The sequence below is a fragment of the Oncorhynchus gorbuscha genome, linkage group LG16 (assembly GCF_021184085.1).
Source record: "Oncorhynchus gorbuscha isolate QuinsamMale2020 ecotype Even-year linkage group LG16, OgorEven_v1.0, whole genome shotgun sequence".
NCBI classification, from domain to species: domain Eukaryota; kingdom Metazoa; phylum Chordata; class Actinopteri; order Salmoniformes; family Salmonidae; genus Oncorhynchus; species Oncorhynchus gorbuscha.
Window position 1 is genome coordinate 31,555,840 of NC_060188.1, and position 62,514 is coordinate 31,618,353.

Sequence of the window (62,514 nt, forward strand, 5' to 3'; positions counted from 1 at the left end):
GTGCAAGCCCCCGCTAAACACCCGACACCGGCAAGGTTCAGCCTTCACAGTCCCTACACATGCACACATAAATTCACTTTTTACAACCCCCAAAATCACACATGCATGCAGTTCATTGAATTCAACAAGCTCTTAGCATTTACTGGGATTTTTAGGAAATGTAAATAGTGCTGGGACAGTATCTGCTGGGACAGTATCTCTGAACCAATTTATACAAACATTCAACTATGTAAGAACAAGCTTAACTTTAATATAGCTGGGTGGCCACCCATTTGTAATTTTGTCCAAAGACACTGTCACAGCCTGGAACGCCCCCAGGCCCCTTTGGACTCCTGGCAAGCTCGCCAAATCTGTCGTAGATAATTGTTACAGAAATATAACACTGTCTATAGAACTATAATACTCTCAGAACTTTTTGAATTCAATGTAGACTTTAATTAATACAAGTTATTAAAAGCCGTGCTGATCCGCGGAATAGACGCCGCTTAACACTGCCTCTGCTTTTATACATACATAGTATTGGGGTACATCACATATGTAAATAAAGTTACTCCCCCTTAGTATCTGCTTTTGGTTACAACGATGGCAGAACTCTTTCCCTGTTCTAAAAATAATGTATGTACTGCATGCCTATGTTTTACGTGTTAGTCATCAGTTATCTTGCCTACATCTTTCTTCCTGTACCCTGCTGACCACAGCACGTTCAGCTGTCATGAATGCACGTATGGTCTGGGTTAATGTATTCCTACAAAAATAGAGTATGGTCTGGGTGTCATATGGCCTGGACATCATCTTCTCTTAATGTTCATGTCCTTGCTACTTCAGCCTAGCAGCCAAACCTATCTACATGCAATGCTGAGCTTTCTTCAATGGTTTGCTCAAACACCTCTCTGGCTGATGTTTAGAGAACATAGGGTACTCTGACTAAAGGTCCTGTGACGCATGTTAGACATTTTCTATGTCTCTGTTTTGGAGGAGTCTCCTTCAATACAGTTTAATACAAGAATTCATCTTTGATTCATATGATCAACGACTGCTCTCCTTTTGTTCTGCTGGAAATTCCTGTTAGACTAACATGGTTATCACTTTATTTTTTAAATACTGTATCACATCTCCTTACAAGAACAAGGAGCAGTCACTGGAGGTCGATAGTAATGCACTGTCTTTTGTGCATATTTTCTGAAGGGCTAATTGTTTTAATTATAATTGCCCTGGGAAGTGGTGACACATGCCATGAGTGCTTGTGCTCTGAAGAGAATATCTACATTTTGGCAATTGTTACTTATCAATGAAGTCACTCAAGTAACTCAGCAGTGTCAAGCATGGGTATCAAACATACATTTCTCTCCCATTGTTAAATAATTGGTTTATAATGTAGTAGTAATACACTAGTATTACAGGCTTTATTGTTGGTGTTTTTCATAGGATTATCAAATAATTAAAACACTTGGGATATATTCTTTAATCCAGATTTTGGCTTGATGCATGTTCATCAGTGGAGGCTGGTGGGTGGAGCTATAGGAGGATGGGCTCATTGTAATGGCTGGAATGGAATAAAAGGAGATTGAGTCAAACATATGTGGTTTCCATATGATGTATGTGTTTGACACCGTTCCATGAATTCCTTTTCAACCATTCCAATGAGCCCGTCCTCCCATAGCTCCTCCCACCAGCTTCCACTGATGTCCATGCGTGTTACATGTGGAGGTACAAAATGTGTGCTTTCATATCCATCTGTGTTCCCGTCCGCTTTCTCTACCACAGTTAGAATACTGCAGAGCACAAGGTAGGCTGCATGAGGGAGAAGTTGAGCTTGTGTGTGTACGTGCGTGTTTGTGTGGAAGCTTGTGTGTCTGTGCTTGCATGCATCTGTGTGTGTGTGTGCATCTGTGTGTGTGTGTGTGTGTGTGTGTGGGGAGGTTCCAACCTAGTTCATTCCCAATAAATCCCAGCTAACATATTTGCTCAGTGGGCATTGAGGAGATTACAGATGCCCCTTCAGTCCGATTGGCCTATGCTTACATGGTCCTCTGGTTCTAGTAGACGGTAAGAGGAGAGGAAGTGTAGAGTAGGTTATGAATAAGTTAATTGTTCCTTATTTAGTGTTGCACAACATTACCACATGCATGTATGGTGGAATGAAGCCTGGTTACTTTGTCAGCCCATTGCTTTCTTGTCATATTTCCCCATTCTCACAAATCTTATGCAGCACAGTGAACAGACAGTCTTCATGCATTGTGCTGCAGATTGGAAAGAGTGAATGTGGAGTGATATGTAAAGCTGTTCCTTATTTGTTTTGGAATGGCCACCTGTGTGTGTGCGCGTGTGTGCATGTGTGTTTTTTTTGTGTGCATGCTTGTGTTTCTATGCTTGCGTGCCTGCATCTGTGTGTGTGTGCACGTACCTGTGTGTTTTTGTGTGTGGGTGGGTGTCGGTGTTTGTGTGTACTGTGCATGTGCGTGCACTTACTTGTGACGGACATGAAGACCCCAGAGGCAGAGTACAGGAAAGATGTGTAACTGTTCCACCAAGGGCTCCACCCTGCTTTTCTATTTCACACATTCTTTCTTTATCTCTCTGCGTTGTTGTAAATCCAGTTTGATGGCCTGAATGAATGATGCCACCTACCACATGTTGCTGCATGGAAGCTCTACCGACTAGTTCAAATAGAGTAACTAAGGAAGTTTGAGACCTACCGTACAATGTAAAAGAAATCTGAAATAACAGTTGGGCTCCACTTGCCAACAAACCAGCATGGCTAGACTTTTCCTGCATGGGAGGTATGTTTAATCACCTTTACAGTATTTGGGAACGTTTCAATGGATTTTGTTCTGTTTGGAGTTAATTATTAATAAGATACCTCTCTAGATTTGTTGCAATTAATTTTCACTTTCATGTACTTACAGTTGAAGTCGGACGTTTGCATACACCTTTGCCAAATACATTTAAACTTAGTTTTTCACATTTCCTGACATTTAATTCAAGTAAAAATTTCCTGTCTTAGGTCAGTTAAGATCACCACTTTATTTTAAGAATGTGAAATGTCACAATAATAGACAGAATGATTTATTTCAGCTTTTATTTCTTTCATCACATTCCCAATGGGTCAGAAGTTTACATACACTCAATTAGTATTTGGTAGCATTGCCTTTAAATTGTTTAACTTGGATCAAACGTTTCGGATAGCCTTCCGCAAACTACATAGTTCACTTACTTACACATTTGTCATGACAATGTGTGACAATGAGTTGGCATGGTGGCACAAACAGACTGGCACTCATTCTATAGAGTCAATGATGACAGCTATTACAGTATCATGGGGAAGTGTTGTGGGGAAGTTGATATTGGGACGTAGTATACTTAAGGTATAAGTTTTCAGTCAATTCCTCTGTTATAATATCTATTTCATGTTCATAGGCAGGGATAGAAATGCACTTGTCAATCAGGAAAGTCAGGAGTATTTTATGGTTGCTGAAATATTAAAATCACTTTCCTCAATTATAAATAATCTATTTACACGCAAAAATACTATTTTCTCTTTTTCAGTTTTAGGCCTCTGTTATTTTCTGCAGTTGTTTTCAGACAAAAATGTCACCCGTAGAGAACTCAACTTGCCTGACTGCTGAGTTCAACTTCCGTTCCCTTGCTCTGGGTATTAGGGCAACCCTTAATGTCAACCCCTGATAGGCATTGTCACATTTCCACATTTCATCTGTCGCAATTACTCAAAGGCTGTGTGCAATAGGACATTATTTGATTTGTATTTTTCCTGTATTTTATTTACTGTTTATGAATTGATATGTTTTTAAAAAAACATGATTGTATGTGCGGGAAGACACAGACAGATACATATTCCCTTGGGGGAGGGGAAACGGGGGTTAACCATATCTGCTTAAGTACCATATTTAATTCAGTAGTTGTCACTTGTTAGTTTATGATTATCTGTTGTAACTGAGTACTGGTTTTCTTACCTGTTTAACTGTCAGTATCAAAGTGTGACAGTGATGAATGTTATGGTTAAGGCTTGACGCCAGACTGGATTCGAGGACACACTGATAGTTTATCTATGACACTGTGTGATTATGTAGCAGCTGATGTTGTGACTTCCTACAAGCCTCTCGGGTTGATGTTTACAGAACATTGAATATGCTGTGTGATTAATGTACAAGGGCGGCCTCGTTACAAATGTTCTTTGCTTCTGCTCTGGAGGTGTTCTTGCTGAATTCTTGTAATATACTTGGATATAATCAACAACTGCTCTCCTTTTGGTTCACATGAAAATTCCCATTATACTGTGAGACCATGATTTCTGATTTGGATTTGTCATGGGGATATTTAGGATCATGTTGCTTACGGCAGGTGTATTGACGAGAGCAAAGAGCCATTGGTCAGGAAATGAATATGGTCCGTGAACTGATACTGCGGGTCATTCAGTCTCACAGTATATTGTGGACCAGGAGGTGGGGTTCATGAGCTGTTTTTATGTGAACTATGTAGCTGTGACCTTTAAGGTTGCATCCCAAATGGCACCTTATTCCCTTTATAGTGCTCTACTTTTGACCAGGGCCCATATGAAGTCTGTTCCCTTTGGTAACGTTCCACCATAATTGGCATGGTTGCATTTCTGATTTCCACCGAACCTTGTGTTCCTAAAAACCTAAGAACGTGTCAGAGCAAACTGACTTATTTCCATTGCTCAACACACTGCAGCCTCTGTGTGGTTGTGGATGTCTTCAATGATAGTTTTTCTCAGACACAATATGAGCACTGTGAGACTGCAGAAGTAGCCTGTTCCCACCCGTTTTAACAAAGCAGCTCACCGGAGGATCAATTGTGTGTACGCAGTTCTGCCTGCCCTTCTCTAGTAAGGGCTACCATGCAGCAGGGCTAAAGGTTTCTTCAGGTCAACTTATCATCAAATCAAATCACATTTATTTATATAGCCCTTCGTACATCAGCTGATATCTCAAAGTGCTGTACAGAAACCCAGCCTAAAACCCCAAACAGCAAGCAATGCAGGTGTAGAAGCACGGTGGCTAGGAAAAACTCCCTAGAAAGGCCAAAACCTAGGAAGAAACCTAGAGAGGAACCAGGCTATGTGGGGTGGCAGTCGTCTTCTGGCTGTGCCGGGTGGAGATTATAACAGAACATGGCCAAGATGTTCAAATGATCATAAATGACCAGCATGGTCATATAATAATAATCACAGGCAGAACAGTTGAAACTGGAGCAGCAGCACGGCCAGGTGGACTGGGGACAGCAAGGAGTCATCATGTCAGGTAGTCCTGAGGCATGGTCTTTGGGCTCAGGTCCTCCGAGAGAGAATTAGAGAGCATACTTAAATTCACACAGGACACCGGACAGGAGAAGTACTCCAGATATAACAAACTGACCCTAGCCCCCCCGACACAAACTACTGCAGCATAAATACTGGAGGCTGAGACAGGAGGGGTCAGGAGACACTGTGGCCCCATCCGATGACATCCCCCGGACAGGGCCAAACAGGAAGGATATAACCCCACCCACTTTGCCAAAGCACAGCCCCCACACCACTAGAGTCATATCTTCAACCACCAACTTACCATCCTGAGAAAAGGCAGAGTATAGCCCACAAAGATTTCCGCCAAGACACAACCCAAGGGGGGGGCGCCAACCCAACTAATCACGCTGTTCTTCCATTCTGTAATCGCATGGACCAGTTTTGCCTACATGTTTTCTCCATTTGTTTACAAAACATTCCGTTGCAATTGAGTTGAACTTGCAATAACTTGCAATAGTTATTTTTCTCTTTATATGGTCAAATAAAATTCCAGAATGGTTATAGGTACTGTTAAACCTAACACTACTACAATGTAAACTGTCAGATCATGCTTTCAGGTTTTAGATAAGACGTGTGTTCGCAGGTAGTAAATCAAATTGTATTAGTCACTTGCGCCAAATATAACAGACCTTACAGTGAAATGCATACTTACGAGCCCCTAACCGACAATGTAGTTAATAAAATATGGATACGAATAAGAGATAAAAGTAACAAGTAATTAAAGAGCAGAGGTTAAAAAAATATATCTACAAAGGGGTGCCAGTACAGAGTAAATGTGTGAGGGCACTGGTTAGTTTAGGTAGTATGTACATGTAGGTAGAGTTAATTCAAGTGACTATGCATAGAAAAAACAGAGCGGTGGTAAGGAGGGGAGAGGGCGGGGATGCAATGCGAATAGTCTGGGTAGCCATTTGACCAGATGTTCAGGGGTCTTAATGGCTTGAGGGTAGAAGCTGTTTAGAAGCCTCTTGGACCTAAACTTGGTGCTCCGGTACCGCTTACCCTGTGGTAGCAGGGAGAACGGTCTATGACTAGGGTGAAAATTTGACCATTTTTAGGGCCTTCCTCTTGACACTGCCTGGTATAGAGGTCCTGGAGGGCAGGAAGCTTGGCCCCAGGGATGTATTGGGCCGTTCGCACTACCCTCTGTAGTGCCTTGCGGTCGGAGGCCGAGCAGTTGCCATACCAGGCAGTGACGCAACCAGTCAGGCAGGATGCTCTCGATGGTGCAGCTGTAGAACCTTTTGAGGATCTGAGGACCCATGCCAAATCTTTTCAGTCTTAAGGGGGAATAGGTTTCGTCGTGCCCGCTTCATGACTGTCATGGTGTGCTTGGACCATGTTAGTTTGTTGGTGATGTGGACACCAAGGAACTTGAAGCTCTCAAACTGCTCCACTGCAGCCCCTTCGATGAGAATGGGGGCATGCTCTGTCCTCTTTTTCCTGTAGTCCACAATCGTCTCCTTTGTCTTGATCACTTTGAGGGGATAAGAGCGTCTGCTAAATGACTTAAATGTAAATGTATGTAAATGAGAGGTAGTTGTCTTGGCATCACACGGCCAGGTCTCTGACCTCCTCCCTATAGGCTGTCTGGATGTTGTCAGGGATCAGGCCTACCGCTGATCATCGGCAAATATAATGATGGTGTTGGAGTCATGCCTGGCCGTGCAGTCATGAGTGAACAGGGAGTACAGGAGAGGGCTGAGCACGCAACACTGAGGGGCCCCTGTGTTGAGGATCAGCGTGTTGTTATTACCTACCCTTACCACCTGGGGGCGGCCCATCAGGAAGTCCAGGATCCAGTTGCAGAGGGAGGTGTTTAGACCCAGGGTCCTTAGCTTATTGACGAGCTTTGATGGCACTATGGTGTTGAACGCTGAGCTGTAGTCAATGAATAGCATTCTCACATTGGTGTTCCTTTTGTCCAGGTGGGAAAGGGTAGTGTGGAGTGCAATAGACTGTATCATCTGTGGATTTGTTGGGGCAGTATGCAAATTGGAGTGTGTCTAGGGTTTCTGGGATGATGGTGTTGATGTGAGCCATGACCAGCCTTTCGAAGGACTTCATGGCTGCAGAAGTGAGTGCTACGGGTCAGTAGTCATTTAGGAAGGCCCTTAGTGTTCTTGGGCACGGTGGTGGTCTGCTTAAAACATGTTGGTATTACAGACTCGGACAGAGAGGTTGAAAATGTCAGATGACAATTGCTAGTTGGTCAGTGCATGCTCACAGTACACATCCTGGTAATCTGTCTGGCCCTGCGACCTTGTGAATGTTGACCTTTCTAAAGGTCTTACTCACGACGCCTACGGAGAGCGTGATCACACAGTCTTACGGTACAACTGGTGCTCACATGCCTGTTTCATTGTTATTTGCCTCGAAGAGTGCATAGAAGTAGTTTAGCTTGTCCGGTAGGCTCGTGCCACTGGGTAGCTCTCGGCTGTGCTTCCCTTTGTAGTCTGTAATGGTTTGCAGGCCCTGACACATCCGATGAGCGTCTTAGTCCTGTATTGACGCTCTGCTTGTTTGATGGTTCGTTGGAAGGCATAGCATGATTTCTTATAAGCTATAAATAAAAGGTAGGAAGTTGCAAAGTGTGCACAGTGGGTGTCTATATTTATTTGTCCTATTTCACACATGTACAAGTGTGTGTTAATTGGAAATGTTTTTATTTTTTTGCATATCCCAAAGACACCCTAGGAGAGTAGGATCATGGCCATGATCAGCCATTATCAACAGCAACCCTGAAGCAATTTGGGTTAAGTGCCTTGCTGACTGACACATGTTGTTTACTTTGTTGGCTTGGGGATTTGAACAATCTGCCTTTCAGTTACTGGCCCAATGCTCTAACCACTAGGCTACCTGCCACCCTGCTTCATTATAAAGTTTTTAAATTTTATTTTACCTTTATTTAACTAGGCAAGTCAGTTAAGAACAAATTCTTATGTAGGGATAGGCTATCTCCACAGTGCTCGTATTGTCTGAGAAACTATCTTAATTGATACCATCTCCACCCACATACACACAAAATAATAGAGGTTGCAGTGTTGAGCAATGGAAATAAGTCAATTTGCTCTGACATGTTCTTAGGTATTTGTCTAACAGCAACTGTCAACAACATAAGTTTCCATGGAAGGCAGAAATGGAACCAGGCCAATAACGGTGGAATGGGTCAATAAATGTATGTGACAGTATACGCTGAGTGGACCATTCTTAATACACACAAACTTTTGAGCGTCAAAAACCCAGCAGCGTTGCAGTTCTTGACACATTCAAAGCGGTGAGCCTGGCACCTCAACCACACACCATTCAAACCTCTACGGGATCGGTGTATATCCCCCCCCCCCCCACACACACACACGACGGTTGAGCTTACGTGCACTAATGTGATTAGCACAAGGTTTTAAGTATCAAGACAGTTTGCCAGGACATAGACATATCTGATATGGGCAGAAAGCTTAAATTCTTGTTAATCTAACTGCACTGTCCAATTTACAGTAGCTACTACAGTGAAAGAATGTGATGCTATTGTTTGAGGAGAGTGCACAGTTATGAACTTCAAAATGTATTCACGATGCAGGAAGAGTACCAGTGTTGGGAAGTTGTGAACTATATGAACTACAACATTTTTCAGTAGCTTGATGGTAGTTGAACTAAATTCAAATCTTGGTAGGTTTTTAAAGGTTGTAACTGGTTTTACTTCTATTGATTTGTTTTTCTTCTGATGCTTAATTACGGAGTTCATTATGAGTATGAATTTGGTTCGTTATGAGTATACAGTAAAAGTAAAATGTTTGGACACCTTCTCATTCAAGGGTTTTTCTTTATTTTTACTATATTCTACATTGTAGAGTAACTATTAAATAATATACATAAAATCATGTAGTAAACAGAAAAGTGTTAAAATATTTTATATTTGAGATTTTTCAAAGTATAGCCACCCTTTGCCTTGACAGCTCTGCACCCTCTTGGCAGCCTCTCAGCTAGTTTCACCTGGAATGATTTTCCAACAGTCTTGATGGAGTTCCCACATTGAGCACTTGTTGGCTGCTTTTCCTTCACTCTGCGTTCCAACTCCTCCCAAACCATCTCAATTAGGTTGAGGTCGGGTGATTGTGGAGGCCAGGTCATCTGATGCAGCACTCCACCACTCTCCTTCTTGGTCAAATAGCCCGTACACAGCCTGGAGGTGTGTTGGGTTATTGTCCTGTTGAAAAACAAATTACAGTCCCACTAAGCACAAACCAGATGACCATGCTGGTTAAGTGTGCCATGAATTTTAAATAAATCACTGACGGTGTCACCAGCAAAGCACCCCCACAGCATCACACCTCCTCCTCCATGCTTCACGGTAGGAAACACGCATGCGGAGATCATCCGTTCACCTTCTCTGAATCTCACAAAAGATGCATTTTGACTGTCATAGTTGAAGTGCTATCATTGCTATGCAGACGACACACAATTAATCTTCTCCTTTCCCCCTTCTGATGACCAGGTGGCGAATCGCATCTCTGCATGTCTGGCAGACATATCAGTGTGGATGACGGATCACCACCTCAAGCTGAACTTCGGCAAGACGGAGCTGCTCTTCCTCCCGGGGAAGGACTGCCCGTTCCATGATCTCGCCATCACGGTTGACAACTCCATTGTGTCATCCTCCCAGAGCGCTAAGAACCTTGGCGTGATCCTGGACAACACCCTGTCGTTCTTAACTAACATCAAGACGGTGGCACGTTCCTGTAGGTTCATGCTCTACAACATCCGCAGAGTACGACCCTGCCTCACACAGGAAGCGGCGCAGGTCCTAATCCAGGCACTTGTCATCTCCCGTCTGGATTACTGCAACTCGCTGTTGGCTGGGCTCCCTGCCTGTGCCATTAAACCCCTACAACTCATCCAGAACGCCGCAGCCCGTCTAGTGTTCAACCTTCCCAAGTTCTCTCACGTCACCCCGCTCCTCCGCTCTCTCCACTGGCTTCCAGTTGAAGCTCGCATCCGCTACAAGACCATGGTGCTTGCCTACGGAGCTGTGAGGGGAACGGCACCTCAGTACCTCCAGGCTCTGATCAGGCCCTACACCCAAATAAGGGCACTGCGTTCATCCACCTCTGGCCTGCTCGTCTCCCTACCACTGAGGAAGTACAGTTCCCGCTCAGCCCAGTCAAAACTGTTCGCTGCTCTGGCTCCCCAATGGTGGAACAAACTCCCTCACGACGCCAGGACAGCGGAGTCAATCACCACCTTCCGGAGACACCTGAAACCCCACCTCTTTAAGGAATACTTAGGATAGGATAAAGTAATCCTTCTCACCCCCTCCCCCCTTAAAATATTTAGATGCACTATTGTAAAGTGGCTGTTCCACTGGATGTCATAAGGTGAATGCACCAATTTGTAAGTCGCTCTGGATAAGAGCGTCTGCTAAATGACTTAAATGTAAATGTAAATGTAAGTGTACCTATGGTGAAAATTACAGGCCTCATCTTTTTAAGTGGGAGAACTTGCACAATTGGTGGCTGACTAAATACTTTTTTGCCCCACTGTATGTTGTGTTTTCGCTGTAAAACATTTAAGAAATCTGACACGATGGGTAGATTAACAAGATGTTTTTCTTTCATTTGTTGTATTGGTCTTGTTAATGTGTGAAAGTTAAATATTTCTAAAAAATCATTCAATTTCCTGCACTGCCTTTTCAGCGGAATGTTGTTAACCTGTCCTAGACATTGAAATGTATTCCAGGTGACTACTTCATGAAGCTGGTTGAGAGCGCCAAGAGTGTGCAAAGCTGTCATCGAGCCAAAGGGTGGCTACTTTGAAGAATCTCAAATATATAATATATTTTTAGTTGTTTAACACATTTTTTGGTTACTACATGATTCCATATGTGTTACTTCATAGTTTTGACATTCACTATTATTCTATAAAACCCTGAAATGAGTAGGTGTGTCCAAACATTTGACTGGTACTGGATGTGGTCATACAAAGCTCAGGGGAGCACAGTTTGGGGGGTTACAATGACAACACCTTTTTAAATGTCTTACTTACATCGGCCACAGAGAATGAGAGCCCACAGTCCTGGATAGCGGGTCGCTTTGATTAAATAATTTTGCACGCCCAATCATTCAGTTTTTTGATTTGTTAAAGTTTGAAATATCCAATAAATGTCGTTCCACTTCATGATTGCGTCCCAGTTGTTATTGATTCTTCACAAAAAAAATAGTTTTATATCTTGATGTTTGAAGCCTGAAATGTGGCAAAAGGTCGCAAAGTTCAAGGGGGCCGAATACTTTCGCAAGGCACTGTATCCTATTTCTGGTTCCTGGTTGTTGACAACAACCATGTGATACAACAACAGGTGTTTAACAAGTTAATTTTGCGAAATTGGCAGATATTATTGTTAGAAAAACAAGGCCATTCGCGTCAGCTATAGTAATTTAAAGGCCGTTGGTGGCCGCTATGGGTTAGAAAGGGTTAATGTAAAAATGATTGCGTTCTGACCCCAGTGCAGCTCAGTTTAAACAAGTGTAACGGTAGTGTTATGCAGGTGAATGAGGACCCAAAAGCGACTTGGCGAAAACAGAGTTTTTAATCCAGTAAGAAACTTTACAAAACAAAAAGCATAATACTACTCGTAAAGACGAGAACAGACTGGAGACTTGATCGAGAACTGCAGGTTGCCTCGGGAAGGCACTTGAACCTAGCAGACTCAGACACCTGCTCACCACGCAGCATCTGAGGGAAACACGACACGACAGGGCAAAACATAGACACAGCACGGTGAATTATAGATGAGGATCCGACAGGGCAGGTACGGAAAACAAGGAGAGAAATAGGGACTCTAATCAGGGAAAAGGATCGGGAACAGGTGTGGGAAGACTAAATGATGATTAGGGGAATAGGAACAGCTGGGAGCAGGAACGGAACGATAGAGAGAAGAGAGAGCGAGAGAGTGAGAGAGGGAGGGGGAGAGAGAGGGATAAAAAGAGGGAAAGAACCTAATAAGACCAGCAGAGGGAAACGAATAGAAGGGGAAGCACAGGGACAAGACATGATAATTAATGACAAAACATGACAGGTAGAATCTTCTGGCAAGGTAGATAGCTACAAAGGACGGGGAACCAACGGATGGGTTGAGGGGTGGCGAATAACAATGACAAAAGTATACAAAAAAATATATTTTGGTGGGAAATTATACCACCACCTAAAAGGGAACTTTGGAGACTGTAAGGGGCATGTGCTCTGCACAGGTAGAACCATATATGTGCACATGCCTGAGTTACAGTTAAGTAAGGAGTTGGTAAACTTCAGTTTATGTAAAGAGTTGTATATGTGTGTGTTTGTTTTTCAGGATGAAGATGCAAAGGCACAAGTTGTTTTTCTTCTGCGCATTGGCTCTGTGTGTCTTCTCCCAGCTTCACAACTACAAGCCCCTCCACCACATGCCTATACTGAGTGAGCTGTATGCCTCCTCTGTCAATGCCCTGAGCTTCCTCTGGAGAGGGAAGGGGACCCCTTCAAACAATGCTCACCCAGAGAGGAGGCCTCTGCCTGGGCCTGTACCCTCCGACACTGGCCTGTGGGAACCAGAGGCATACCGGGAGGACCAGGGAAACGCAGAGGTGGGGAGAAAGATTGAACGTGGCGGTGAGGGGGCAGATGACATGACTTTCCCTGTACATTGTTTTGGGTCTATATGACATTGTCATTGATATGTTTAATTTGACCCCTATTGTTCTCCCACTCAGGACCCGTGGCGGAAGGAGCAGCCTGACTCAGGGAATGTAAACAGAATGACGGTGACTCTCCCAGACCCCAAAGGACCATTGGGGGAACTTCACAAACGGAGCTTCCATCTTAGCGATGACCCCACCCATTTCTTTGTGCGCACCAAGTCTGGAGCATACTGCTTCAGAGAGGGGACGGAAATGACTTATCTCAAAGACCATTTAGGACAAAAGGTCCAGGAACACGGAGAGGGCCAGCGTAAGATCCTGCATGCACACCAAGAGGAACCCAAGTCAGGCCAGGAGAAAACAGCCTGGGGGAAAAGGCTGGTGAAGTGTATGTGTCGCCCAGGTTGGCACGGCCCTCACTGTGGCATCCCCACCACGGTGCAACACTCCAACCTGCCCACTAAGGCTCGTCTGACACTGAGAAAGGTTCCTCGAAGGGTCATCAATGCCATTAATATCAACCACGAGTTTGACCTCCTCCACGCCCGCTTTCACGAGTTGGCCGACACTGTTGATCTCTTCCTGGTGTGTGAGTCAAACTTCACAGCCTACGGAAATTCCAAGCCACTGCACTTCCTGCGCCTTCTGCTTAACGGAACCTACAACTATGTGCACCACAAGATCCTCTATGTATTCCTTGATCACTTCCCTAAAGGTGGCCAGCAGAACGGGTGGATTGCTGACGACTACCTGCGAACATTTCTAAGCCGTGACGGGATGTCCAGGGTGCAAGGTGCCAGGCCAGATGATGTCTTTCTCATCAACGATGCGGACGAGATCCCTGCCCGCGAGGGCATCCTCTTCCTTAAACTCTACGACGGCTGGACGGAACCGGTGTCCATCCACATGAGAAAGTCCCTTTATGGTTTCTTCTGGAGGCAGCCTGGGACCCTGGAAGTCCTCTCCGTCTGCACCGTCGCCATGCTCTTCACTGTCTACAATGGAGACGGGATATTACTGAGACGCAGGGAATACTACTCCATGCCGGGTTTCCGGAACTATCAGAGGGAGAGTGGACACATCCTGGTGCAGTGGTCCATTGGGAGCCCTGTCCACTACGCAGGCTGGCACTGTTCCTGGTGCTTCAGACCAGAGGGAATCTCCCAAAAGCTCATCTCTGCCCAGAATGGAGACTTCCCCCGCTGGGGCGACTACGTAGAAAAACGAGACCTGAATTACATCAAGGGCTTGATCCGGACTGGGGGATGGTTTGATGGCTCGGTGGGGAAGTACCCACCCACAGACCCTAAAGAGCCTATGTACGCACCCAAATATCTATTAAAGTACTTTCAGCTGTATCGCTACATACTTGATAACCCATATGCCTGAATCTTGTAGAAAACTGGTGAGGATTTATATTCTCATTGTTGATTTCAATGGAAGGATTTTTAATTTCCTGAACACAACATCTCTCTGAATTTGGATCTATGAAACCCCCGCCTTCCCCTCTAATTGAAGGTTCAGGCTGTCCACTTCCTGTCTAAAGATGAAGTAACTAGCAGGTGAGAGGAGGGATGATGAAGGACATCTGAGGGTAATTTAACTGCTGTTGATCTTGTGGGGGGTTTGCACATATTTTATTACACTCATTCTATTCAACTCTGTCCCTTTTCGATCACAATATTAGTAGTTAAACATTCCTCAAAGACAAAGGCCTCTTCTGCTCCAGATCATTCAAAGACTGGATTCCAGTTGGGACATGATGACTGACTTTTGTACCGTTCCTAACTGTAGACGTGATGGCAGACAGGTATATATGTATAGAAATTCTATCTGATGATGGCCAGTGATACTGTAGTTTTCCTTCAGTCAGATCAACAATGTGCTTCTAGTGCCACCAGTTCTGAGTTTCCAGAGACCTTTGTGAAGAAAGAGACCTGAAAAACGATCAGTGCACATTTCTGTGGTGGTGGTAAAACTGGTGGTGGTAAAACTGTGTTACTGTGCTGAAATGGTTGTTCGAACAACACAGGGTAATATAGCGGGAAAGGGAAAGTGTTTTATATTGTTTAATACAAACTCAGGTATCCCTCACTAATGCACTATGGGTTTCTTAGCCGTCACTTGCTTGACTACATAACTCTCATAGCCTTCTTGTAAACAGATCATTTATGGTGTACAGATGAATGAATTTGAGGCCAAAAAGCATATGCAATTAGAACCATGTGATCCTGCCAAACAGTTGTCACAATGCTTTTAGGCATTTTTGTCATCTGTATGCATTGTTCATCGAGAGAGACGTTTCTTGAGAAACAATCGTTCTTCTTCTGCTATGGTCTAGTGATTCACATCACGTCTGGTATTTTCGATCTGTTCTCGACAGTCAGCTTTACATTTATAAGCAAACATAATGGTTTCCTTGGTCTTGTCCTTAAAAATGCATTGCAGTTCTTCCCCATTTAAAACCCTTCACCATGAGAATACTATTCCTACAGCTCATAGGGACATGTCCACTGTGAATAGGATGTATACCAATGACACCGATGAATGTAACAGAGTTTATCGCATTGTGCCATCAATCAGATCAACCTTTGATAGACTGCAAGTCATTGGTTTCTGCCTGAATAACAATAGAGTACACTGAGACCTATTCAGTGGAAATTGGTCATCAACAAAACAAACACAAATGAGTGATGCAATGAATGTCTTAGTTCATTCTTGTTTTGCACTGTAGACATTGTTTTGTTGAATCGCTACAGTACATGAATCCAAACCTACTGGCAGTAAAAACAGTAACAGGACGACATAAAGACAGACAAAAGTGCACAAAAAATAAGTCATTTATTACTTTTATTACATAATTATTAGTATATTTTTAGTTACATTTTTGGTCATTTATTAAATGCATTTTTTAATCATGCCTCTATGTACCGTGCTTGGCTTGGGCAGGAGCTCAGCTGAGCTGTGAACTGGCACCTCAAATGTTCTACTGCTTGAGCTCCTATTCCTTGACAGAATATTAGCTCAAAAGTATTGTGAAGCTCCTGCACCTGAATACAAAGTGTCAGCACCCAAAATGAGTACTGGAACCTATTTCAGTTAAAGTGAAGTACTATCTATTTATCCCCAGATAAATATACAATTATTAAGAAGTTTAAGACTGCTGTTTACTGTTGTTAAATCATGTCATGTCAATGTGGACACCTTTGTTCAAAATTAGCTTTATCACTTCCTTGTCTTGGGAGAATGACTTTGGGAATACTTGTGAATTGATGCTCTGACTTGCAGTTTGCACACATTCTCTGCCACCGTGTCTACATTTAAAGACTAGAATCTCAGGAATCTTAAAGAATGGCATCCAAACTGTTTAATTAGGCAGCATGTTCACATTAACAAAAAAAGCCTTGGATGTTGTTGACTATGTTTTTAGGGGGATTTAGACATCTGCATGGTCTTTTGTCATTTATCATTTCTGGATGGTGTCCAATTTTTGTGCAACTGAGGTATAGCTCCTGTGTTCTAACTTCATTTAACAGATTGTTTAAATAAATCAAGAACTAAGGTGACTTCATTTTGAATCTTTCCTCTTCCTTTATCAATCATTCCGCTACATTTTATTGTAAGAAATAGCTGTACAGTTGACTGACAAAAACGAGTCGATTAACAGCCATAATGAAAGTGAATGTGTTTATTACCTACCTACTAGTGGCAGATAGCCTGGAGGTTAGATTGTTGGGCCATTAAACAAAGGTTGTGTCGCGCCTGCTCTCGCTCTCCCCCCCCCCCCCCCCGGCACTCGAGGGCACCAGGCTCCCCATCCCCAGCATTACACACTCCTGCAACCATCATTACACACTCCTGCAACCATCATTACGCACACCTGCAACCATCATTACGCACTCCTGCAACCATCATTACACACTCCTGCAACCATCATTACGCACTCCTGCAACCATCATTACGCACTCCTGCAACCATCATTACGCACTCCTGCAACCATCATTACGCACTCCTGCAACCATCATTACGCACTCCTGCAACCATCATTACGCACTCCTGCAACCATCATTACGCACTCCTGCAACCATCATTACGCACTCCTGCAACCATCATTACGCACTCATTACGCACTGCAACCATCATTACGCACTCCTGCAACCATCATTACGCACTCCTGCAACCATCATTACGCACTCCTGCAACCATCATTACGCACTCCTGCAACCATCATTACGCACTCCTGCAACCATCATTACGCACTCCTGCAACCATCATTACGCACTCCTGCAACCATCATTACGCACTCCTGCAACCATCATTACGCACTCCTGCAACCATCATTACGCACTCCTGCAACCATCATTACGCACACCTGCAACCATCATTACGCACACCTGCAACCATCATTACGCACTCCTGCAACCATCATTACGCACTCCTGCAACCATCATTACGCACTCCTGCAACCATCATTACGCACTCCTGCAACCATCATTACACACTCCTGCAACCATCATTACACACTCCTGCAACCATCATTACACACTCCTGCAACCATCATTACACACTCCTGCCGTCACACGCACCATCGATTATTGGAATCACCTGGACTCAATCACCTCTGTCATTACCTCCCCTATATTTGTCTGTTCCCTCACTCTGTTCACCGCTTCAGCATTGTCGTTTGTTGTTTACCGGTGTGCTGATGCTGTTCCTGTTTTGTTACCTGTCTGTTCCTGAATAAATGTTGACTCCTAGTACCTGCTTCTCATCTCCAGCGTCAGTCTTTACAGGTTGCTGGTTTGAATACCAGAGCTGACAAGTGAAGAATCTGTCGATGTGCACTTGAGCAATGCACTTAACACCAATTTTCTCCGGGGGTGTCGTACTGTTATGGCTGACCCTGTAAAACAACACATTTCAATGCACTTCTTTTCACTACACTATAACTGTGCCTGCCTAACGACCATGTAAAGACACAGGTATTAAGGACACTTTTGTTTTATCAACTAGTTTCACGTCAACAAGTGATTATCAGTAAAGGCATTAAGTTACATTTAGAGTCTAGACAGAAATACCACGCTGCCAGTGACTCTGGTTAGGTTAGGTCTTTCTTTAATAAAATATTGTAGAGCAAGACTGGATACCATGCCTGAACTCTAGATGGCAGTCTAGAAGCAACATCTGAATTTGAAGAAATACTTCTGGTGGATTATTTGAGGAAGAAAGAAAAATTTTCATTCTTAAAATGACATTTCTATCAGGGTGCTTTGGATATTTGGGTCTTATGCAATTGATACTCCATTATTCCTAACAAAGGATGAACAATAAAATAATGGAAAAAACAACAAGTTACTCATAGCCTTATCCCATTTACTGTACAGTCTTTTCTGTTTGAACAAAACATTTGATAATGTCTATATAGGTCTTATAGGTCTTCGGTGAAACTTTTCAATTATGTGTGTCATTGTTGATTTATGGTGAGGGGGTGTTTATTCTGTAGCACAAACACTCCCCTCAAACACTCCCTAAATCGTGGTATTGAAGGTTTCAGCAGACTTTTACCCCTCTGTCTACGACACTATTGCAGCTCTGTTGGTGTAACATTTATTGACAATGTTGATACCTCCTGGAAACAAAGCTTGTTTTAAGGAGGATGGGATGCAGCCAAGTCATTTTGGTTCCTGGACAATGAATTCTCAACAACCCAATCCCAGCTCAGTTAATCCCTACCATTGTGTTGCTGAGTTGTCATAATGCCAAAGCACATGTACATTATCCCAGGGGCGCCGGAAGACGCATTAGGTTACTTACATTGTATGTCCCTCTTACTGTCCTGAATGCCTCTGCTGACCCCACAGCTATTGTATGCAGTAATCAAGTGCCTATGAACCAGAGTTCTACTGTTAGTGCTGAGGTGGTGTGCCCTAGTAGAAAGTCCACTGTGTGTAGCTCACCCTGCACTTACATAACATGAGCATGTCTACTTCTGCTAAGCTTCCCAGTAAAACAAACAATCAAGCATCACAGAAAAGTGCTAAAAAATAGCCCACGTTAACAATTGTAACTTAGGAAACAAGGATCATGAAATCAATCATTTGCTAGTAACATATGACATTTATATTCTGACAATTTCTGAAACTCACTTAGATAATAGCGTTGATGAACAGTGGTAGCAATACATGGCTATAACATCTACATAAAATGCAGAAATGCCAAAGGTGGAGGTGTTGCCATTTATGTTGAGAACCACATTCCTGTAAAGCTTAGAGGGGATCTCATGTTAAATACTGTTGAAATTATATTGCTATAGGTTCATCTGCCTCACCTAAAGCCCATTCTGATGAGAAGCTGCTATAGACAACCGACTGCTAACAGTATGTATCTGGATAACACGTGTGAAATACTTGATAAAGACTTTGTTGGTCTGCGCTGTGTACTGAGGAGCAACCAGACGCTGCACTTGACACATTTATGAAATTACTTATCACAGTTTGTAAAAAACATGCACCCATTGACAAACTGTTACATCCCCGTGGATTGATGGGGTATTTAAACATTTTATGGTTGAGAGGGATGATGCAAAATGAATGGCAAATAAGTCTGGCTGCATAACCGATTTGGCAAACATACTACAAATTGAGAAATCATGTGACTAAACAGAACAAAAAGAAGAAACTATACTATGAAACAAAGGTAAAAGACATAAAGAATGATAGTAAAAAGCTTTGGAGCACCTTAAATGAAATTTCGGCCAAAAGGGCAAACTCAGCTCCGTCATTCATTGAATCGGATTCAAAATTCAAAACATTCATCACAAAACCCACTGATATTGCCAACTACTTCAATGTTTTTACCATTAGCAAACTTAGGCATGACATGCCAGCAACAAACGCTGACACTACACATCCAAGAATAACTGATCAAATTATGAAATGCAAGTATTGTCATTTTGACTTCCGTAAAGTTAGTATGGAAGAAGTGAAAAAAATTATTGTTGTCTATCAAAAATGATAAGCAACCGGGTTCTGACAACTTGGATGGAAAATTACTGAGGAATAATAGCGGACGATATTGCCACTCCAATTGTCCATATCTTCAATCTAAGCCTACTAAAAAGTGTGTGCTTCCTCTACTTGAGCCCCTTTACTGGCTCAAGTAGCTGACCAATCAGAATGTTACCAACCTGTAGTAAACTTTTTGAGAAAAATTGTGTTTGACCAGATACAATGCTGTTTTACTGTAAAGAAATTGACAACAGACTTTCAGCACACTTATAGGGAAGGACATTCAACAAGCACAGCACTTGCACAAATGACTTACGATTGGCTGAGAGAAATTCATGATAAAAAGATTGTGGGGGTTGTTTTGTTAGACTTCAGTGCTGCTTTTGACATTATCGATCATAGTCTGCTGATGGAAAAACGTACGTGTTATACTTTGCATCCCCTGCTATATTGTGGATAAAGAGTTACCTGTCTAACATAACACAAAGGGTGTTCTTTAATGAAATCATCTCCAACATAATCCAGGTAGATTTCCCCAGGGCAGCTATTTAGGCTCCTTACTTTTTTCAATCTTTACTAATGACGTGCCACTGGCCTTGACGTGTATAGCCTTGACTCAACACTATACACATCAGCTACCACAGTGAATGAAATCACTGTCAGCCTTAACAAAGAGCTGAAGTTAGTTTCTTAATGGGTAGCAAGGAATAAGTTAGTCCTAAATATTTCAAAAACTAAAAGATTTGTATTTGGGACAATTCGTTCACTAAACCATAAACCTCAACAAAATCTTGTAATAAATCATGTGGATATTGAGCAAGTTGAGGTGACTAAACTGCTTGAAGTAACCCTGAATTGTAAAGTGTCAGAGTCAAAATATGTGGATACAATGGTAGCTAAGATTGGGAGAAGTCTGTCCATACTAAAGCACTACTCTGCCTTTTTAACAAAATTATCAACAAGGTAGGTCCTACAGGCTCTAGTTTTGTTGCAGGGGACCCCAACCTTACAATTGGTTCAGAACAGCGCAGCACGGCTTTCCTTAAAATGTGCACGGAGAGCTAGCATTAATAATATGCATGTAACTCTCTCACAGCTCAAAGTGGAGGAGAGATTGACTTCATCATTTTGTAAGAAGTGTTGACATGCTAAATGCACTGAAGTGTCTGTTTAAACTACGAGCACACAGCTTGGACACCCATACATACCCCATGGGGCGGCAGCGTAGCCTACCGGAAGGTTGCCCAACCGGAAGGTTGCGAGTTCAAACCCCCGAGCTGACAAGGTACAAATCTGTCGTTCTGCCCCTGAACGGGCAGTTAACCCTCTGTTCCCAGGCCGTCATTGAAAATAAGAATATTTTCTTAACTGACTTGCCTGGTTAAATAAAGGTTAAAAAAAAAAATAATTAAAACAAGACATGCCACCAAAGATCTCTTCACAATCTCCAAGTCAAGAACAGACTATGGGAAGTGCAAAGTACTGGGTGCACCTCAGCCACGCTCAAGGTTCTAAACGATATCATAACCGCCATCGATAAGAGACATTACTGTGCAGCCATATTCATCGACCTGGCCAAGGCTTCCGACTCCGTCAATAACCACATTCGTATTGGCAGACTCAACAGACTTGGTTTCTCAAATGATTGACTCGCCTGGTTCACCAACTACTTCTCAGATAGTGTTCAGTGTGTCAAACTGTTGTCCGGACCTCTGGCAGTCTCTATGGGGGTGCCACAGGGTTCAATTCTCGGGCCGACTCTCTTCTCTTCTCAGTTATTGTGCTGACATTGATTCCAGAGGCAGTTTGGAACTTGCAGCGAGTGTTGCAGCTGAGGACAGATGATTTTAACGTGCTTCAGCACTAGGCGGTCCCATTCTGTGAGCTTGTGTGGCCTACCACTTTTTTTGTGGCTGACCCGTTCCGTTGTTGCTCCTAAAGGTCCCACTTCACAATAACAGCACTTACAGTTCAACGGGGAAGCTATAGCAGGACAGAAATATGCCGAACCGACTTGTAAGGAAAGGTGGTATCTTATGACGGTGCCACATTGAAAGTTACTGAGCTCGTCAATAAAGCCTATCTACTGGCAATGTTTGTATTGGGTACTCCGAGAGTAACTGGCAGCAAAAGAGCTGAACGCAGAACTCTGAGATATGCAGCGGGTAACTTTGATTGTAAACTACATTCGACATGCCTGTTCGTAAAACTATGTGGAGATATGGGATCAAAGCATAACAATGTTTTATTTCACACCGAGGCTTGTTGGTTATGGAAGGCGAGTGTTGGAAAGATTTTTTTGAATTGAGACTTGACTTTCTGTGTGATGAAAAGAAAATGTGTCTCCTTACCTAAGTAAAAGACATGTTTTGGGAGACTGAGCAAATGGAAAGCAAGCATGAAGGTGAAATACTGAAAAACATCTACAAATGAGTGACTGCATCAGCGAAATCCGTTTGACTGTGATCCTGGCTCAATTGACATGCCGGTAAGAGAACTCAAACAGCTGATTGAGCTGTCATGTGACCGAATGCTGAAGACAACGCATTCATGGGTCACTATGGAGGAGTTTTGGTTTATGACTCAAAGGAAATACTGTGCTGTCTCCCTCTGAGCATTAAAACTCATGGTAGGCTGATTCAGTACTCTTGTCTGCAATAAAAACGAATATCAATCCAGGTTGGATGTGACAGGAGAGATGAGGTGTGCACTGTCGACCATGCCCCCTGACTTTGAGAAGCTCTGATGCAACATGCATCAAGCACACCCATCTCATTAGTGTTGGTGAGATAAGAGAAATGATTTCAGACTAATTTTCAATTGACTGTCATAGCCCCACATTAAAAAATACACATTGGATGTTAATTACATCGTTTTTGTCCGCATGGTTGGGGTCGCACAAATTTTCAGAAATCAAAATGTGGTCATGGGCCAAAACATTTTGTGAACCCCAGCATTATATTAATAGGTGTATGAATCGGAGCATATTGCTGTCCTGCTTGAGCATTCAAAATGTAACAACTACTTTTGGGTGTCAGGGAAAGTACGTATTCTCATTAGGAATGTAGTGAAGTAAAAGTTGTCAATCTAGATAGTAAAGTAGGGTCCTGAGTAGCGCAGCAGTTCATTCCCAGGCTTTGTCACAGCCGGTCAGACTGGGAACCCTGTGGGACAGTGCACAACTGGACAAGTGCCATCTGGGTTAGGGGAGGGTTTGACCGGGGGGGCTTGCTTTGGCTCATTGCACTCTAGCGACTCCTTGTGGCAGGGCCAGGTTCCTGCAAGCTGACCTCAGTCCTCCAACACATTTGTTGCGGCTTACTTCCGGGTGAAGCCATCAGTGTGACAAGATGTAGCGCCGCCAGTCGGGTCATGTTTCAGAGGTTGTATGACTCAACTTTCGCCTATCCCGAGCCGATTGGGGAGTTGCAGCGATGAGCCAAGCTTGTAATTTGGGGAGAAAATGGTGGAAAAAATAATACGCTTGTGACTGTACCGTCGGGCCTAGTTAGTATTTCGATACGAGACCGCCTGGGAATACCAGGTGGTGTAAACTCTTATTATTATTATTTAAAAATATGTAAATAGTAAAGTACAGTACAGATACCCCCAAAAACTACTTTAAAGTATTTTTACTTAAGTACATTACACCACTGCCATTTGGGATGTTGCCTTACTACAATTGCTGTCTGGCACCCGTTTATGAGCCCTACTTGTGGTTACCGTAGACATGGGATTTACAGCATACATTTGACTATCACATGCACTTAGATTACAGTACTATCGCCAAGACCTTTCACGTATGTGGTCCCGGGAATCAAACCCGCTATCCTGGCATTGCAAACACCATGCTCTACCAACTATACTACAGAAGATCAAGTCAGGTGAAGTCCTGCTTGAGAGGAGTCTGTGTGGCAGATGGACACCATAGCATGCCATTGCCAAGCAGTGAGTTTGTACATATTAGGCAAATTTATAGCCCCCATTACAACAGCAGTGGAATGGGCTGTGGTTTGAGGACAGGGTGTAGCTGGCCACCACTGCAGATTGAACCACTGCAGAAAACCCCCTGAAATGCTTATTGTGTGTGTCTTGGCTGAGTGAGTGTTGTGGTGTGGTGGAAGACTTGTATTAAGGCAAGAGGAAAGTATATGCTCCTTGGGACAACACATAGAAAACCAGACCAAAGAGGGAACGCCTGCCCAGTGTGGTCGGGTGTCATTTAAGCCACTAATGTCTCAGTCAACTCAACTATAGAGAAGGATAGGAATGCTCCATAATGCGTCATCAAAACTATCATGAAATATGTTGTTATTCCTGTGTTGTCTATGTCCAAAGGAGGCCCTTGTTATTTTCAAGGGCGTTCTTGTGACATAGAGATTTGGGAGGTTGCCGACATGAACTCCACTCTAGCGTACTAACCATTATATTTTTATTGCCTTTGGCAGAAGGATACAATAATCCCTCAACACTCATAAGAACAGATGATAGGTCATATAACAATGGAGGTTGTTGAATTATGAAGATATGTACAGTGGGCGTTGACCTCTTCCCGTGTGTACCTTCCCTTGCTCGACTGCAACTGTTTGACAGATCTGTGGAACAATCAAGCTTGAGGTTGAGACAAAGATGTGTCAATATCTTTATTAACAAAGGTTTGCAAAGTTCATGTAAAATATGTATTGGTCATATGTCATCCATGTGCAAGCGGAATATGTACATGTATTTGAATTATAAAACGAAATATAATGTAGCACCTTTTTGTACATTATTTAGCACCATAAGGACACGAACAATCAAGTAACTTGAACAGCAAAACAGCGTTGAATTCATTGGAGCATTTTGTCATGAATGAAGGAAGAATAGTTCTCGAATTGTGACATCTCTACACCTGTGTCTACTAGCTAACTTTCTAAATGAAAAGTTCACCCCTGAATGGCCAGCTTCTCAAAGCTAACTTCCTATCAAATCATTCCCCATTCTGACACAAAAACAGCATTCAACGAAGTGCTGTGAGAAGAGGTTTGAACTTGGCTGAAGGATGCCACCTGTTGTTAAAAGCGTTGACCTGCATGGTTAGGAATTGGTTTATGAGGGCCACAGTACTGTAAGAACTTGGAAGGGTTTTGGATAGCTTGCACTTTTTTTCCATTCCATTGAAAAGCAACTGTCTGTCACACCATTAAACACATGTAGAATTATATTTGCAATTCAGTTCCAAATGTAAAAGTCTTGCTTAGTCCTTCATTCACTCTCTGTGTCTTTGCACTTAATCAGCCCTTTGATCAACCGTTTATCTTTGTTTGATCTCTGGACTCCCTTCTGCATGTGATATGAGGGTTGAGCTGTGTCTGGATGACTGACTAGAGGAAACTCACCTGCACCCTCTGACATCCTGTTTTGAATCTTTACAAAAATATTTTTGCATACCTGTAAAGCCCAACTCTAACTCTCACACAGACATTCATCAACCTGCAGTAAAACCACACATTACAGTGTGATTTTAAAACGACTGAAGGATGTTTTAGCACCATGTATTATGTAGGTTATTTGCAGCAAAAGGCTACTCCTGGCAACAGGATCGGTGTTGACTTTAGCCTCAGAAATGCTCTATTTCCTGAAGAAATGTTACTGTTGGAGTCTTACTGGGTTTCACGCCAACACTTTTCAGAGTACCTGGCAAAATAGTATCACACAAGGAACCTCTGACATTTCCGTAAAAACTCAAATTCAGCAAGGCAAATTTGGCAAGGCGCCAAATCTCACAAGACTTATCCCAGCTGCTGTCATTGAAGGAAATACTGCCAAGAGAACTGTTGGAATCAATCAATTCATCTTTCTACTTCAGAGGACTTCTTTGTGCAATTAAATACTTGATCCATGTCAACCATATTTGAATGGTGCAATGGTACCCTATTTTAGCTGGCACTGTTAGTTTGCCACATTAGGTTCTGATTAGATAAGACCAAACAAAAACAGCACCAAACTGTAAGTAACATTTCTGTATCCTGTTACCAAGGGATCCCTGTTGAACTATTATCATATTATTCTTATTTGAAATTGTGAGATCAGATGTGCCTCTACTGTAATGACTACTGTCGTCTTTTTCATTTATACCCACTGTGCAACTGATATCCAGCTGGAAAATATCAGGACCTTATGAACAGATTTACCAGACAAAATTGATCCAAGAGCTTAGAAACTGAACACAAAAAAAACAGCATACAAACTAGACTAGTGTCCAGACAAAACATCTGAGACAAATGACAGTATTAAGGCATAGCACCAATCTGGGAGTTTGGGAAGACAACCAGGCCTTCTGGCATCACTAATGGTTTCAAAGCACTTCAATGTGTGTCAGTTCACTGTGACACCTCCTAATAAAGCTAACAACCAACAGTGAAATCCATTACAGCCAGATGTTTATAAAGGGGTTTGTGTCTTTAAGGGGACATCTCTTTCCTTGTGTCATAGGTCTTTTCCCTCCCAGCATCCTTGTGAGCATATACATCTAATAATATTTATTTTTCAATACAGGGGACAAGGAGTCTATGGATATGTACATGGAGTCATTACCTTACAAGCCCCCAGTATCCCTTTGCAGCGTATAAAGGCACTTAAAAGTAGGTGTGTGCATCAATGAGTAACCCTGCATAAAGAGGCCCCTCTTCCAATCGGAACCTCCTGAACTCTGACCTCTAGCCCCCTCCCTTCGTGTCAGTTGGGGATCGTGTTCATTAGGGCACACCGTACCAAAACATTGTAAACATTTTGCATCGGAAAAAGAAAACAAGCATTTCTTCCTGGACAAGTCCATATAATACCTCCCGTTTGGCACTGCTTAGAGCGTTTTCTTCCTGTTTTGTGCCTACTGAACACGACCCAGCAGGTCATCTCACTCCAGGGTGGGCTTGATGAGGTATCCGTTGAAGGTGATGTAGACATCCACATCGTCACTATACACAGCGTTCTCCCTCTCCCTCTTGTACAGCCGGACCCACACCTCGTCATTGAGCTCAAGGGGCAACATAAGGCTCTGGCTCTGCATGATGGACCTCTCGCTGGGCTGGGCGTACACGATGGCCTGCTCCTTGTCATTCCTCATTATGTGCAGGTAGGTCTCCTTAAAGTTCCAGGTGTGGATGTTGACATTGAAGAAGTAGATCCCAGGGACATAGCAGTTGAACTTTCCTTTGAACATGTCGAAGTGGCCGTGGAGGTTGACGAACTCTGTGTCGAACACCAGGGCCTGGTAGTAGTCCACACTGTGGAGGGATTTGCGACGCCCCACCGAGAAGGCTGCTTCCTGGGTCTTGCAGGGGTCCCCTGGGGGGCCCACCTGGCCCTTAGTTCCTTTGGGGCCCATTGGCCCTCGGGATCCAGTAGCGCCTTCCTCACCAGACTTCCCAGGTGTCCCCCTGTCCCCGCGGTTTCCCTTGTCCCCTGTGAGGCAAGATGGAACATATACAGCACATGAGTCCTTATGACACAGTAATGTAGACTAAAGGTCCAATGAGGTCATGTTGAGATTAAAGTCAGTACAACATGGATCATAGAAGACTAAGTGTAGATAGATTGTTTATCATTTTCTCCAGATAGCAATGTTACGTAAACTTAGAGTCACTCCAGACTTCTCATAATTGTAGCCCACTCAGTATATGAGAATTTAGGGTTCCGGAGTTATGCTTATCTTTCTCATGATATTTTTTTCTGCAACTTTATTTTTGGAAGGCCACAGTATGTTTTTCCAAGCCAGGTCATACTCTCTGGTGAGCACACACACACACACACACACACACACACACACATGCACACACACAAACTGTTACGTTTTTGGACATGTTTTCAGCCACATAAGCAAGTTCAGTGCCAGGTTAATGTTCTGAAATAGCAGCAGACATTTTAGCCTCTAGTCCACTGACAGTAGAACATTTTTTACAGCATTCCTTCAATGAAAGGAAGCCTTGGATTGGAATACACATAATCATAATCCAATCAAATTGAATTCAGTCAGTGGGTACAGTATAGCCTGGTCCAGGATCTTTTTGTGATGTTTGGCAAACTGTTTAGTATTTGGAATGACAACCACCATAGGAGTTGGCAAAACAACACAAAGAGACCTGGGATCAAGCTATGTGTATTGCAGGTGTAAAGGCACAATCCAGGCGCACCTTTGAGGATAGTCATGTTGATGTAGGTGCGGACTTCAGGCATCTGGTTCAGGCCACTCTTTTGGTCCCCCGTCTGAGGGGCTGGGGGGCCCTTCTGTAGCTCCAGGTCATCACAGCAGCGGCGGCAGGGGGTAGGAGGGACACCTCCAGGGGACGGGACAGTGATGACCAGAGGGAGGAACAGGAGGATGGGGCTCAGGAGGAGGAGGTGGTCAAACATGGTTGCTGCACCTGAGAGGACAAGGCAGGACAACAGGCAGATTTAGACACAACCTTTGTGCTGTAAATGCTGTAAATCTTTGAACAAGGAGAGTTATTTGAGGGTATTATATCCAAGATGGGCTTATACCGAAGTCCAATTGACAGTGGTGTTTGCTATTATAAACATGAAGGTACAGTTGTAAATTGGTCTTGCTGACAGTATAAATAAAGCACTCGTAGTGGAGAGAAATACCATTTCATTCCAGTATCATATGAGATTCTACATCGTTGTCTGTTACATAACTCAAATAGTAAAGGCTCAATTCAATGCGTAACGCAATAGAAACTTAAAAGCAATGTTCCCACATGAGTGGAGACTTGCAGCACGTAAACACAGCATATCTAGGCTCAATCGGAAATGACTTTTAAATGTAATTCAGGCTATAGTGCTGAACTTTGGCGATACAGATTGACTCGAGCATGAAGGAAAAACAAGTTAGACAAAGAGGTATTTATGTTATCCTATGAGTAGGGTAAATTATACTATAATGCAGCTGTTCCCAAACTAGGGGTAACGACCCCATGTGTGGTCGCCTAATATGAGCATGGGGTCAAGGGAGAATCTCCAAAATCTGGTTAAAAAAATATATATAAAATATGTATATATATATATACGGTTGAAGTCAGAAGTTTACATACACCTTAGCCAAATACATTTAAACTCCGTTTTTCACAATTCCTGACATATAATCCTATTAAAAATTCCCTGTTTTAGGTCAGGTAGGATCACCACTTCAGTTTAATAATGTGAAATGTCAGAATAATAGCATAGAGAAGGATTTATTTCAGCATTTACATCTTTCATCACATTCCAAGTGGGTCAGATGTATACATACACTCAATTAGTATTTGGTAGCGTTGCCTTTAAATTGTTTAACTTGGGTCAAACATTTCGGGTAGCCTTCCACAAGCTTCCCACGGTAATTTGGGTGAATTTTGGCCCATTCATCTTGACAGAGCTGGTGTAACTGAATCAGGTTACACGCACACGCGTTTTCAGTTCTGCTTTCAGTTCTATAGGATTGTGGTCAGGGCTTTATGACGGCCACTCCAATACCTTGACTTGGTTGTCCTTGAGCCATTTTGCCACAACTTTGGAAGTATGCTTGGGGTCATTGTCCATTTGGAAGACCCATTTGCAACCAAGCTATAACTTCCTGACTGATGTCTTGAGATTTTGCTTCAATATATACACATCATTTTATTTCCTCATGATGCCATCTATTTTGTGAAGTGCACCAGTTACTCCTGCAGCAAGGCACCCCCACAACATGATGCTGCCACCTCCGTGCTTCATGGTTGGGATGGTGTTCTTCGGCTTGCAAGCCTCCCCCTTTTTCCTCCAAACATGACAATGGTCATTATGGCCAAACAGTTCTATTTTTGTTTCATCAGACCAGAAGACATTTCTCCAAAAAGTACGATCTTTGTCCCCATGTGCAGTTGCAAACCGTAGTCTGGCTTTTTTATGGCGGTTATGGAGCAGTGGCGTCTTCCTTGCTGAGCGGCCTTTCAGGTTATGTAGATATACAGTGGGGCAAAAAAGTATTTAGTCAGCCACCAATTGTGCAAGTTCTCCCACTTAAAAAGATGAGAGAGGCCTGTAATTTTCATCATAGGTACACTTCAACTATGACAGACAAAATGAGAAAAAAAATCCAGAAAATCACATTGTAGGATTTTTTTATGAATTTATTTGCAAATTATGGTGGGAAATAAGTATTTGGTCACCTACAAACAAGCAAGATTTCTGGCTCTCACACACCTGTAACTTCTTCTTTAACTCCAACCTTGACTCCAACCTAAGTGTAAACTTCTGACTTCCACTGTAAATATATACACAGTAACAGTCAAAGTTTGGACACACCTACTTATTCATGGGTTTTTATATATTTTTACAATTTTCTACATTGTATAATGAAGACAGCATAACTATGAAATAACACATATTGAATCATGTAGTCCCAAAAAAATGTTATACAAATCAAAATGTATCTTAGAGCTGAGATTCTTTGAAGTAGCCACATGCTGCTTTGATGATAGCTTTGCACACCCTTGGAATTATCTCAACCAGCTTCACCTGGAATGCTTTTCCAACAGTCCTGAAGGAGTTCCCACATATGCTGAGCACTTGTTGGCTACTTTTCCTTCACTCTGTTGTCCGACTCATCCCAAACCATCTCAACTGGGTTGAGGTCGGGGGATTGTGGAGGCCAGGTCATCTGATGCAGCACTCCATCACTCTCCTTCTTGGTCGAATAGCCCTTACACAGCCTGGAGGTGTGTTGAATCATTGTCCTGTTGAAAAACAAGTGATTGTCCCACTAAGCGCATAACTGACAGGATGGCGTTTCACTGCAGAATGCTGTTGTAGCCATTCTGGGTAAGTGTGCCTTGAATTCTCAACAAATCACTGACAGTGTCACCAGCAAAGCACCCCCATACCATCACACCTCCTCCTCCATGCTTCATGGTGGGAACCACACATGCAGAGATGATCCATTCACCTAGTCTGTGTCTCACAAAGACACGGCGGTTGGAACTCCAAATCTCAACTATGGACTCATCAGACCAAAGGACAGATTTCCACAGGTCTAATGTCCGTTACTCGTGTTTCTTGGCTCAAACAAGTCTCTTATTATTGGTGTCCTTTAGTAGTGGTTTCTTTGCAGCAATTCGACCATGAAGGCCTGATTCACACAGTCTCCTCTGAACAGTTGATTTTGAGATGTGTCTGCTACTTGAACTCTGTGAAGCGTTTATTTGGGCTGCAATTTCTGAGGCTGGTAACTCTAATGAACGTATCCTCTGCAGCAGAGGTAACTCTGGGTCTTCCGTTCCTGTGGCGGTCCTCATGAGAGCCAGTTTCATCATAGCGCTTGATGGTTTTTGCTTCTGCACTTGAAGAAAGTTTCAAAGATCTTGAAATTTTCCAGATTGACTGACCTTCATGTCTTAAAGTAATGATGGACTGTCATTTCGCTTTGCTTATTTGAGCTGTTCTTGCCATAATATGGACTTGGTCTGTTACCAAATAGGGCTATCTTCTGTAAACCATCCCTACCTTGTCACAACATCACTGATTGGCTCAAACACATTAAGAAGGAAAGAAATTCCACAAATTAACTTTTAACAACAGACACCTTTTAATTTAAATGCATTCCAGGTGACTACCTCATGAAGCTGGTTGAATGCCAAGAGTGTGCAAAGCTGTCATCAAGGCAACGGGTGGCTACTTTGAAGAATCTCAAATATTAAAAATATTTGAATGTATTTAACACTTTTTTGGTTACTACATGATGCCATATGTGTTATTTTATAGTTTTGATGTCTTCACTATTATTTTACAATGGAGAAAATAGTAAAAATATAGAAAACCCTTGAATGAGTAGGTGTGTCCAAACTTTTGACTGGGACTGTAAATATATTATATAGTTTTTGTCTCTCAAAATCATTGTAATATGGTTAACCTTAAAAATCTAAATGAAAATGATTCAAATCTAAAAGTTACAATTCAACCAGAGGGTGCCCTTAGATCCTGGGAAAAGGCCGCACTTGACCATTGCATTTGAATCATTGGCTAAGCCTGCTAACCTATGAAACCACACACTATTGCAGAGACTTTGAGATTGCCGGCCTCAATTGATATGGTGAAAACAATACCTTTGTCAGATAACACAGTGAAACTAAGAATTGACGCTATAGCTAGCAATCAAAAGCAAACTGACTGTGTTATGCAGGTGAATGAGGACCCAAAAGCGACTTGGCGAAAACAGAGTCTTTAATCCAGTAAAGGAAATATGCAATACTCCTAGACATATCGGAGCGGTAAATAAAGCATAAAAAACAATTCCACTCGTAATGACGAGAACAGACTGGAGACTCGATCATAAACTGTAGGTTGCCTCGGGAAGGCACTTGACCGTAGCAGACTCAGACACCTGCTCACCACGCAGCATCTGAGGGAAACACGACACGACAGGGCGATACAAAGACACAGCACGGTGAACAATATACAAGGATCCGACAGGACAGAAACGGAAAACAAGGGGAGAAATAGGGACTCTAATCAGGGGAAAAGATAGGGAACAGGTGTGGGAAGACTAAATGATTGATTAGGGGAATAGGAACAGCTGGGAGCAGGAACGGAACGATAGAGAGAAGAGAGAGAGGGAGGGAGAGAGAAAAAAAAAGGAACAAACCTAAAAAGACCAGCAGGGGGAAAACGAACAGAAGGAAAAGCAAAATGACAAGACAATATAAGACAAAACATGACAGACTGAACAACTTTATCCTCTCCAAATGGATGTTAACTGTGAGGGCCGAGATGCCCATTCGTTGACTTTTGTTCGCTACATGTCCTCGGATGCTTTTCATGAGGACATATTGTTCTGTCTCAGTATTCCCGAGCATGAAACGGCAGAGGGGATGATGAGTGTGCTGCGCGGCTATATTGACAAAAAAGAGATTCCATGGGATTGAATAGTGGGATTTTTGCACAGATGGGGCTCCATCTATCACGGGATGATGGGCAGGCCTCTGCACTCTAGTTATACATGTTTCTCCCTCTGCCATATGGATGCATTGTATGATACACCCACTGGGCTATAATGGGTACACCCGAGAGCAACTTGTGGCAAAAGAGCTGAGCGCAGAACTCTGAGATTTAAGCAGCAGGTAACTTCAGGTGTAAACTACATTGCACACGCCTGTTTGCAAAACGTTGTGGAGATATGGGATCAGAGCATGACATGGTTCTATTTCACACCGAGGATTGTTGGTTATCGAGGGGGAGTGTTGGAAAGATTATTGGAATTGAGAGAGGAACTGTTGTCATTCGCAATGAAAGTCAATCTTTCTGTGTAATGAAAATAACATTTCTCTCCTTGCCTGTGGAACAGACATATTTGTGAAACTGAACGAACTGAACGCAAGCATGAAGGGGAAATACAAAACATTTCTACAGATGAGTGACCAATCAGATTTAGCTGATTTGACTGTGACCCTGGCTTAGTTGACACGCCGGTAAGTGAAATTGAGCATCTGATCGAGCTGCCATGTGACGGAATGCTGAAGACAAGGCATTCACGGGTCACTATGGAGGAGTTTTGGTTTATGACTCAAAGGGAATACTGTGCCGTCTCCCTCCGAATATTAAAACTCACGGTACGCTGATTCAGTGCTCTCCTCTGTATTAGAAGAAAATACATTTGGTCCAGGTTGGATGTGACAGGAAAGATGAGGTGCGCACAGTACACCACACCCCCTGACTTTGAGAAGCTCCGACACGACATGATTCAAGCACACCCATCTAATTAGGGGTGGTGAGATAAGAGTAATTATGTCAGACGAATTTGCAATTGACTTTCATAGCCCCACATTAAAAGTATGTGATTGTGATTTGAGAACACAATCAGAAATACAGTTAGAATGTTTTACAATGGACTGCCATAGCCCCAATTAACAAAGTAATCATCGGCTGTTAATTACATGCATTTGTTTTTCACATGTTTGGGGTCGCAATCATTTTCAGATATCAAAATGTGGTCGTGGGCCCAAAAACATTTTGGGAAACCCTCTGCTATAGTGGTTTAATGAATATCCACCTGAATAATATGGGGGGGAAAAACATTCCTGAAATATCAGTCTGCTTAGTAACTGAATTATTACGTGTCCCACTGCTGTTCCAGGAGAGTGGGAAAAAGAGGATTTTGGATCCAGAGAAAACATACCATATATTTGCATAGGGGGGCAGGGAATGCAGGGGGAGCAGGGGAGCAGGGAAAGTTTAGGAATGGTGAACACGAGCCAGCTATGAACTATCCATGAGACAGCAACCACTGTTGTTGTCAGGAGCTTCGTTTCAAACCATGACCATTATTGGTCATTTTCAATGATGCCAGCCCTTTAGTCTCAGACAGACAGTGCAACAGAGCTGTTATATATACTAAGGTGCCATTTTAGATCCATAGCTCATTGCAGTGACAAAACATTGGCCCAATGAAAATCCACAGAAGAAACACTAGTGTGGCTCTCATCCACAAACCAAAAGTATAGCAATGCTATAGTTTCTTCCATAATGTCCGTGGAATAAATGTCCATGATCTGCAGACATCTGAGTGATCTTGAAGGTCTTTTTCTGGGATTGTCAATTCAAAATCTAATCAAAGTTGAGTGTCATATGCACGGGATACAGCATAGTTGTCTGTAGAAAGGAATGCTTCATCTCCGCAAAATATGTGAACCATGTAAACCTGTGAAGTGTAACGAGGTACAGTATTGTCACACTCTGACCTTAGTTCCTTTGTTTTGTCTTTTGTTTTAGCATGGTCAGGGCGTGAGTTGGGTGGGTTGTCTATGTTAGTTTGTCTATGATTTTCTATTTCTGTGTTTGGCCTGGTATGGTTCTCAATCCGAGGCAGCTGTCAATTGTTGTCCTTGATTGAGAACCATATTTAGGTAGCCTGTTTTCCATTGTGTTTTGTGGGTGGTTATTTTCTGTTTAGTGTTGTGATGCACCTTACAGGACTGTTCGTTCGTTGGTTGTGTATTGTTTTGTTTTCAGTGTTCGTTAACAATATTTAAAATATGAACACTTACCACACTGCACCTTGGTCCTCCTCTCCTTCCCCGGACGACAAGCGTTACAAGATTCTTGGTCATTTTTGGATTGTACAGGCTGTGCCAAATGTTTTGTTACTACCGAAGGGTAAGAAATAACTACATTAATTTGATAGTGAGGAGTGCTTTACATCGTTCAGCCTCTTTATTTGACAGTTGTGCCACAGAGTTCAATTGTACAGTTTAGAAGATGGACATTTGGACGCCATCCCAAATTGCACCCTATACCGTACATAGTGCAGTGCTTCCGGCCCTGGTCAAAAAAGTTGTGTTCTATGGGAAAAGGGTGCCATTTGGGATGCACACTGGGTAGAGCTCTAGAGCAAACAGAGCGTAAAGGCTGACTTCATGAATCAGGATTCAGCTGATCCAGCACACATTATTTGAGTTAATCTCCATACACTACAGCAAAGCTGGCCTGCAGTCCTGGACCAAGGGGATGGTAACACAAGCATGGTTAATCAAGTTTGACTTGGCATATGGCATGGTACAGTCTGGGTTTAAAACTATATGATCTGGTGGTGTGCTAGACTTGAGAACATGCTAATAAAGCCATTGGAATGCATCAGACTAATCTGCATTAGATAAATCATGTACATTAGCATCTCGGATGCAAGATGCCCCATACGGAAAAGTAATATGGCCATATATGGCCTTACCTTACATTACCTAAATTAATTGGATATCTCATTCCAAAATCATGGGCATTAATATGGAGTTGGTATCCCATTTGCTGCTATAACAGCCTCCACTCTTCTGGGAAGGCTTTCCACTAGATGTTGGAACATTGCTGCAGGGACTTGCTTCCGTTCAGCCACAAGAGCATTAGTCTGATCGGGCACTGATGTTGGGCGATTAGGCCTGGCTCGCAGTTGGAGTTCCAATTCATCCCAAAGGTGGTCAATGGGGTTGAGTTCAGGGTTCTTTGCAGGCCTGTGAAGTTCTTCCACACCAATCTCGACAAAACATTTCTGTATGGACTTCGCTTTGTGCACGGGGGCATTGTCAGGCTGAAACAGGAAAGGGCCTTCCCCAAACTGTTGCCACAAAGTTGGAAGCACAGAATCATCTAGAATGTCATTGTATGCTGTAGCGTTAATATTTCCCTTCATTGGAGCGAATGGGCCTAGCCCGAACCATGAACAACAGCCCCAGACCATTATTCCTCCTCCACCAAACTTTACAGTTGGCACCATGCATTGGGGTAGGAAGACTTTTCCTGGCATCCGCCAAACCCAGATTCGTCTGTCGGACTGCCAGATGGTGAAGCGTGATTCGTCACTCCAGAGAACGCGTCCAATGGCGGCGATCTTTACATCACTCCAGCTGATGCATGGCATTACGCATGGTGATCTTAGGCTTGTGTGATACTGCTAGGACATGGAAACCCATTTCATGAAGCTCCCGTCGAACAGTTCTTGTGCTGACATTGCTTCCAGACGCAGTTTGGAACTTGTTTGGAAAGGTGGCATCCTATGATGGTGCCATGTTGAAAGTCACTGAGCTCTTCAGTAAAGCCATTCTAATGCAAATGTTTGTCTATGAAGATTGCATGGCTGTGTGCTCAATTTTATACACCTGTCATTAACGGGTGTGGCTGAAATAGCCAAAACCACTCATTTGAAGGGATGTCCACATACCTTTGTGTATATAGTGTATTTCACAGTGGTTTGAATGGTACAATGATTCTCTACTCTATACTTGCTTGTTTTGTCACATAAACTGAAATTAGGCGAACTATTCAAATTTTAGCAACCAGGAAATGGCGGGGCGGTTTCTGCATAGTGCATTTTTTTGTTTTTTATATATATATAATGCTGTTGGAAAAATACTGTGACATTTTTAAAATATTAAGCCGTTGAAGCTCATTTACTGCATTTCTATGCTATTTAAAAAGTCTAAAATACTATTTAGAAAACAGCAAAAACAAGCTAAAAGGACCCCAACCATCCTGTAGCTTCATGTACCTCAGTTGACCTACAAACACATAGCCTATTAGCTATACAATTAGCTGCTACACATTAACTCAGCACCTGGATAACAAACTATAGTTTAATACATACAGACGTAGGTATTCTACATGTTTTACCATGGGGTTGGGATACATACAAGCTAATTCCATGCAATTATACCTATTTTGCCATGACTTATGTCATGTTAATATGATGTCTGAGTGAGAGTGACAAACAAAATCAATGGGGGCCAATTGGAGGTCAGGGCCCCTGGGCTCGTGCCCAGAGTTACCTGTCAGTAATTCGGCCTCGATTACTACACATTTAGATAGATAGCTAGACTAACTACGTAGATTCTCAATTGCACACTCCTTGCGTCCTCTCTCCTTCCCGAAACCCATTGACTGAGAAAGGCAGAGATCCCTCCTCTCTGACCTTCTCCTCCAATGGGTTTTGAGAAGGAGGCGAGGAGAGAGGACGCAAGGAGTGTGCAATTGAGATGGTAATTATACCCTAGACTAATCCGAAAATGTTTTATGCCTTGCTAATTGAGTGACTGTCAGTGAGTGACATATAGCAAGAGGAAAACTGCTGATTTACATTTACATTTAAGTCATTTAGCAGACGCTCTTATCCAGAGCGACTTACATTTAAGTCATTTAGCAGACGCTCTTATCCAGAGCGACTTACAATGCATGACTAAGTTTCGAAATTGCACCTTGTCTATTCACTATTCTAACTCTCACCAGAATTTGAGATCCTGACTGAGTTCCTAAAAAAACAGTCAGCTACTCTGTGTCCTCATGTGTAATTACGGCCATGCCTGCATGGTCCTGTTGAGAGGCAGCCAACTACTGAAACTAGCTGCGGCTGCTGATATGCAACTTCACCAGCCCTCTGGTGCTGCTCTATCCTCCTCTCTGCAAGTTCTGACGACGCCCATCAGTTAGACATTACATTTAATGTAGCCAAATTAAAGATGCGGAACTGCGTGAGACGTGCACTCTTGGCATTGTGCAGAAGCTACCGCAGAATGACAGATAATGTGATTGATAGTAAAGCATGCAGTAACTTACCTCTTGTAGAAGTCTCTTCAAGTGGTGTTGATCAGCTGAGGAGAGAGAAAGGAGAGAGAGAGGGGAGGAAAGGGGAGGGGGAGAATCCTGAGTCAGCCTCTCTCTCTCTAAAATTCAAATGCAATGTTGCCAAAGCAAAGTGATACACATAAAACAATGAAAACAACATCGACAACAATAAGAATAGCTACTAATCAAAAACTGGTAAACCGATCTTAATTTGAGCCAGTTTGTTACAGCACGAAAATAATCATGCAGCAACTGGAAATGTGAATTATTATGTGGATTGTAATGAATGGACATTTCTCGTGGATGCAAATCATGTCTTACATTTCAAAGTGGAAATGACAAACTTTAGAAGCCTTTTTAAAACTCAAATACACTTCAAGTTAGCATATTCTCAGAAGCAAAAGAGTGATCAAACTAAGATCCTATAGCCGTATGTACAGTATAACAAATAAAACAAATAAATATCCAGAATCTAATTCCACAAAGAAAATTGAAAATGACTCTCTCTCGCTCTCTCTCTCACTCTCTCAATTCAATTGAATTAAATTCAATTTAAGGGGCTTTATTGGCATGGGAAAGCAAGTGAAATAGATAATAGACAAAAGTGAAATAAACCATTTTTAAAAATGAACATTAAACATTGCACTCACAAAAGTTCCAAAAGAAAAAAGGACATTTCAAATGTCATGTTGTGCAAATAGTTAAAGTACAAGAAGGAAAATTAAGAAACATAAATATGGGCTGTATTTACATTGGTGTTTGTTCTTCACTGGTTGCCCTTTTCTTGTAGCAACAGGTTACAAATCTTGCTGCTGTGATGGCACACTGTGGTATTTCACCCAATACATATGGGAGTTTATCAAAATTGGGTTTCTTTTTCAATTCTTTGTAGGTCTGTGTAATCTGAGGGAAATATGTGTCTCTAATATGGTCATACATTTGGCAGGATGTTATGAAGTGCAACTTAGTTTCCACCTCATTTTGTGGGCAGTGTGCCTGTCTTCTCTTGAGAGCCAGGTCTGCCTACGGCTCAATAGCAAGGCTTTGCTCATTGAGTCTGTACATACAGTAGTCAATGCTTTCCTTAAGTTTTGGTCAATCACAGTAGTCAGGTATTCTGCCACTGTGTCCTCCCTGTTTAGGGGCAAATAGCATACTAGTTTGCTCTGTTTGTTTTGTTAATTCTTTCCAATGTGTCAAGTAATTATTGTTACAATTGGGTCTAATTGTGTTGCTGTGCTGGGGCTCTGTGGGGTCTGTTTGTGAACAGAGCCCCAGAACCAGATTGCTTAGGGTACTCTTCTCCAGGTTTACCTCTCTGTAGGGGATGCCTTTATGGAAGGTCTTTCTCTCTCTCTCTCTTTTGGACACAATAGCAACATTGACTCTCAACAGTTCCAGTAAGAAGGCTACTTTGCCCACACGTTGTTTACTCTGACTGAATGGCTGCTGTTTCTCCATGAATGTCTTTCCATGCAATGTAAAATGACATGCATAGCTTGTGAGAAGTAAGGCTATGACATGACCGTAATCATTCAAAGTCGATAACTCATGAAAAGGGGTGGGAATGTTTAAGGGCTCTGACAAGGACAGAGCGGATGGAATGTATTGTCTATGTCTTGGAGGTTCTGTTTGAACATATGATAAAGCCTAACAAATCTTTTGTTGAGTTCCACTATTTATACCAGACCCTCATTTGTAAGATTCATTATCGAACATCTTTGTTTGGTTAAGAACACTAATTTATTACATTCTGTTAAATAAATGAATAAGAACAGGTATAGGAACCTTTTATTGATACCCAAAAACCAATCAAACAGTGCACACACACACACACACACACACACACACACACACACACACACACACACACACACACACACACACACACACACACACACACACACACACACACACACACACACACACACACACACACACACACACACACACACACACACACACACACACACACACACACACACACACACACACACACACACACTACCCTACCCAAACCCTACACTACATTGCACTACATCTGTATAATCGTTGTGGGAGACTCAAGAGAACAAACCCCATTGCCTTTGCAAGTACTGTCTGCCATCCTTCCAGTCCTGTATTTCTGCTGTGGTGAATTCCTTCCCCCTGCTCTTTTTTTTCTGCTGCTTCACATCTGTGAAAGCTCAAGCCACAAAGGAGAGGAGGAGGCAGATGTTAGTATGTGGAGGGCCTGGAGGGGAGCTAGCACTCTGAGGAGAAAGGGGGCACAGGGTTTTACACATGGAGTCAGGGACAGACAGGGTGGGGTAGTGTTATTGTTGGGATGGAGACGGGAGGTGAGGGGGGCAGAGGGGAGAGGTAGGCTAGCTTGAGGGAAGGAAAGGATTGGAAGGGAGGAACATGGAGCTGGGGAGAAATTGGTGGCAGAAACCTTCGGGGAGGGACAGTAACACACATATGCACATGTGCAGGCAGGCAGGCAGGCACGTACACACACACACGCACGCACGCACACACACAGAGATGAACTTTTAGCAGAGACAATATATGTTTGACTATTTATGGGGCCCAATGGTTTTAGTTAGCTGAATCAGACAGATGTTGTTCCCTTGGGACTACTGTTTTTAAATGGAATGTCTGACTCACTGAAACGTAGACCACATTTATGATTGTCATTTTTGAAGGCAATTAGAATAGACACAGACATTTATACGGGCATGTGAAATGGGTCTTTTACACTTTCTTACCATCCCTGTTGGTGCAGATACAGCATAACCATGTTGGCACAACGGTCTACCTGCACTACACAGTGAGAATGAATAGGCCTATTTTTATTTACCTTCTGCAAGTTTTGGGATGAACTGTCATTTTCATTGCTGTGAGAGCGGAAGTTACTTTCAGATTGGTGTACACGTGTTACACAAGCACATCTGGAGTGCATTACCGCCTAGGGGTCCAGGATTGAAAGAGACTCCACAGACTGTTATGTAATTATGTCAAGGGTGTTCTTCTCCTTCCATCTCCATGCCATTAACGGACACATCTGACCCAGGTTTTATTGACTCTAAGACATTGACTGTCCTCCCTTGAACTACCAGTGTCTATAGTACCGGTATGTCTATTTCTATCTAGGAAGGAAGGAAGGAAGGAAGGAAGGAAGGAAGGAAGGAAGGAAGGAAGGAAGGAAGGAAGGAAGGAAGGAAGGAAGGCTCATGCTTCACATGTCGTCTGCCCCTCTTCCTTTCCCTCTTTCAATTTTTAAGTGCCAAGAAAAATCAAAATTTTAAAGACAAATATTATTTGTAGCTCTACATGCTTTCATTCAGACTATTGATTGACCTTTCAACTGCAAGCTACTCAACCATCATCATCTCTTTCTCTGTATCTTTCTTTTTCCCCAATGTCAACACTACTCCTAATCTTAATAGAGGAATCTGCAACATTCCAAAGACATTCAGCTGTGAAAACATAATTGTTTCACAAATGTAATGTGTTGAAGGGAGGATAACTGATAAATCACATATCAAACCATGTTTTAAACTACCTCAATATTATTTTTGTTTCATTGACTATACGGATTTATTCCAGGCCTACAAGAATAAATAATACAAAAACACCAGATGTACAATAAATTATTTATATTTGGGGATGGTGAGATTGCAAATGAAAATCTTCAGCATGAGCCTCTTCAGTCATATCATTGACCTTTATACAGTTTGTTCTGAAACACCTAGGCCTTAACCACTAACCCCTAGTTGACCTCTCATTTTCTCATCTCATAAGAACCTCCATAACCCTCTCTATACTCGTTCCTTGTCTCTGCTCAACTGAATTGCCCACCAATAACCAGAAGGCAGAGGCTGCATCCCAAATGTAGTGCACTATATATGGAATAGGGTGCCATTTGGGACATAGTCAGTGTTCCACCAGTCAGAACTCATTCCTTTTTATGAGGTGGAAAACGTTATTTGATCTTATGTCTGTGTGTTTGTTCTTTGGAGTGTCTACTGAAACATGGACATCAATGCAGTAGTTCATATGGTTTTGGCATTCAACAAACTTGAGAAAGATTTTTGCTGAGATACAAAGATTTGTTACTGTTTCATATCTTGGACAATGAATGTATGTTTGCCTACGAGTAGCCTTCTCTTGTCCAATATCCCAAAGTAATAACCTGTTGCTCAATAGGTTACAGTTTGAAATGACCCCCTGTCAATCATAAAATGATGTGCAAAGAGCAAACAACAGGCTGCAGAAGAACTCGCCACTTCAATGGTCCATGTTACAAAGTGGCTCAGTGACTCAAGTTTGCATTTAAATGTGAGAAATAAAACAACAGTTAGCATGTTCTTCACAAAGAGGGCAAATGATGCTACTGAGCCAGAGGTCTGTGTCAAGGGAGAAGCTCCAGGTGGTATCCGTTTTTAAGTACCTTGACATCATACTTGATTTCAAAAAGAAGGTGAAAGGGCCTCCCGATTGGCGTAGCGGTCTAAGGTACAGCATCGCAGTGCTGGAGGCGTCACTACAGATCCGGGTTCGATCCTGAGTTGTGATGTTGCCAACCGGGAGACCCATGAGGCGGCGCACAATTGACCCAGCGTCATCCGGGTTAGGGGAGAGCTTGGCTGACAAGGATGTCCTTGTCCCACTCTAGCAACTCCTTGTGGTGGCCGGGTGCATGCATGCTGACTTTGGTCAACAGCTGTACAGTACGGTGTCTCCCTCGACACATTGGTGCGGCTGGCTTCCGGGTTAAGCGAGCAGTGTGTCAAGAAGCAGTGCGGCCTGGCGGGGTCGTGTTTCGGATGGACGTATTTCTCTGGGACAATGGGACAAGACTGTAACTACCAATTGGGGAGAAAAAGGTGGTAAAAGTACCCCCAGAAAAAAAAGCAGCTGAAGAAGGTAACTAAAATATCAAAATTGAACCAAACTAATTTCCGATACATATGAAATTGTTTGACTACAGAGGCAGCAAAACTGTACTTAAATGCTTACTTAAAATACTGCTTGACTAGACTGCCATGAGAAGTGAATGAATAATTCCCGTAATTAAGGAAAAACACATTTAGTCAGACTGCTTTCACTGTGGGAGCTTCCCGTGTCTGGAAAACACTGCCATCAGACACACATAACTGCACCACCTATCGCACACTCACAAAAAAAACATAAAGACATGGCTAAAGGACAGTCAGACTTAGCTACAGTTGAAGTCGGAAGTTTACATACACCGTAGCCAAATACATTTGAACTCAGTTTTCACAATTCCTGCAATTTAATCCTTGTAACAAATTCCCTGTCCTAGGTCAGTTAGGATCACCACTTTATTTTAAGAATGCGTAATGTTAGAATAACAGTTGAGAGAATTATTTATTTCAGCTTTTATTTCTTTCACCGCATCCCCAGTGGGACAGACATTTCGGGTGGCCTTCCACAAGCTTCCCACAATAAGTTGGGTGAATTTTGGCCAATTCCTCCTGACAGAGCTGGTGTAACTGAGTCAGGTTGGTAGGCCTCCTTGCTCGAACACACTTTTTCAGTTCTGCCCCACTAATGTTCTATAGGATAGGCCTTTCAGGTTATGTTGATATATTGTTTTACTGTGGATATAGATACTTCTGTACCGGAATCATCCAGCATCATCACAAGGTCCTTTGCTGTTGTTCTGGGATTGATTTGCACTTTTCGCACCAAAGTACTTTCACCTTTAGGAGCCAGAAGGCGTCTCCTTCCTGAGTGGTATGATAGCTGCGTGGTCCCATGGTGTTTAGACTTGCGTACTATTGTTTGTACAGATGGTACCTTCAGGCGTTTGAAAATTGCTCCCAAGGATGAACCAGACTTGTGGAGGACTACGATATTTTTTCTGAGGTATTGGCTAATTTCTTTAGATTTTCCCATGATGTCAAGCAAAGATGCACTGAGTTTTAAGGTCGGCCTTGAAATACATCCACAGGTACACATCCAATTGACTCAAATTATGTTAATTATCAGAAGCTTCTAAAGCTATGAGATCATTTTCTGGAATTGTATAAGCTGTTTAAAGGCACTGTCAACTTAGTGTATGTAAACTTATGACCCATTGGAATTGTGATACAGTGAATTATAAGTGAAATAATCTGTCTGTATGTAATGCCCTGACCATAGAGAGCCTTTTATTCTCTATGTTGGTTAGGTCGGGGTGTGACTAGGATGGGTTATCCTGGTTGTTGTATGACTATGTTGGCCTGGTAAGGTTCCGAATCAGAGGCAGCTGTTTATCGTTGTCTCTGATTGGGGATCATATTTAGGCCGCCATTTCCCCCACTGTGTTTTGTGGGATCTTGTTTTTGTGTAGTTGCCTGGGAGCACTGCATTTGCTACACGTTTCATTTTCTGTTTATTGTCTTGTGAGTTTCCTTTATTAAACATGTGGAACCAAAATCACGCTGCACGTTGGTCTGAGTATATTTCCAGTTCGTACGACGATCTTGACACTGTAAACAATTGTTGGAAAAATCAATTGTGTCATGCACAATGTAAATGTCCTTACCGACTTGCCAAAACTATAGTTTGTCAACAGGAAATTTGTGGAGTGGTTGACAAATGAGTTTTAATGACTCCAACCTAAGTGTATGTAAACTTCCGACTTCAACTGTAGGTAGTTGGATGGTCTACTTACAGATGGGCTCTGTACAGCTGCAGCGGTCGGTAAGCTGCTTTGACAGCTGATGCTTAATGTTAGTGAGGGAGATATAAGTCTCCAACTTCAGTGATTTTTGCAAATCATTCCATTCATTGGCAGCAGAGAACTGGAAGGAAAGGCCAAAAGAGGTGTTGGCTTTGGGGAGGACCGTTGAAAGATACCTGCTGGAGTGCGTGCTATGTGTGGGTGTTACTATGGTGACCAGTGAGCTTAGATAAGGCGGAGTTTTACTAAGCAAAGACTTATAGATGACCTGGAGCCAGTGGGTTTGGTGACAAATATGTAGCGAGGACCAGCCAACGAAAGCATACAGGTCGCAGTTGTGGGTAGTATATAGGGCTTTGGTGAGGCACTGTGAGCAAGTTCATTAGAAAGTGTATTGATGATGTCGTTCCCATAGCAACGATTAAAACATTCCCAAACCAGAAACCGTGGATTGATGGCAGCATTCGTGTGAAGCTAATAGCGAAACTAAACCACTGCTTTTAACCAGGGAAAGGTGACCGGAAACATGACCGAATACAAACAGTGTAGCTATTCCCTCCGCAAGGCAATCAAACAAGCTAAGCGTCAGTATAAAGACAAAGTAGAGTCACAATTCAACGGCTCAGACACAAGAGGTATGTGGCAGGGTCTACAGTCAATCACGGATTACAAGAAGAAAACCAGCCCCGTCACGGACCAGGATGTCTTGCTCCCAGGCAGACTAAATAACTGTTTTTTCCCGCTTTGAGGACAATACAGTGCCACTGACACGGCCCGCAACCAAAACCTGTGGACTCTCCTTCACTGCAGCCGACGCGAGGAAAACATTTAAACGTGTTAACCCTCGCAAGGCTGCAGGCCCAGACTGCATCCCCTGCCGCGTCCTCAGAGCATGCGCAGACCAGCTGGCTGGTGTGTTTACGGACATATTCAATCAATCCCTATCCCAGTCTGCTGTTCCCACATGCTTCAAGAGGGCCACCATTGTCCCTGTTCCCAAGAAAGCTAAGGTAACTGAGCTAAACAACTACCGCCCAGTAGCACTCACTTCCGTCATCATGAAGTGCTTTGAGAGACTAGTCAAGGACATCACCTCCACCCTACCTGACACCCTAGACCCACTCCAATTTGCTTACCACCCAAATAGGTCCACAGACGATGCAATCACAACTACACTGCACACTGCCCTAACCCATCTGGACAAGAGGAATACCTATGTGATAATGCTGTTCATCGACTACAGCACAGCATTTAACACCACAGTACCCTCCAAACCCTGGGTCTCGACCCCGCCCAGCGCAACTGGGTACTGGACTCCCTGACGGGCCGCCCCCCAAGTGGTGAGGGTAAGTAACAACATCTCCACCCCGCTGATCCTCAACACTGTAGCCCCACAATGGTGCGTTCTGAGCCCTCTCCTGTACTCCCTGTTCACCCATGACTGCGATGGGTGAACAGGTCATGCACGCCTCCAACTCAATCATCAAGTTTGCAGACGACACTACAGTGGTAGGCTTGATTACCAACAACGACGAGACGGCCTACAGGGAGGAGGTGAAGGCCCTCGGAGTGTGGTGTCAGGAAAATAACCTCACACTCAACATCAACAAAACAAATGAGATGATTGTGGACTTCAGGAAACAGCAGAGGGAGCACCCCCCTATCCACATCGATGGGACAGTAGTGGAGAGGGTAGTAAGTTTTAAATTCCTCGCGTACACATCACGGACAAACTGAATTGGTCCACCCACACAGACAGCGTCGTGAAGAAGGTGCAGCAGCGCCTCTTCAACCTCAGGTGGCTGAAGAAATTTGGCTTGTCACCAAAAGCACTCACAAACTTCTACAGATGCACAATCGCCTGGTACGCCTGGTACGACAACTGCTCCGCCCACAACCGTAAGGCTCTCCAGAGGGTAGTGAGGTCTGCACAACGCATCACCGGGCAAACTACCTGCCCTCCAGGACACCTACACCACCCGATGTCACAGGAAGGCCATAAAGATCATCAAGGACAACAACCACCCGAGCCACTGCCTGTTCACCCCGCTATCATCCAGAAGGCGAGGTCAGTACAGTTGCATCAAAGCAGGGACCGAGAGACTGAAAAACAGCTTCTATCTCAAGGTCATCAGACTGTTAAACAGCCACCACTAACATTGTGTGGCTGCTGCCCACACTGACTCAACTCCAGCCACTTTAATAATGGGAATTGATTGAAATTGATGTAAAACATATCACTAGCCACTTTAAACAGTGCTACTTATTATAAGGTTTACATACCCTACATTACTCATCTCATATGTATATGTATATACTGTACCCTATATCATCTACTGCATCTTTATGTAATACATGTATCACTAGCCACTTTAAACTATGCCACTTTGTTTACATACCCCACATTACTCATCTCATACGTATATACTGTACTCGATACCATCTACTGCATCTTGTCTATGCCGTTCTGTACCATCACTCATTCATATATCTTTATGTACATATTCTTTATCCCTTTACACTTGTGTGTATAAGGTAGTAGTTTTTGAATTGTTAGGTTAGATTACTCGTTGGTTATTACTGCATTGTCAGAACTAGAAGCACAAACATTCCGCTACACTCGCATTAACATCTGCTAACCATGTGTATGTGACAAATACATTTGATTTGATTTTAGACTGCATCTAATTTGCTGAGTCGAGTGTTGGAGGCTATTTTGTAAATGACATTGCCGAAGTCAAGGATATGTTTTGCAGCATGAGTGATGGATGCTTTGTTGCAAAATAGGAAGCCAATTCTACATTTCATTTTGGATTGGAGATGCTTAATACGAGTCTGGAAGGAGAGTGTACAGTCTAGCTAGACACCTAGGTATTTAGGTGTCCACATATTCTAAGTCAGAACCTTCCAGAATAGTGATGCTAGTTGGGCGGGCGGATGTGGGCAGCGATCGGTTGAAGAGCATGCGTTTAGTTTTACAAGCATTTAAGAGCAGTTTGAGGTCACAGAAGGAGTGTTGTATGGCATTGAAGCTTGTTTGGAGGTTTGTTAACACAGTGTCCACATGTAACGGATGTGAAATGACTAGCTAGTTAGCAGTGGTGCGCGCTAACAGTGTTTCAATCGGTGACGTCAATTGCTCTGAGACCTTGAAGCCGTGGCTTTTGTGGAGCGATGGGTAACGATGCTTCGAGGGTGACTGTTGACATGTGAAGAGCGTTCCTGGTTTGCGCCCAGGTCGGGGCGAGGCGACGGACTAAAGTCTATACTGTTACATTGATGCTGTTGACCTGGATCACTGGTTGCTGTGGAAAAGGAGGAGGTCAAAGGGGGGGTGAGTGTAACGGATGTGAAATGGCTAGCTAGTTAGTGGTGGTGCGCGCTAATAGCATTTCAATCGGTGATGTCACTTGCTCTGAGACCTTGAAGTAGTGGTTCCCCTTGCTCTGCAAGGGCCACGGCTTTTGTGAAGTGATGGGTAACGATGCTTCGTGGGTGTCAGTTGTTGTTGTGTGCAGAGGGTCCCTGGTTCGAGCCTGGGTATGGGCGAGGGAACGGACTAAAGTTATACTGTTACAAAAAGAAGGACCAGATGTATACAGAATGGTGTCGTCTGCGTAGAGGTGGATCAGAGAATCACCCGCAGCAAGAGCGACATCATTGATACATACAGAGAAAAGAGTCAGCCCGAGAATTGAACCCTGTGGTTCAATTCTGAACTCTATCTGAGAAGTAAACTCTATCTGAAAAGTAGTTAGTTAACCAGGCGAGGCAGTTAGTAGAGAAACCAAGGCTGTTCAGTCTGCCGATAAGAATACAGTGATTGACAGAGTCGAAAGCCTTCGCCAGGTCGATGAAGACAGCTGCACAGTACTGTCTTTTATCAATGGCGGTTATGATATCGTTTAGGACCTTGAGCGTGGTTGAGGTGCACCCGTGACCAGCTCGGAAACCGGAAAAGGTACATAGCGGAGAAGGTACGGTGGGATTCGAAATGGTCGGTAATCTGTTTGTTAACTTGGCTTTCGAAGACTTTAGAAAGGCAGGGCAGGATGGATATAGGTCTGTAATAGTTTGGGTATAGAGTGTCTCACCCTTTGAAGAGGTGGATGACCACAGCCACTTTCCAATCTTTAGGAATCTCAGACGATACGAAAGAGAGGTTGAACAGACTAGTAATAGGGGTTGCAACAATGGCTGCTGGTAATTTTACGAAGAGAGGGTCCAGACTGCCTAGCCCAGCTGATTTGTAGTGATCAAGATTTTGCAGCTCTTACAGATCATCAGCTGTCTGGATTTGGGTGAAAAAGAAGCGGGTGGGACTTGGGCCAGTTGTTGCAGGGGGTGTAGAGTTGTTGGTCTGGGTTGGGGTAGCCAGGTTGAAAGCATTGCCAGCCATAGAGAAATTCTTCTTGAAATTCTCGATTATCGTGGATTTATCGGTGGTGACAGTGTTGCCTAGCCTTAGTGCAGTGGGCAGCTGGGAAGAGGTGCTCTCAGGCCAGGTCGGTTAGAAAGTCCTGCTCGCAGAAGTGTTTTGGGGAGAGCTTGACAGTGATGAGTTGTGGTTGTTGACCACAGACCCATAACGGACACAGGCAATGAGGCAGTGATCGCTGAGATCCTGGTTGAAAACAGCAGAGGTATATTTAGAGGGCAAGTTGGTCAGGATAATATATATGAGAGTGCCCATGTTTACGGATATAGGGTTGTACCTGGTAGGTTCCTTTATAATTTGTGTAAGATTGTGGGCATCTAGTTTAGATTGTAGGGCGGCCGGGGTGTTAAGCATATCCCAGTTTAGGTCACCTAACAGTACGAACTCTCATTTTAATACATTTTTTATTTATTTCACCTTTATTTAACCAGGTAGACCAGTTGAGAACAAGTTCTCATTTACAACTGTAACCATCATGCACCGACTATCTAAAGTATTTTATGCGGGAGGTTCACTAATTAGCGGAGGATGTGGGACCACCGCCTCTGATAGCTTGCACATTATTAGAAACATTTAGAGGAAAAAAATGTCCTTTTTCTTTTTTTCAAAGTTTGGGTTTAGAATTTGTTGGAAGCAGCAAAGACAATTTTGATCTATTAATAGCCGCTAACCATCAGTACTGTATCAGTATTGTGGGAATTGGACGTGAATGAATTTTGCAAAAGCAAATTGATTAATCAATGATAATATTTAATCATACCTGGATAATCTGGGAATTAAAATGTATAATAGTTAAAAGTTCCTTCCAAGTTGCCGTAATCAGCTTGTGCTGTATTCTGGCTGGTCTAGTCGATATTCACCAATCCAGCGTGGTGATCGTCACCTCCACGTTGAAATTCACCTTTCTAAACGTTAGGACAGCTGTCCTCACATTTCTGGAACTAAATGTTAATGATCGTTATGGGTGCTTTTGTACTGGGGAGGAGAAGGGGTGTGTTTCATCCATCTAACCGATCTGTGCTCCCATGGGTGGGGTTAATGATTGAGCAATTCTCTCATTTAGAAGCTAAAATCACATTTTATATTCTCACAAATAGTTTCATGTTTAATCACATACATTTTGTAACATTTTGATGTAAATCTGATAACTTTAATGCGTAGACTTTCAAAGGTGGGGGGGGGTGTTTTGACCCTCACCCAACAGGGCAAAGTCATGACGCTGGTTATCCATATTGCCTCAAATAGAAGTGCTTCCATATGTTTCCTCCCTCTCATTTAGGCTAGTTTGTATCTTGGTTACGATTACAGTGTCGTCGACCCTTTCCTCCGGGCTCTGGTTCTAATCCACACAAATAAAGAGGACAGACACACTCGACTTGGCCCCACATCCTCTGAATCCAGGGTGGACCTGTTCCAAGACAAGCTCAGCATTTGTAGAATTACTGTATGCTGGTTAAGTTTTTTCATTTCCTTCTCTCTCCCTCGGTCTCTCTCTCTTTCTCATTGTAGCTTCATCAACCATTTGGGTGGGCGGGCGGGCAGGCGGGCAGGCGGGCAAGCAGGCAGGGAGGCAGGGAGGCAGGCAGGCAGGCAATCCTCAAACAGACAGACGCAAACGAGACAAAACCACCCAGGTACCAGAGTCTTATACAAGTGCAATGTTGGGACTTTGTCTGAGGACAATATGTAAATATTAATGGAGAATTCAATGGAGAATTCTTCCTGAATTCATACGGTATACATGGAAAATGCCACCAATTCTACAGACAAAAAAGGTAGTAAGACAACTTGTATGGTGGCCAAGTTCAAAGTGACCTGCTTTCGAGATTGATGTGGGAGTCTTATTTCGTTAGACATTCAGTAGACTTGTATCTCTAATCATTTGATAACTTGATACAACCTCTTGTCTTATCATTCTTCTTAGTTATAGAGAAGTCGTAGCATAATACACGGGAGTATGAAAACTTTTCGTGAGCAGCTGAAAAGATCAGGGAATCCATTGTAGATTTACCAGCAGTGTGTACTCTTTCGAAGATGTCATACCATTTAGGCTCTGTGAAGTTGGCTTGTCATAACAGCCTTATTGTTATGGTTACAAAACTATAGGGCTCCTCCCATTCTAGTCTTTGGAGTTTAAAGGGGCACTATGTGGTTCAAACAATAACAAAACGGTGCACCCTGACACTGTTTATGTACAGTTGAAGTCAGAAGTTTACATACACCTTAGCCAAATATATTTAAACTCAGTTTTTCACAATTTTTGACATTTAATCCAAGTAAAAATTATCTGTCTTAGGTCAGTTAAGATCACCACGTTATTTTAAGAATGTGAAATGTCAGAATAATAGCAGATAGAATAATTTATTTCAGCTTTTATTTCTTTCATCACATTCACTGTGTGTCTGAAGTTTACATACACTCAATTAGTACTTGGTAGCATTGCCTTTAAATCGTTTAACTTGGGTTAAACATTTCGGGTAGCCTTCCACAAGCTTCCCGGAATAAGTTGGGTGAATTTTGTCCCATTCCTCCTAACAGAGCTGGTGTAACTGAGTCAAGTTTGTAGGCCTCCTTGCTCGCACACACTTTTTCAGTTCTTTTTCAGTTCAGTTCATTTTCTATAGGATTGAGATCAGGGCTTTGTGATGGCCACTCCAATACCTGGACTCCGTTGTTCTTAAGCCATTTTCCCACAACTTTGGAAGTATGCTTGGGGTCATTGTCCATTTGGAAGACCCATTTGCGACCAAGCTTTAACTTCCTGACTGATGTCTTGACATGTTGCTTCAATATAACCTAAGTGTATGTAAACTTCCGACTTCAACTGTAAATCGCAGAGGGATGGGGCTAGAGAAATGTAACCACTATAAAATTCATAGACAAAGCTATGGATGTAATGACTGACAATCCATGAGATCAAAATTATGGTTTTAACCATGTTCTGAGGCATATTCAGTGTTTCTTTACAATTACGTTGTTTACAAACATTGGAGAAGAACAAGCATATATTTGGGGTTTTGGTGGGGTAAGACTCAGTTGAGCTACGCTCATACGATATTTATAATTTATATTCTTCAAGAAGCAATGGGTATATATCATTAATCTAAAGGTCAAAAAATCTATGTAACAACTGCGGAATGCCCTTTTAAGGTAAGCCAATCATTGTTTTAGGTCTGTTATTGTTTCCTTGGCTGTACATTACAAGGCAGAGGATTTATTCTATTGCCACCTGGTGGTAAAAAGCTGACCCCACACTAAAACGGTTTAAAATTCTGTTTTTCCTGTGTTTCGTATCACAATTAACACTGTAAAAGTGTGAAAAATGTATTAGTGTTATTTCCTGATAGTTACTGGTTGAAAAAACAATCTGCACAGAACCTTCTAATCAGCAGGTTTGCATGGGTGGGAGTTTTGGCTTTCCATGGTGATATTACTATGCAGTAAATTGGTTAGTAGACCACTAACAAACAGAGTTCCGAACGTCTCTGCCAATAACAGTTAGTTTGAAGTTTTCTCCTCCTTACTCAGACCACTACCAGACAATCCAAGCAAAATGCTTGTCAGGAAATGCAACTCTGACTCGGGTTCTACTGTGGTGAAGTGGTTCCACAGCCTTTCCTCTACTCGAAGCCAGGTTTTCCTGTGTCTAGCCTTCTCAATGTCAAGCCTGTACTTTGTTTTTGTAACCACGGTTAAATAACATTTGATTTGGATTTGATTTGAATAGTTTGTCATGGTATACTGTCGATTTAGGGCCAGATAGCATTACATTTTGCTTTGTGCTTCTGTTTGCGTTTCACCATAGGTAATGTAGTTTATTTTTGTCTGTGTTGTAATTTGGTTTATTCTGATTGATTTGATGTTTGGGTCTTGAGGCTTCAGTGTGTTAGTAGAAAAGGTTTGTGAACTCAGCCCCAGGACCAGCTAGACGAGGGGACTTGTCTTTGCTTCATAATGATATGAGAGGGGGTCACTGTATTTTAGATGTTTCAAAAACTGAATTGCTCTTTTTTGACTTTTTATTATTAGTGGATATTGGCCTAATTCTGCCTTGCATGCATTGTTTGTAGTTTTCCTCTGGGCATGTACGAGAATCTTACAGAACTCTGTAAGGTTTCAATGGGGGTGTTTATCCCATTGGTCGAAATCTTGTTTTGCAAGTGGACCCAACACCTCGCTGCCATAAAGTTAAATTGGTTCAATGACATATTCAATTAGGTTTAGACACATTTTAATAGGCATTTTAATAGGTATTTAAAATGTTAGATTAGGTATTTCAATTTGAATTCATTTTTTAATGGTGTAGAATGCCCTGCAATGCTTTTCTCTCAGTTCATTCACTGACCCCCCCACCCCAAGCTCAAATGCATTTTTCTTGTCATCATAGCAGGTAAAAACGGCACCAGAGCAGAAGACAAAACGTTTTACGTGCCCCCAACCGATTGTTTTTTTTTTGTTGTTTATCTGCGTTGTTTGTAACTTATTTTATTACTATTTTTATACATAATGTTGCCGCTACCGTCTCTTATGACCAAAAATAACTTCTAGACATCAGGACTGCGATTATTCACCACAGACTAGCAGCATCGTTTTTCTTCTTTCACGACTCTGACGAGCCCGAGGCGCAGGATATACGGCTCCCTCGGGAACAGGCCCTGACCCCAGTGATCTGTGGGAAGAGGAGGCGGAGAAAGAGAGGCCGGAGGGCGGGCTGCCTTCTGAGGAGAGGAGGCGATTGAATGAACCCCCACTATCCTCAATTCTGCTAGCAAACGTGCAATCTTTGGACAATAGAATGGACGAGTTATTGGGAAGACGAAACTCGCAACAGGACATTAGAAACTGAAACATCTGAAACATGCTTCTGAAACATGCTAAACTGAGCCGTGGCTGAACGACGACAATATCAACACACAGCTGGCTGGTTATATGATGTACAGGCAGGATAGAACAGCGGCATCTGGTAAGACAAGGGGCGGCGGTTTATGTGTTTTTGTAAACAACAGCTGGTGCGCGATATCTAAGGAAGTCTCAAGCTTTGCACGTGTCAGAGTCGTGTGTATAGGTGGCAGGGAAGTCAGGCGCAGGAGAGTCAAACGGAGTGTAAATTGAGTCTTTTAATATAAGTCCACTTAACATGCTCCAAACACTAAATGCGTACATACATAAACGGACATGGGTACGAGGACCTGTCGCACACCTATACAACATAAAACAACACTTGACATAAAACAATCTCTGACAAAGACATGAGGGGAAACAGAGGGTTAAATACACAACAGGTAATGAATGGGATTGAAAACAGGTGTGTGGGAAGGCAAGACAAAACCAATGGAAAATGAAAAATGGATCAATGATGGCCAGAAGGCCGGTGACGTCGACCGCCGAGCACCGCCTGAACAAGGAGAGGCAACGACTTCGGCAGAAGTCGTGACAGCACGGCTCAGGTAGAGTTTCTCATGATAAGCTGCAGACCACATTACCTACCGAGAGAGTTTTCATCTATATTCTTTGCAGCTGTTCATATACCACCACAGTCAGAGGCTGGCACTAAGATAGCATTGAATGAGCTGTATTCCTCCATAAGAAAACGCACTCCCAGAGGCGGTGCTCCTAGTAGCCAGGGACTTTAATGCAGGGAAACTTGAATCAGTTTTACCTCATTTCTATCAACATGTTAAATGTGCAAACAGAGGGAAAATAACTCTGAACCACCTATACTCCACACACAGAGATGCATACAAAGATCTGCTGATTCCAGATTACAAGCAAATATTAAAGCAGGAAGCACCAGTGACTAGATCAATAAAAAAGTGTTCAGATAAAGCAGATGCTAAGCTACAGGACTGTTTTGCTAGCAAAGACTGGAATATGTTCCAGGATTCCTCCAAAGGCATGGAGGAGTATACCACATCTGTCATTGGCTTCATCAACAAGTGCATCGATGACATCAACCCCACAGTGACTGTACGTACATACATACCCCAACCAGAAACCATGGATACAGGCAGCATCCGCACTGAGCTAAAGGCTAGAGCTGCGGCTTTCAAGGTTGCGGGACTCTATCCCGGAAGCTTATAGGAAATCCCGTTTTGCCCTCCGACGAACCACCAAACAGGCAAAGCATCAATACAAGACTAAAATTGAGTCTTACTACACCGGCTCTGATGCTAGTCAGATGTGGCAGGGCCTACAAACCATTACAGACTACAAAGAGAAGCACAGCTGAGATTTGCCCAGTGTCACGAGCCTACCGGACTACCTAAACTACTTCTACGCTTGCTTCGAGGCAAATAACACTGAAACATGCATGAGAGCACCAGCTGTACCAGAAGACTGTACGATCACGCTCTCCGCAGTCGATGTGATTAAGACCTTTAGACAGGTCAACATTCACAAGATTACCAGGACGTGTACTGCGGGTACTGCGGGCATGCGCTGAACAACTAGCAAGTGTCTTCATTGACATTTTCAACCTCTCTCTGTCTGAGTCTGTAATAGCAGACCACCATAGTGCTTGTGCCCAAGAACACTACGGTAACCTGCCTAAATGACTACCGACCCGTAGCACTCACGTCTGTAGCCATGAAGTGTTTTGAAAGGCTGGTCATGGCTCACAACACCATCAACCCTAAAAACCCAAGACCCACTCCAATATGCATACCGCCCCAACAGATCCACAGATGATGCATTCTCTATTGCACTCCACACTGCCCTTTCCCACCTGGACAAAAGGAACACCTATGTGAGAATGCTATTCATTGACTACAGCTCAGCATTCAACACCATAGTGCCATCAAAGCTCGTCAATAAGCTAAGGACCCTTGGATTAAACACCTCCCTTTGCAACTGGATCCTGGACTTCCTGACGGGCCGCCCCCAGGTAGTAAAGGTAGGTAACAACACATCCGCCACACTGATCCTCAACACAGGGGCCCCTCAGGGGTGCGTGCTCAGACCCCCCCTCCCCCCAGTGTACGTTTATCACAGTTGTGTGTGTCTAATGGCAGGGTATTTAAGAAGCATTTTGGAGAGACTGTTTGAAGAGAGACTGAATGGGTTTTAGATATAACCACTAAGGTCATTTAAAACTAATGATTTGATAGATACAATAGAATTATTATAACTATCGGGTTTTATTTGTAGTAAACGTTTTGGGTTTAAGGGGATTTCCATGTTCCCAGAGACAAGACATCTTAATAAATCCTCTTGGGGATAGGGCTGTTTACTGCCCCCGCTGGAGTAATTGCATGCCCATAGTAAACATAATTTATTTTTTTTTGTCAAAAGTTGTAATATATGCAAATAAAAAATATTATTGAATAGAAAACACTCTAAAGCTTCTAAAACCGTTTAAATTATGTCTGTATGTAAAGCAGAACTCTCAGGGCAGTCATTCTCCCAAACTCTCTCTTGTCATCAGAAAAGTTGGCCCAACTTTGACGTCATCGCCCCCACCCTTCCCAAGCACCTACAGTTCTGGGAACAGTCTCTTTGTCTTCAGCGCGATCTCAGCTTTCAATGGGGATTCTCATTGTGAGAATCGCACGCTCACGAGAGTTTTGGCGGGCCGAAACCTTTCGGTCATGCAAAGAAACAGGTCACTCTCATGCTCACTCTGCTCCGGTCCTGTCTTTTTTCCAAGATCGATTATACAATGCATGCGTTTCTGTTCGTCCTCACGATTGCTGTACACCTTTATAACATGTTAAAGCTTGATTATGAAGTTAGTTTGACAAGTTTAGTCGACATATAATATGTAAGTTCGACGTTTTGGTGCGCATCCACTTGACTTTTGGCTACATTTCAACCGAAATGTGTCGTGTTTGAGAACCGAAAGACACAGACTGCAAAACTAAAGGCTGTTTTTGGTAAGTATAATTCCTTCCAGGTCTTCTGATGGAAGAACAGCAAAGGTAAGGGAATAATTATGTGGTAAATTTGGGTTTCTGTGGACTCCAAGATAGAGGAGCCATAATGATACTTTTTGAGCGCCGACTCATAGTATAGCCTAGTGAACGAAACCTGTAACGTTAAAAATAAATGTAACACAGCGATTGCATTCAGAACAAGTGTATCTATGTAGTGTATATATGTAGAACATGCATATTTAGTCAAAGTTTATGATGTGTATTCCTTGTTAGCTGACGTTATCTGCCGGTGCTATCGTCATTTCTCATGACATTTGAGTAGCATTTTTTGAACGATGCATCATTGTAAACAGAGATTTATGGATATATATAGCATATTATTGAAAAAAACATAAATGTACTGTGTAACATGTTATATTACTGTCATCTGATGAAGATTTCAAAAGGTTAGTGCATTATTTTTCTTTTAATCCTGCGTTTGTTGATTGCATATTTTTTTCAACTTGGCTATGCAAATTAGCTGTGTCTTCGGTGGTGGTTTGACATAAATATGTGCTATGTTTTCGCCGTAAAACATTTTAGAAATCTGACTTGCTGGGTAGATAAACAAGGTGTTTATCTTTCATTTGAGCCATTGGACTTGTTAATGTGTGGAGGTTAAATATTTTTAGGAATATTTTTGCGTTCCATGTGCCACCTTCCAGCTGAACGTGGGGGGGGGTGTTCCAAAATTGGAACCCTAGTCCCCTTCTGGTTAAAGGGGTACACTCACATATGGACTATTAGGAGTTGTATTTTCTGAGTTTTAATTAAGCAAGTGATTTTTATTTTATTTTATTTTTTGAAGACAAAGGGTTCTTTAATATGTCTAATATAGTATGACTTATGACCTCCATTGTAACTTTCCTTTGTGGTCTGATCAGCCTCATTGGAAAGCCATTTGGATGGAGAATCTAGGGTCATTTGTAATACTGGTATTAAGGTAATTTAATACAAAAAGGCAGTGACATTTACATTATAGTGTCATTATATTTTCTCTGATGAATGTGGTGTGAAAATTAGCTAGGATAAGTTTTAATGATGGTAGACTCGTGTTAAGTATTTGGGACATATTTTGAGCCAACAGGGAAGGGAAGAAATTGAGATATTTGTGTTTGGTTTTAACACCTGTGTACAGGAGTGCCAGTGTACCTGTGTAATGGGGGAGGGTGTCCAATTGGGAGATTACATGATAACCAATTTGGGACAGTTCTGGGATTGGATAAGAGGGTATCCTTATAGCATAGGGGATCCCACAAAGGTGGATAGGTTTTCCATGATATGGGGGAAACCTGGGAGCACTGTTGAACTCTGTAAAGGTGATGAAATCCTACTAACCATCAAAACCATTAAGCTCTCTGATGCAGGTGCTTACACCCTTGGACAGGAAAGGGCTGGGGACAACATGATGGGCCTGTTTTCTATTAAGGTGCTGCCAAAACCACAGAGGTCCCAGACGAACCAGAGCCAGACACACTCCTCTACCACCCCTGGACCGAACCTGCCACCTACCACCACTGTGTCAAATCTCATTCAGGTAATTAACGTTAGAGACTATTCTATTTGCTGAACAGCTGTTGGGTTCTGTATCCAGGGGACCTGAAAACATTCCATCCCATGGGAGACATAGACGTAGTGCTCCATGGACGGAGGATGTAGTTGACATACACACTAATCTGTTGGGGGTGCCTGTTGGGGTTCCTCATGAATTTCAGGCATTGGATAGGAACGATGGACTCTGGCACTTACTACCTATTATGAGTCCAGCCATAGTGAATGCAAGACTGACTGCATGGATTAATTATATCTACTATAATCAACAGCGTTTTATGAATTACTCCTGTGATGCACTCACTGGTATGTCTGAACAGCTTGAGGCCACATCTAGGGTTGCCAGACAGAATAGACTTGCTTTAGATATGCTTCTTGCCAGTCAGGGGGTGTCTGCAAGATGTTCGGTGAACAATGTTGCACATATATTCCTAATAACACCAGTCCAGATGGTAGTATATCTAAGGCCCTTAGCGGGCTTGATGCACTATCTTCTGAGATGAGGACCATGGCGGGGGTAGAGGAGTCTGGACTATTCTCTTGGTTGGGAGCCTGGTTTGGTAAGTACACTGGTATGGTGGTTACTGGATTTCTGACCCTAATTCTTGTATTTTTATTTTTGATGTGTTGTGCTGCTTGCATCATACCATGTTTTAAGAAGTCTGTTACAGATGTGGTGAAGGCTTCAGGCATGATTCCTTTGCTTGATGCTCCAGTTGGAGATGCTGATACTGAATCAAGCTTTCAGGGGAGGATGGGACTGACTGAGGATGACCCATGGTATGCTGTGGGTGAGGTAGTATAATAAATATTACACCACCACAGTTCCTTCTTTTACATTTTTGTTTTATGATATGTTTTCTTTCCAGTATGTTTGTTCTCCCTGTTGTGAAGGTTTGGAGTCCCTGGGTGGCTTGTTGCCCACCTGGTGCAGGATAAGAGTAGCTGAGAGGACCAGATGGTTTATAATAATGCTTTGCTCTGCTTTACTCTGTTTTCCATGACCAAAGTTTTATCCTACATCTTACATGTCAATAAACAGTAAAGTCTTATCCTGTTTTTGTCAAAAGGGGGAGACAAAAGCATCACTTGTTGATTTTGATTTTTTCTCGGATGATTTTTGTTTTCTGTTTTTCTGTAAAAAAAAATATATAATAATAATAATATTTATGTTTTATTAATAATACATTTTTATTATTTTCATGAAATGCTATTAACATATTACTAAAGGATAAATAAAGGAAAACGTGCCAGGTGGACGGAACAGATATGACAGCTGGTTACACAAAGGAAAGTGGGTTGGGTTTGAGTGAAAGAGCGTGAAGACTTGAGGAACAAAGGGAGAAGCCATGCTATCGTAAATACAGTATCTTATGCATTCTAAATTACCACCCATTTGGAAAAGGAAAATGCAAAAAATATTTACTCTGAGCTGCGCTTCAATATGGTGGTGGTAGATGGAAGGCCATGTTGCCCAACAGAGTCCTTTGTCCTTTGAAGAGTGTCTCTGTTGGTGAACGGGATACGTTGTAGTGTCGTTGTTGTATGGTAGATGGGATACTCTGTCCGTCCTTTCCTAGCCCATGTTTACAGCTGCTGTTGCTCACTTAACGGCTAGGATGTCTCATTTCTTTAGTGAATAATAGTTCAAAGTTCATACTATTGACAACCAAAGCTCACGCTGAGGTTGGCTTAGTTCTGTAGTTGACATGTTAGTCCTTTTCAACGTATGGACCGTCGTCCTATCGTCCTCGGAACAGGAGGTTACATTTTAATCAAGGGCTTATATAGTGGAGGGAGAGAAGGGTGTGTTTCATAGTTTATAACCCATGTCTATTCACAGGGGCGGGCCACTGATTGAGCAGAGCCCCAACCTTATGAAAACTCAAATCTCTCATTTGGAAGCTAAAATTACATTTCATCTTTTCACAAATAATTTTATATTTACCATTTTAATTGCACAACAATTCCATGTGAATATGATAACTATAATGTGTAGACTTTCCCAGATACAGTTTAGGTCGTCCTGTCATCAGTCATAATGTCTCAGATGACAACCGAATGGACATCATATTCATTAAGTACCAACGCATATTTTCAACTGGTTCTATTACCGAAATATGGTTCCTTTCCCTCCACTTGTTTGATGCTCCCAGACTCTCTATGTTTAACAAAGGCTATTCGAGAGTCCCTCTGTAGAGTCAAGAGAGAGAGAAGAGAGAAAGGTATTTATGGGGGTGTCATAAACCTTACTCACAGGCCAACATCATGACACCAGCCATCCTGGTCATAGACTGTTCTCTTTGCTACCACACGGCACCAGAGAGCCAAGTCTAGGTCCAAGACGCTTCTAAACAGGTTCTACTCCCAAGCCATTAGACTCCTGAACATCTGGTCAAATGGCTACCCACATTGCCCTCTTCTCCTCTCCACACCACTGCCACTCTCTGTTGTCATCTATAAAAAGTCACTTTAATTAACTCTACCTACATGTACATACTATACTACCTCCACTAACCGGTGCCCCCGCACATTGACTCTGTACCTTTAATTACTTGTTACTTTTATCTCTTATGCTTATCCATATTTTTTGAAACTACACTGTCTGTTACGGGCTCGTAAGTAAGTGTTTCACTGTAAGGTCTACTACACCTGTTGTATTCGGCGCATGTAACTAATCAAATTTGATTTGATAATGACTTGTAACAAGTAAAACAACTTTTTCAAGAGAGTGAAAGTCAGCGGTAGGGACGTGGTGTTACAGTTAAATGTCAGACCACATACTAATACACAAACTCACACACACCTGACAGGACATGTTTACACACACAAATGCACAAACTGATCTAATTTCACACCCCAGCATTCATAAGCCACAACCACCCTCAGATCTGTTACACAAATACACTTTGAAATCAGAACACCTCCCCCACACAACTCACAGGCCCATGCACACAAAAACATGCACACATACACACACAAACATATACAGTTGAAGTCGAAAGTTTACATCCACTTAGGTCCGAGTTGTTAAAACTCGTTTTTCAACCACTCCACCAATTTCTTGTTAACAAAATATAGTTTTGGCAAGTCGGTTTAGGACATCTACATGGTGCATGACACAAGTCATTTTTCCAACAAATGTTTACAGACAGATTATTTCACTGTATCACAATTCCAGTTGGTCAGAAGTTTACATACACTAAGTTGACAGTGCCTTTAAACAGTTTGGACAATTCCAGAAAATGATCTCATGGCTTTAGAAGCTTCTGGTAGGCTAATTGACATCATTTGAGTGAATTGGAGGTGTACCTGTGGATGTATTTCAAGGCCTACCTTCAAACTCAGTGCCTCAAAATAAATCAGCCAAGACCTCAGACAAATAATTGTAGACCTCCACAAGTCTGGTTCATCCTTGTGAGCAATTTCCAAACGCCTGAAGGTACCACGTTCATCATAAGTATAAGTATAAATAAAGCAAATATAAACATCTTGGGACCACGCAGCGTCATACCGCTCAGGAAGGAGATGCGTAATGTCTCCTAGAGATGGACGTAATTTGGTGCGAAAAGTGCAAATCAATCCCAGAACAACAGCAAAGGACCTTGTGAAGATGTTGGAGGAAACAGGTACAAAATTATCTATATCCACAGTAAAACAAGTCCTATATCGACATAACCTGAAAGGCAGCTCAGCAAGGAAGAAGCTACTGCTCCAAAACCGCCATAAAAAGCCAGACTACGGTTTGCAACTGCACATGGGGACATAGGTCGTACTTTCTGGAGGAATATCCTCTAGTCTGATGATACAAAAATAGAACTGTTTTTCCATAATGAGCATTGTTATGTTTGGAGG

The 62,514-nt window shown here is 42.7% G+C and overlaps 2 protein-coding genes across 3 annotated transcripts; one reads left to right on the forward strand and one right to left on the reverse strand.

Moving 5' to 3' along the window:
* The first annotated feature begins 2,576 nt into the window (after positions 1–2,576).
* LOC123998662 (beta-1,4-mannosyl-glycoprotein 4-beta-N-acetylglucosaminyltransferase-like) lies at positions 2,577–16,553 on the forward strand. Of its 2 annotated transcripts, XM_046303753.1 has the most exons (3): positions 2,577–2,780; positions 12,663–12,933; positions 13,060–16,553. In XM_046303753.1, exons 1-3 carry the CDS (start codon positions 2,755–2,757, stop codon positions 14,374–14,376), a joined length of 1,614 nt encoding a protein of 537 aa, XP_046159709.1. In that variant the 5' UTR covers positions 2,577–2,754; the 3' UTR covers positions 14,377–16,553. The 2 variants fall into 2 exon arrangements, with proteins under 2 accessions (XP_046159709.1, XP_046159710.1); XM_046303754.1 differs by lacking the exon at positions 2,577–2,780 and having other exon boundaries at positions 12,696–12,958.
* Positions 16,554–24,623: 8,070 nt separating this feature from the next.
* On the reverse strand, positions 24,624–38,172 carry LOC124000656 (complement C1q tumor necrosis factor-related protein 1-like). The gene is made up of 3 exons (XM_046307204.1): positions 38,076–38,172; positions 28,166–28,396; positions 24,624–27,437 (listed from the first exon to the last, which is right to left on the reverse strand). The coding sequence occupies exons 2-3, from the start codon at positions 28,383–28,385 to the stop codon at positions 26,890–26,892; spliced, it is 768 nt and encodes a 255-aa protein (XP_046163160.1). The 5' UTR covers positions 28,386–28,396; positions 38,076–38,172; the 3' UTR covers positions 24,624–26,889.
* Between the last annotated feature and the right edge of the window lie 24,342 nt (positions 38,173–62,514).

Bases quoted from the DNA above. Each gene is read 5' to 3' on its own strand.
- LOC123998662 (XM_046303753.1), top strand. From the start codon at position 2,755: ATGGCTAGACTTTTCCTGCATGGGAG. The intron at 2,781-12,662 runs GTATGTTTAATC...TTTGTTTTTCAG, and splicing joins AGACTTTTCCTGCATGGGAG to GATGAAGATGCAAAGGCACA. The intron at 12,934-13,059 runs GTGGGGAGAAAG...TCTCCCACTCAG, and splicing joins AGGACCAGGGAAACGCAGAG to GACCCGTGGCGGAAGGAGCA.
- LOC124000656 (XM_046307204.1), bottom strand. From the start codon at position 28,385: ATGTTTGACCACCTCCTCCTCCTGAGCCCCATCCTCCTGTTCCTCCCT. The intron at 27,438-28,165 runs GTGCGCCTGGAT...CTTGCCTCACAG, and splicing joins CAACATGACTATCCTCAAAG to GGGACAAGGGAAACCGCGGG.